At 55.0% G+C, this 68,098-nt stretch overlaps 3 protein-coding genes across 7 annotated transcripts; all 3 read right to left on the bottom strand.

Annotated features, from left to right (window-relative positions):
* Window positions 1–8,374: 8,374 nt before the first annotated feature.
* On the bottom strand, window positions 8,375–12,201 carry JOSD2 (Josephin domain containing 2). Of its 5 annotated transcripts, none has more exons than XM_040632991.1 (5): window positions 12,068–12,201; window positions 11,331–11,493; window positions 9,710–9,835; window positions 8,759–8,953; window positions 8,375–8,654 (listed from the first exon to the last, which is right to left on the bottom strand). In XM_040632991.1, exons 2-5 carry the CDS (start codon window positions 11,474–11,476, stop codon window positions 8,555–8,557), a joined length of 567 nt encoding a protein of 188 aa, XP_040488925.1. In that variant the 5' UTR covers window positions 11,477–11,493; window positions 12,068–12,201; the 3' UTR covers window positions 8,375–8,554. The 5 variants fall into 5 exon arrangements, with proteins under 5 accessions (XP_040488925.1, XP_008682920.1, XP_008682922.1 ...); XM_008684698.2 differs by having other exon boundaries at window positions 11,331–11,490; window positions 12,068–12,200; XM_008684700.2 differs by having other exon boundaries at window positions 11,331–11,490; window positions 12,077–12,194.
* A 401-nt stretch (window positions 12,202–12,602) lies between these two features.
* ASPDH (aspartate dehydrogenase domain containing) lies at window positions 12,603–15,168 on the bottom strand. Its single transcript, XM_008684701.2, has 7 exons — window positions 14,606–15,168; window positions 14,146–14,290; window positions 13,840–13,924; window positions 13,600–13,749; window positions 13,296–13,516; window positions 13,072–13,226; window positions 12,603–12,717 (listed from the first exon to the last, which is right to left on the bottom strand). Exons 1-7 carry the CDS (start codon window positions 14,658–14,660, stop codon window positions 12,674–12,676), a joined length of 855 nt encoding a protein of 284 aa, XP_008682923.1. The 5' UTR covers window positions 14,661–15,168; the 3' UTR covers window positions 12,603–12,673.
* Window positions 15,169–17,016: 1,848 nt separating this feature from the next.
* LRRC4B (leucine rich repeat containing 4B) lies at window positions 17,017–41,491 on the bottom strand. Its single transcript, XM_040632925.1, has 4 exons — window positions 41,333–41,491; window positions 40,858–40,975; window positions 38,330–38,661; window positions 17,017–19,574 (listed from the first exon to the last, which is right to left on the bottom strand). Exons 3-4 carry the CDS (start codon window positions 38,624–38,626, stop codon window positions 17,724–17,726), a joined length of 2,148 nt encoding a protein of 715 aa, XP_040488859.1. The 5' UTR covers window positions 38,627–38,661; window positions 40,858–40,975; window positions 41,333–41,491; the 3' UTR covers window positions 17,017–17,723.
* Window positions 41,492–68,098: the final 26,607 nt, after the last annotated feature.

Raw genomic sequence — 68,098 nt, 5'->3', positions numbered from 1 at the left:
GAGAGAGAGTCTGAGAGAGATCTCTGAGAGAGGGAGAGTCAGAGAGAGGGAGAGGGAGAGTCTGAGAGAGTCTCAGAAAGTCTGAGAGAGTTTGAGAGAGAGAAATAGAGTCTGAAAAAGTCTGAGTCTGAGAGAGAGAAAGAGTTTGAGAGAGTCTGAGGAAGTCTGAGAGAGTCCGCGAGAGAAAAAGTCAGAGAGAGTCTAAGAGAATCAGAGTTTGAGAACGTCTGAGAGAGGGAGAGTTTGAGAGAGAGAGTCAGAGAAAGTCTGAGAGAGAGAAAGAGAGAGTCTGGGGGAGAGTCTCAGAAAGTCAGAGAGTCAAAGAGAAATTGAGAGTCTGCGAGAGAGAAAGAGAGAGTCTGAGAAAGTCTGAGAGAAAAAGTCTGAGAGAATCAGAGAGAGAGTCTGAGGGAGGGAGAGTTTGAGACAGTCTGAGAGAAAGGGAGTCTGAGGGAGAGTCAGAGAGGGAGAGAGAGAGTCTGAGAGAGTCTGAGAGAGATCTCTGAGAGAGGGAGAGAGAGAGAGTCTGAGGGAGGGAGAGTTTGAGACAGTCTGAGAGAAAGGGAGTCTGAGGGAGAGTCAGAGAGGGAGAGAGAGAGTCTGAGAGAGTCTGAGAGAGATCTCTGAGAGAGGGAGAGAGAGAGAGTCTGAGGGAGAGTCTCAGAAAGTCTGAGAGAGAGAGAGTCTAAGAGAATCAGAGAGAGGGAGAGAGAGTTTGAGAGAGAGTCTGAGAGAGTCTGAGAGAGAGCTCTGAGAGAGGGAGAGAGAGAGAGTCTGAGGGAGAGTCTCAGAAAGTCTGAGAGAGAGAGAGTCTAAGAGAATCAGAGAGAGGGAGAGAGAGTTTGAGAGAGAGTCTGAGAGAGTCTGAGAGAGAGCTCTGAGAGAGGGAGAGAGAGAGAGTCTGAGGGAGAGTCTCAGAAAGTCTGAGAGAGAGAGAGTCTAAGAGAATCAGAGAGAGGGAGAGAGAGTTTGAGAGAGAGTCTGAGAGAGTCTGAGAGAGAGCTCTGAGAGAGGGAGAGAGAGAGAGTCTGAGGGAGAGTCTCAGAAAGTCTGAGAGAGAGAGAGTCTAAGAGAATCAGAGAGAGGGAGAGAGAGTTTGAGAGAGAGTCTGAGAGAGTCTGAGAGAGAGCTCTGAGAGAGGGAGAGAGAGAGAGTCTGAGGGAGAGTCTCAGAAAGTCTGAGAGAGAGAGAGTCTAAGAGAATCAGAGAGAGGGAGAGAGAGTTTGAGAGAGAGTCTGAGAGAGTCTGAGAGAGAGCTCTGAGAGAGGGAGAGAGAGAGAGTCTGAGGGAGAGTCTCAGAAAGTCTGAGAGAGAGAGAGTCTAAGAGAATCAGAGAGAGGGAGAGAGAGTTTGAGAGAGAGTCTGAGAGAGTCTGAGAGAGAGCTCTGAGAGAGGGAGAGAGAGAGAGTCTGAGGGAGAGTCTCAGAAAGTCTGAGAGAGAGAGAGTCTAAGAGAATCAGAGAGAAGGAGAGAGTCTGAGAAAGGCTGAGAGAGGGAGAGTCTGAGTCAGAGAAAGAGAGCGGGAGAATCTGAGGAAGTCTGAGAGAGAGAGAGTCTAAGAGAATCAGAGAGAGGGAGAGAGAGTTTGAGAGAGAGTCTGAGAGAGAAAGAGTCTGAGAGTCAGAGAGGGAGAATCTGACAGAGTGAGAGAGCGAGAGAATCTGAGGAAGTCAGAGAGAGTCTGGGGGAGTCTGAGAGAGAGTCTAAAAATCAGAGAGAGGGAGTGAGAGAGTCTGAGAAAGTCTGAAAGAGAGAGAGAGGGAACAGACAAGAGAATTGTGGTGGGGTGGACACTCAGAGCGGGGGAGAGGGAGAGAGACCAAGGGAGACTGGCAGGCAAGTTCCTTTCCCCTTCTGACTTTTAGTTTCCTTATCTGCTGCTCCAGGTGGTGGGAGCGCAGCAGCTGGCAGCAGGGCAGTGGGAGAGGTAGTAACTCATGGCTTAACTGCCAGAAGAATCAGCACCTCCTCCAGTGGGCACTTGCTGCCTCCCATGTTCTGTTCTAGTACTTTCTATCTTACTTTCTCTCTTGGTCTTAACTCCGTCCCCTTGTCCCTCCCCTACACCAGAGAGTGGCTATTATCCACATTTTTTTTTTCCCAATGAAGAAATCAAATTGGAGCTGAAATCTGTTGCCACCATCACTGTGAGGGGAAGATGATCTGCTGCTTCTCCAGTGGTGGTGACAGAGACCCCTAGAGTAGCCCTAAATCCCTTCTGCTTGGAAAATTCAGAGCTCCCACTACTGAGAAGGAACAAAAAGAGAGAGGAAGCCAGTGCAGTGGAAGGGGCAGGGCAGAACAGAAGGTTTAATGAGAGGTGACAGTATGTGTAAATTACCTAACACACAGTTGGTGCCCAATTAGTGCCCCTTCCCTTTTCTGTTGGAGAGCATTGAGAGCAGGAAGGGACAGAAGAGGCAGCAGAGAGGAAGGGAAAGGGGGAAGGAGATTGTGAGGAGGGGAGGCTGTGCTTATAAAGAGCCCAGGACACAGTGGGTGCTCAATAAATGCCCATTCCTGTCTTCAGGAGAGAGGAGACAAGTCAGAAAGAAAGTGAAGAAACCACCATAGAGGAAAAACCAGAGGAAAAACAGCCTGAGAGAGTCATTGATGGAAATTTCTGGGCATACAGTAGGTGTTTATTAAGTGTTCTTTTCCCAGGAAAAACAGGAAGATGGGGGGAAGGGGGGTTCTAGCAGAGAGAATGAATAGGAGAAGCTGTGAGGGAAGGAGACAATATATGTAAAGCAGTGGGCACACAGTAGGTGCTTAATACATGCCCATTTCCCTCCCTGGTAGTGAGCACAGAAAAAGCAGCCAGGAGGGAAGAAAGCAGAGAGGAAGAGAGAAGGAAGAATAGAGCCTGTGAGGCAAACAATGACAGACAGTGTATATAAAGGAGCAGCACACAATAGGCGCTTAATACATGCCTATTTCCTCTCCCAGGAGAAAGTAGGGAGGGCAGAAAAGAGGGGGAAGCTGGAGGAGAGAAGGGGCCTAGGAGAAGAAATGAAGGAGAGAGAGAGTGTGTAGGTTAGGCTGTGGGTACACAGGAAGCACTCAATAAATGCACATTGATTTCCCAAGGGAAGAGAGAGAACAAGAGAGAAAGGAAGGTGCAGGCACAGGCAAAGGGAAAGGAAGGTTCACTGAGGAGGTTGAGTGCAGAGGAACCCGTAAGGCTGGTGAGCCAGAAGGGTGTGGAGGTAACCTTGAGAAGAAATGGCAAAGGAGAGGACTCACACGGAGGAGGTGGTACAGGCAAATCATGGGGCACACAGGAGGTGCTCGGTAAATGCTTGTTCTCTTCCCCAAAAGAGGGCCTAGAGAACACAGGGAAGGGAAAAGCTGGCAGAGGGAGAGGGACAGGGAGAAAGAGGCAGGAGGTGATAAGATGGGATGTTAATTGCCTGGCATACAGTAGGTGCTCCATAGTTGCTTGTTTTCTTTCCCAAGAAAGAGCAGATGGAGCAGAAATGAAAGAACAGGGAGAATTCAGGGGGAGGGAGCGTAAGGAGATTGTCTGGCATATAATAGGTGTTCAATAAATGCCCATTTCCTTCCCTGGCAAAGAGCAGAAAGCCGCAGAAGGTAGGAGAGACCACAGGTCAGTGAAATGGGAGGATGAGAGGAGAGAAAGCACAGGTAATTGGTTGTCATACCATAGGTGCTTAGTAAGTGTCTGTTCTTTGCCTTGGAAGAGAGCAGAGAGCCCAGAAAGACAAGGAGGGGACAGAGGAGAGAAGAAGGAAAAAGGTATGAGGAAGGGAGAGAAGATGTGTAAACTACCCGGCACACAGTAGGTGCTCAATATGTGTCCATCCCCCACCTTCCCAGAGGAAGCAGAAAGTCAGAAAGGAGAGGAAATTAGAAGAGAGGAAAGAAAGGAATTGGGGGAGAAAAAAGTGTAGTAAGAGAGGAGACAGAGTTTGTAAATTTCCTAGCACACAGTAGGTGCTCTACAAATGTGCATTCTCTTCCCAGGAGACCAGGCAGATCAGGAAGAAGTGCAAGGTATCAGGGTGGAAGGGACAGGAGAGCAAAAAGAGTATATAGTGCAGAGGCAGTGTATGGAAATTGCCTGGCAAACACTAGGAACTTAACAAATGCCTGTTTCCTCCAAGAATGGGAGCCAGAAGCTTAGGAAGAACAGCAGAGGGCACAGAGGAAGGGGCAGGGGAGACCAGAGGGTGCCAAGGGAGGCAAGGAGGCATTTCAGGTGCCTACAGCAGGTGCTCCATAAATGCTTGTCCCTTTCCCTGGCAAAGCAGAAAGCAGGCTGGGAGGTCAGAAGGAGGAGGATGAGGGAGAAGGGGGAGTTTGAGGGTAGAGGCCAAAGCCAGGCCTGCTGGTGGCTGCCCCTCCCCTGGGACCCAGCCCACCTTCCAGCTGCCCGACTGGAGCCCGGTCGGGACAAGGCCGCTTTGTCCCAGGCCTGGCTCGGCCTGGGGACGGGGAGGGGGCTACTGAGGCTGGGGGAGGGGTGCTGCCTGGTCTCTGAGTCGCTCCGTGTCTCTGCATCTCCTCATCTCACTGTGTGCGTCTCTCTGCGTCTCTGTGTCCTACTGTCCCACTGTCTCCCCTAAGTCCGTGGCCCCCTATTTTGGTCTCTGTTTCACCATCTCTGGGTACCCCCCCACCACCATCCGTCTTTCTGTTTCTCCCCAGTCTCTCGGGTCCGTCGCTCAGGCTCTGTTTCTTGCCGGCTCTGGGAGGGAGGACCCGGGCCTGACCCCCGGGATCAGAGGCGGGAGAGTGAGGAAGGAAAGGAGGAGACAGGGGAGCGAGAGAGTGAGGACGGAACAGCTTTATTGAGCAGAAACCGCAGCAGAGGGCCTGGCGGCCTCCATCGGGAGCTTGGGGGAGGGGGCGAGGGGCAAAGACAGGGACACGAGACAGGGGGACTGAGAGATGGTGGGGGGAGAGGTGGAGAGACACCGAAAGAGAAAGGGAGAGAGAGACTGAGGCCAGGAGAAGCGGAGGGTGGGACAAAGAGACGGGAGGAAGGAGAGGCAGGGTGGGAGGAAGAATCAGAGATGGAGAGAAATGGAAAGAGAGAGAGAAGTGAGACAGAAAGAGACAAAGGAAGACCAGGGAGCACGCGAGAGAGGAGGGAGAGAGGCAAGGGAGAGCAGGCAGAAATCTAGAAACAGAGACAGGGAGGGATGGGAGGGATGCAGAGCGAGAGGGACAGAGATGGGAAGAGACAGAGAGGACAGATGGAGAGAGAGACAGAGGGAAGGAAGGGATGGGGCAGGGGAGAGAGACAGACAGACAGATGCAGAGAGAAGGGGGCAGGCAGGGAGACAGGGACAGAGAAAGAGAAAGAGGGAGAGAGAGAGAAGGCCCAGCCGTCCTCCCGGCGGGGAAGTCGAGGAAGGAGCGCGGTCCCAGCGGTCCCTCTCACCTGACATCGGCGGCGGCCGCCCCCCAGGCCCATCTGGGCAATTTAAGGGGCGCCCTGGGGGCGGGACCACCACCCCTCACCGCCTTATCTGGTCAGCCCTGGGCTCCGAGAGCTAAATCGGGCCTCAGCTGTCAGCACCGGGGTGAGCAGGACAGCTGTCACCCCACCCTGCACCTGCTGCGTGACCGCAGTCTCCCTCCTGCACTGAGAGGCCCCTGGGGTCTGTGTGGCGTGCCCCCAACGGGGAGCCCCTCACCCCAGGAGCTCGGGGACACCCCGAGTCAGACCTGGTTCCGGTGAGCAGTGGAGGCCCCAGCAGATGGGGGCTAGTGAGGGTGGGGGGGGCGTTCTGTGAACAGTACCCTCCCCCCCAACAGCCTGCAGCCTGGCCGGCCTGGGCTCTGGCCAGTGCAGAGCAGGAGGGAGGGGCTGAGAGCAGGAGGGGAGGGAGGCCCAGACCCCTGCCCCCCGCAAGGTCCCACCCTGGAGCTGAAGCTCCTCACTGGGACCATATTAGGCCACAACTGACAAGGCACCTGGGGAGGTCACTCAGGCCCAAGAATAGAAACACTCAGGGAGTCCCGCCAGGCTGTCTGGGACCGCAGAGGACCGGCGACAGGCACAGAGAGCTGGAGCCCCCCCCCCCCTCCAGGATCCAGGGAGACAGAAGTTGAGAGAGACACAGAAACATCCAAAAAGAGAGACCAAGAGAAGGACACAAAGGGAGGGACAGAGGCATCAGAGACCCAGGTGTGGGAAAGCAAGCAAGCTGGAGGCACAAAGGGGGTGGGGCAGGGTGTGGGGACCGTCCCCAAAGTGGGGGTGTCATGGGACCCCAGCAGTTTCTAATGTGCTGTTTGACTTTTTACTTTGCAAGTTGCCCTTTGCCCAGGAAAGGGGCACACGAACCCGCCAAGCCCAAGTCCCAGCATCACCTGCTGGCCTTACAAGCATCCTGCTGTGTCTGCACCCCATCCGCTGAGGGCCCCGCCTGCCTCTCCCTGCCCATGGCCTCCCTGTGTCTCTGGGTCCCCCATTTCTGCCCACCCCTAAAAGGGGACACCACTTTTGCCCAAGCCCCACTCTACCTGCTTCCCTCCCTGGGCTCACACACTCTCATGACTCCTAGAACAGGCCCAAGACCTCTGAAGCCATCTCCGGAGCCCCTGACCCAAGTCTCCCTCCCCCAAGGTCACCCGGTCTGTCATATTCCTTACCTCCTGCTGAGCTCAGTGCCTCATCTGTTGGGGGTGGCCCCAGTGTCCCAGGGCCCTAGGGCCAGCTGCCTGGCTGCTTTCTTCATTCCTCCTCACATTTGCTCCCAGAGCCCACCAGAGCAGAGCCGCCCGGACTCTCTGTGTCCCTCGTCTCCCTTGCCAGGGTCCAGGCTCAGGCCACCAGCCTCTCTCATCTGGACCCTCAGCCTCCTCCCAGGCCTCCCGGCCTCCAGGCTGTCCCCACACCACCCACCCCATGAGGGTGCTGAGCCCAGGACTGACCTGCTGCGCCCCTCATGGCCCCCACCCACTGTCCTGGACAAGGTCCAGCCCTCAGCACCCCCTTGGAGGCCCTAGGGCCTGGCAGGGACCCACCCTCATCCCTCATCCCCTGGCCAGTGACCAGTAGCCACTGCCCCCCCTTGTACTGCAGATCTCATTCAGAGTTGTTTCCCATCCTTCCCTTTGCAGAGGCCCCCTCGGCCTTCTGGAGCCAGTCCCCCAAAGTCCTCTTTAAAGCCCCCCCCCCCGAAATGGGACTTGTTGAGGGGAGGCTCCTGTCCCCTCATGTCTTCCTCCCAGCCTGAGAGCCAGCGCCTGGCTTCGTCTGCATAGGCCAGACCCAGAGGTAGGGCCAGGGGAGCCGTGTGAATGGCCGAAAGGACAAAGGATGAGGAAGCTACAGTGAGGGACAGCAGGCCCTGGGTAAGGACGCAGAACAGGAGGGGGTCCTGCTCAGGTGAGAATGTGGAAAGAAGACACCTGATGGGAGCCCCTTCCTCCTCCTGCTCAAATCCCTTAGGGACCACCTTCCCCCATTGTCACCTCCTTGCCCCTGCCTCACTCTGGCCTCCTCAGGGCCTTGGCACTGGCTGTTCCCTCAGCCTGGAATGCTTTTCCTCCACGCCTCCTCACAGCTCCCTCCTTCCCCTTCTTCCAGTTGCAGCTTTAACAGCCTCCACTGCCCTGAACGAGTTCCAGCCACGCTGCACCGGAGTCTGCGGCCACTCTGACGAAGTCAGTGGCTTGAAACAGCACCTATTTATTCTCTTACACTTGCGGAGGCCAGAAGTCCAATGAGCCTCGCTGGGCTGGAGTCAGGGTGTGGGCAGGGCTGGTTCCTCCTGGGGCCCTGGCCCGTTCTAGCCTCTGGGGGTGCCTCCACTTCCCCGCTTGGACCCCTTCTCGTCTCCAAAGCTGCCCACCATGTAGCAGCTCTGACCTGCTTCCTTCGCCAGGTCTCTCTTGGACTCTCCACTCCTGCCTCCTCCTCCACCTTTAAGGACCCTACCAATTGCCGGGGACCCAACCGGATAATGCAGGATCTGTCCCTGTTTTCGGGTCAGTGGATTAGCAGCCTTGGTTGCCCTCTGCCCTGTACCCGAACACACTGGCAGCTTCCGGGATCACGGTGGGGCCATCTCCTGGAGCCACTGAAGGAGTAGCATTGAGACTCAAGAAAGAAACTTGCTTTCAACCCACCGAACACTCTAGATTGTGCCTATCTGCTCCTGGTCTCTCCCCCTGGCTCACAAGGGCAGGGATTTGTGTGTTTTCTGCTGTGCCCCCAAAGAGGAGGCCCAGAGCGGTGGGTGACTCGCTCGATCCAGCAAAGCTGGAAGGTGGTGGAGAGCTGGCATCTGAGCTCCCGGGTCCCCCGCAATGCCCACCTGGCTAACGGCCTCTCTGCTCAACAGCAGCCACTGAGGGAAAGGGGCCCCCCAGTCAGATGCAGGCCAGGCCGGGAGCAAATGAGCAGATTTATTGAGGCAGCAGCGGCATTGAGGAGCAGGGGGTGTGGCAAATGTCGAGAACTCCGCGGGGTCCATGAGGTGCGGGGCCTAGTCCTTCCCCGGCGCTCAGGCCAGACGCGGACGCGCAGGGACCGCTCGGACAGACAGGTGGCCCGGTTCCCTGCTCCGCAGGCTCAGTCTGTCCGCAGCCAGCAGCCCTTTTCCTCCACCTCCTTGGTCACCACCAGCAGCACCTCACACAGGCCCTGAGCCAGCGCGGCCGCCAGGAAGGCCCTGGGCAGAGAAATGAGGAGACTGACGCTGGGGGGCCTGGGTGTTGCCTCCGGGGCAGGGGGGCCTAGCGCCGGGTCCCAGCCCCAGAGTCGCCTCCCCCTCACCTGACGCCGTCCTCGTCCCCCAGGACCTCGGGCGCCCGCAGCTTGGAGTCCAGGTTGTAGTAGACGCCGTCCACCTGGCGGAGGGCCACCCAGTGCCGCCGGCGCAGTGGCAGGGACAGCAGCCCCAGAGACATGGGTGACGGCAGGTTCAGGATCAGTCCCAGCACCTGGGGCAGGGCCAGCTGGGACAGGGGCCTGTGTGGGAGGAATATGGACCTTGCTGTCAGGGTCCCAGGCTCACTCGCTGGCCCAAGGGTACTGAGCTTGTGGGACCCAGACTGGCGTGGCAGCAGTGGCCCCCTGAGCCTGCCCCAGGATGCTCCTCGCTCAGCGCGCCCTGTCTTCTTCCACTCACCCGATCACGCATGCGCCCAAGCCTCCCAGCCATCTTGAGACCACCCCCCACCAACTACCCATCTGTCATCTACCCAAACATCATTCACCTACTGACGCTACTGACCAGCCAGCCACCAACTCAACTTACCCACCATCCTCCAACTCCTCATCCACTCTTTACCTAACCGTCCATCAGTCCGTCCATCCGTCCATCCAACTATCCAACCACCTGTTTGCTCTCCGCTGCCTACCAATTATCCATTCTTTATTCACTCAACCACTCATCCACCCCGTCAGCCAACCACCACCTACTCAGCACATCCCACTACCCATTTACCATCCATTTAGTCGCCAGATTACCATCTATCTACCCGTCATCCACCCCTCGGCTCAGCCTGTTGTCCATCCAGTCATCCACTCATCTTTGTGTACCATCTCCCAACCATTGGTCTGCCATCCATCCATCATCCAGCCATGCCAACCTTCCACCCATCTACCCCTTCCTTCTTGTCCCCTGTCCACCCATCCCTGTCTGGCTTTGTCTCTCACGGATACTGTCATACTGCACCCACTGTGCCAGGCTCAGCACATGTGATTCAGCGCTTGGGGTCCCACCTCCTTCTGTCCCACCACACGGTGGCCAGGCCCAGCCCTTGCAGGGCGGCCATGATCACGTTGACGTCATAGTTGCCGGTGCCCAGGAGGCTGCGATGGGGATTCAGCCGAGAGTCTGGGGCCAACCTGGTTGGGGGATGGTCAGAGCCTGAGTTGGGGGCCCCTGAAAAGGTCTCACCCTCCCCACAAAGCAGGAGAGTCCCAGGGTCCTTGAATCACCCAGCCTTTGGACTCTTCCCTTTGTTTAACCCCATGGCTCATTAGCCCCAAGCCTGATTCCTCCTGTCCCCAAGTCTCTCTGCTCTGTCCTGGAGCCACATTTCCCCACTCAGGCCTCGTCCTCCTCCACCTGGACCCTCATCGGCCTCCAGCCGCCCCTCCAATCCCAGGGGCTCTTTCCATACCTGACACTGACCCTGCAGTTCTCCTGCTCCCAGCCTTCCCTGGTGCCGTCACCCCAGGATAAAGTCTAGCCCCTCTGCTGGCCTCCTAGCCTCAGTCCTACCCTAGCCACCTGTCCCCAACTACATGTCCTGTGCTCCTGCCTCCCAGCATCTCCTCTAGCTATCTATCCCCCAGCTCAGGAGGCCCACCCTGTCACCATTTGTCTCTCTGGGTCTGCCTTCTCCGAACACTGGCACCTTTGTTCTTTCTCTGGGCCCTTGGTGGGCAGGGCAGGGGGAGGGGCTGGAGAGGGAAAGTCTGTATATTCTTTTCCTGTGTATCTGTTTGCCTTCCCTCCGGGCAGGGCTCCTACTGGACTCATCTCTGGGTCTCCAGCATGGCCTCGGCGTAAAAGAGTTGATGGGCCCCGATGCCAGAGGAGATAAATAAATCCTATAAAACTCAGTCTGAGGGGCTGGGACTGTGCCTGAGGATGCTGGGGGTCCATGGGAGCGCTGTAAGCAAGAGTGGGGAAGATGGGGTCATCTCTGGGTGTAGCATCATGCCAGTTACTGACAGGAGGAAGGATCCAGGAGATGACGGGCTTGGGCTAGGAATAGGGCTGTGGGGACAGAGAGGAAGAGACAAGGCAGAGCAGGAATAAAGAAGTGACGTTTGAAATCTTGCATAGTGCGGAGGAACATGCCAGGCTGCCAAGAGAAGGAAGCTGTTCCAGACAGAAAGAACAGCCCATGCAAAGGCCCAGAGGCATTGTAGCAGGGCTCATTTGGAGACTGGGGAGGACTGTGGTTTGAGGGTGCAGTGAGACATGATGCTGAAGAGGAAGATGGGGACCAGAGCATGCAGGGCCTTGGATATTAGGCTGCAGGACTTGGGACTTCTACCAGGGCTGTTGGGGAGCCAGATGAGGGCTGTGAGCAAGGGAGGACAGGGTCAGCGCTGGGGCTGTGCATAGCGTGGACCGGTGGAGAAAATCCAGAAGCTGAGAGGCTGGAGGGGATGTGGGGATGAGGGTCCAGATAAAGGAAGGTGAGGCCTGAGCTGGGGACGCGGCTGTGGCGAAGGGCAGGTGTGAGAGGCCACAGCTCCATGTCTCAGTCCCAGGGTTCCCCAGGCAGGTGATGGGGTGGCTCTGTCCCTGCCACGCTGGGAGACCTAGTTGGTTGCTCTGCCCAAGAGCCCCGCTTCTCCAGGAGTTAGGACGGGTCACGGTCACCTCTTGCAGATCTCATCCGCAGCCTCCTGGCTAAAGAGCTGCTGCTGCAGGACGTTGTTGAGGGCGTGGACTGCGCACAGCTCCAGGCGTTGCCGTTCGTGATAAACGGAGGGCGGGTTCGGCTGTGCTCCTGGGGCCTGGGACATGCCGTCCTCGGCTCCTGCTTGGGGGTGACGGGAGAAAGTACTCGGCCTGGGATCTGGAGGCCCAACCTGCCAGCAGGCCCTGGAGGCACTGCCATTGAGGTGGGGGCTCAGGGCAGCCTGAGACACTGGTGTCCCTGCTCCCCAGGCGCTCTCCTAGCAACGGGGTGCCTCCATCCCCTACTGCTAGGAAAAAGGCTCTCCTACTGACCTAGCAACAGAGGACCACCCCCGCCACATCCCTAAGTGAAAGGGTCCCTATGGTGGTCACCTAGCAAACTCCGTCCCCTGTCCCTAGGTAACAGGCTCCCTCTCTGGTTACCTAGCAACAGAGGACCCTCTCCCCAACTAGGTAACAAGGCTCTCCTCTGGTTACTTTGCAATAGAGAAATCCTCCTCCCCTGTTTCTAGGTAACAGGGTCTCCTCTAGTCGCCTAGCAACAGAAGACTCCCCTCCCCTACCACAAACAACAGGGTTCTCTGCTCCTGTCACTCGGCAACAGAGCCCCCTCCCCGGACACCAAGGAACAGAGACCTTTCCCCCACCCGTACCCCAACCGCGGCGCTTGCCCGTTGCCTGGCAACGCCCCTCACCCCGCCTGCCTCTCTGCTCCCCGAAACCAGGGGCTCCCGCATCCCCCTGGGCGGCGGCTCTGGGTTCCGAGTGAGGGGCGGGCAGCACGGCGCTGACTGGCCAGGCCGGACGCACACAGCTCCCGGCGGCCCCCGCGAGCCGGACTACGTCTTCCGGCGGCCCCCGCGACGGCCCTCTGCTCGGTACGGAACTTCCGGGCAGCTTGGCTCGGAAGTCCACTGTCGCCCCGAGAACGCGGAACTGCGATTCCGTCGCCGCGGCGAATCCCGGAAATATGCCCTACAAAGGCCTCCCCCGGCCTTCGCGCACGGCCACACCCCCTGGTGTTCAGAGGATTCTGGGAAATGTAGTGGGTAGGCTCTCGCGATAGCTCCCGGGAGTGTTGCTTCTCGCGTGTGCTCGTCCTCTGCGGTAGCACCAAGCCTGTTGTGTAGTCGCGGCGTGATGTCACAGAAGGGAAACAAGGGACCAGAGACACCAGACCATGCAGGGAGAAAAGCCTCCAATATTTACTGAGGCAGGAAGGAGGTTGGGGGTAACCGAGGCCAGGGCGGTGATGGGGGGACGTAAATGAGACGAAGATGTCCACCAGGGAAGGAGGCTTCTCAGCAGAGATGGATCCCCGGCCTGGAGGGGAGCTGGCAGCACCCTGCAGGGGAGATAGAGGGAATAAAAGGCTGGGGCCGAGAGATAAGGAGAGACAGACACCTGATGGGAGGGACAGACGAGGGTGAGGGGTGGAGGTAGACAGAAAAGGACTGAGACGGAGAGGGGGAGTGAGAGGTTATAGGCTCCCGCCGAGGAGGGATACAGAAACTCAGAGAAAGGAACCTTGGGCAGAGATAGATCTATCAAGACTCAAAACCGTGGAGTGGAAGGTGAAGGAGAAACAGAAATAAAGATCAGTCAACAGAGACAGATTGAGAACTGCAGAACCAGACAGAGCCCGAGACCCCAGCTCGGTAGAGCAGGGGCGCCCAGGGCTTGGGGAGAGGGGCCGCACCCAGGAGGCTGCGCCAGAAGGTGGTAACAGTGGCAGAGCCTGTGACAGCGCCTGGCTCCGCAGGATTCTCTCTGTGCGTGTGCACAGCAAACCTTCGTCCTGTGGGGCCCGGGGGTCCACTCAGCTCCACGTCCACCACGTGCATGTCTGTGAGGCTGGGGCAAGCAGGGCAGTCATTCCAGCTGGCTTGGCCCCAGCATGGACCCCTGCACGCCTTTGCTCACCTGAGATCAGCCACAAGCACCCCAACCACGCGATCAAACCCCAGGCTGGGGGCGGCCAGTGCAGCGGCTGCCATGGTGTTGGAGTTGCGGGGGGCAAAGGGGCAGAGCCCACGCACGGGGCCTTCATAGAGCACAGTGCGACGCCCAGTGCTGGGCACCGCAGCCAGTGGTCCCTCGAGCCGGAAGCCATCTGGGTGCGTGGCCATGGTGATGCGAAGACTCTGGAAGTGACAGACAGGGTGACGGGACTGGGGGGTCTCTGTAGGCCCTTTCTGGTTCGCCCGGGAGCCCAGCGGGCCCTCACCTGGAGGCCTCCAGCTGCATCCAATCTGGTGATGTCCTCAGTGCCCCACAGGGCCCCCCGGGCCACAAACACAGTGTGGTTCCAGCGGTGCGAGGCCTCCAGGAGCTGCTGCTCTGTGGCCTGGTCAGCCAGGGCTGAGGGAGACCCCACCTGGGGTGGATGAAGGTGGGGAGGGGCTGAGGTCAGGGGAGATCCCACTTTAGGGTGGGGTGGGGCCGAGGCAGGCTGGGCGGGGCTCACCAGAAGACTGGCATAGCGCAGGATCTGTGCCCCAGATTCCTGGATTATTTTAGGATGGGCCACTTCCACCACAAGGTCAGGGTGCCTGGGAGAGGGGAGATATGGGGGAGGGCCTTGGAGAGGTGTTGGACCTCCCCTCCTCAGATTCCCTCAGAGTCTCTAGAGGCCTGTCACTCTTCACCCTGGCCTGAGAGGTTTTGCATTTGGCCCAGGGAGGGTAAGGGACTCGCCTGAGATCACACCACCTAAGGGAGGCCAGAACAGGAGCTTCAGGGAGCCCCAGTCTTTCACGGTGAGATCACTGACCTCTCCCCAAGAGCAGTGAGGTTCTGGAGTTGCAGGGAAGGGGGCACACTCCCTGCCATTCGCCCTGGGTCACGATTCCAGACAAAAACAAGTTCTAGGCCCAGTTCTGGTCCCTGAGTCAGCAGGTGAGAAACAAGGGACTGTCCTGGGGAGAGGGAGGGAGATTCAGTGAGAGGGACAGAGACCAGAGGGAGGGGGACAGAGACCAGAGGGAGGGGGACGGGACCCTGAGGGAGGGGGAAGGAGATCCAGAGGGAGGGGGACGGAGGCCCAAGGGAGGGGGTCAGGGACCCAGAGAGAGGGGGATGGGGCCCCGTGGTGGGAAGTGGACGGTGCTCAGGCAGAGAGGCAGAGCCAGGGTGCAGATAAAGACCTACATGAAGGTGTGTTTGTGGAGGGAAGGGCTTTGGGGCTTCAGGAAGGGGCCTGGGGAAGAGGCTCCGGAGGGTCAGTGACTCACCAAGGCGGCCGTAGCCCACCACCCCTACCCTCCTTGGGACCCTGTCGAGAGCCATGCCCTTGAATCTGGTGGTCTTCGTGAGGCCGGAGCTCTGTCAGCTGCTCACTGCCCCCCTCCCCTCAAGGCCTGGGCAGTGGCTGATCTTTGGACATTTGACCCTTGATCCTCTCCAGAACCTTCCCCCTTCCCCACAGTGGCCCAGAGGAGAGGGTACATTTTCCTGGGGTGGGGGTGGGGGTGGGGGTGAGGATTCTGGGGCAGTGGGCACAATGACTTGGGGTTCCAGGGCCCTGCGTGGCCCCCACTGTACCCAGCCCCTTCCTTCCCTGCTTTCTACCCTCCTCCCTTCCTGCTAATGTGGAAAATTTCCTCTGCAGTCCCCAGCCCCCCTTTTTGGCCAGCCAGGTTGTCATGGAAACTGCATCCTGCTTGGGGTGGGGGTAGAGAGGGTTGGGAGCGAGGGAGAGGAGAGAAGATGCTGATGGGGACTCTGGGCTCCCAGTCTGTCCCTTGCTCCTGAATTTCCGGTCCCCGCCCTTGGGCCTGCTACCCACCCCCCAGCCCCATGTCTCAGCACCCGTGTTTCTTGTCAACATTCCTCCTCCATCTTTTCTTTCCTTGGTTCTGTCCCTGACTCTCTCCTTCCATCCTGTCGCTGTCTCCGGGCCTCTCCCTGGACCTCCAGCCCTCCAGCCCCGCCTTCTCTGGGCTGGCTGCCATTCTGTCCCCAGCTGGGCCAGGCCCGCATCTCCTCCCCACCCCAAGTTCCCAGGGAGGCCTGGCCTGGTGATGCCCCGTCTTGCACAGGCAGCAGGAGCTGGAACCCGGCTCATCCCAGCTGTCGCCCCCGGCCCCAGCCCGGTTCCAGTCTGGTCTCCCCTCGGTTCATCTTGACTTCTCACATTTCATCCACCCTTCTCCTGGCCACGAGGCCACAGCCCCCCAATACTGCACTCTCACTCCCACACCCTGCCCCCTTCCCCACCCCCCATTGTCCAAGGAGAAGTCCAAGAGGCCTGCAGAGGCCCCGAGGTCCCCCCAAATGAGGCTGAGCCAAGGCGCCCTGCAGGTGCCTGGCATCGGAGATGGCGGAGGCTGCAGGCTGCGGCGGCAGTGCGGCTCCCTGCCCCCCCCACCTGGTCCCCGCCGCAGCATTGCCATGGCAACCAGGATCGCACTGAAAGAGGAAGGGAGAGAAAGAGAGCATGAAAGGGAGCGACGGGGAGCCAGGCTCTAAGAGGCCCAGGTCGACAGGCAGGAGCAGGCAGATGCAGACAGACAGGGCCAGAGACCCCAGACGGCCATCGCAGAGGCAGGCAGCTCTCGGGACCCTAAGGGAAGAATGTGCTTTAGTAGGAGTCCCAGGTGGGGGAGACATGAGACTGCGGCACGCACACAGCCGGAGAAGGGGGCACAGAGCACACAGGGCCCACGCCCGCCGAGTATGGGGGCCAGGCTAGGCCGAGGGGAAGAAGAGAGCTCAGCCCTGCATGTCCCTGGGCCACATCTGCCGGGAGCGGCGCCTCGACCCGGTGGACCCTCTGCTTCCTTCAGCCTGTGCCGGGCCCTACAGCATGAGACGGCAGCCCTGCTGGGTCTCACCTGCAGCCACCTGCCCCAGCCCTGGTGGGTCTCCCCCGGTGGCTGCCATCCTGGCTGACCCGGGGTTTGCTCCCACCTGCTGGCTCCTGTTCCCTCCTGGGGCTCTGCGTGAGCCCCTGTGCTTCTGAATTACAGAGCAGCCCCTCCCACCCCCGACCTTCCTGCCTGTGCGTCAGCAAGAGGGCGCAACAGCTCCCCAGGCGGGCCACCCAGTCCAGCGGGGCCAGGAGCACATCACTCCTTACACCCTTTCAGCCTGACCCCCTTGCTGCCTGCACTGGCTTGTGGGTTTGCAGAGGGGACGGACGCACTGTGGTTTGGCTCTGTTCTGGGTTGAATTGTGTCCCCTAAAAAGATATGCTGAGTCCTGACCTCCAGGACCCGTGAATGTGAACTTATCTGGAAACAGGGTCTTTGCAGATGATCAAGTTAAGATGAGGTCCTGCTGAAGTAGGGGGGCCCTAGTCCCCTATGACCCGGTGTCCTTATAAAAGCGAGCAAATTTGGACAGAGAGACGAGCGTGTGTGGAAGGAACGCCACCTGGAGACTGGAGTGGAGCTGAGCTGCAGGAGGCAAAGAAGGGTCCTCCCCCACCGGCTCCTCCACCTGTCCACACCCGGTCCTGGACTCCTGGATCTGGAACTAGGAGCTGCCCAGCCCCCAGCCCGTGGAACCCTGGGGGCATGAGTGGGGGCTGGGGACGAGGGTCCCAGTACGTAAGGGTGTGCTGGGTGCCTGAGCCCCTCTCTGGAACTCCTGAGGTCAAGGGTGAGGGGCCTAGGAGCCACTGGAGGAGCTGATCCCTCCAACCCTCCGGGTGGGGCCCGTGACACTTGACTTTTCCATTCTCATTGAGCCCCCGCCCGCATTCACTCTGTTTTCTCTGTCCTCCATGCTTTCATGACCAAAAAAAATATTTTTTTTTTTACTTTTTCCGTGTTTTTTTTTTAAAGTAATTACAGAGCAGGTAGTCGTTGACGCAAACCTCCCTTCAGTATCAAAAGAGTCTGTGGGGCAGGTGAGGGCTGGGGGTGAAGGGGGGGCAGGGCAGGGTGTCTGGAGGCTCTGACCACGCGTCTGTCTCTTCAGTTTCGAGGGCGGAGGGGCGGGAGGGGGGACAGGCGTCAAACTGCAAAAAATGAACCGTAAAAGGAGGGTCGTTGGGGATGAGGGGAAAGGACACCCCCCAAAAAGCTCCTCTCTCCCCTGGAAGGCGGAGGGCTGGGAAGGGTCGGTTGAGAGCGCGAGGAGGAAAAGCGGAGGGTTCCAGCCACTTCTCCGGAATCCTGCATCCCCTCCTGTCGCCTGGGATGGGGGGCTGCGGCCAGAACCGCGGGGGCTCTGTTCCCAGAGCCCCGCCGTGTCCTCGCGGAGGTGAGCCGCCCAGGGGTCCGCACGCGGGCGGGGCTGCGGCCCCTCCTTCCCCGACCTTCCCTGCGTGGTCCGGGCGCGGGGCCGGGGCTGTGGGGAGGGTCCCGGTGTGGCCCGAGCCCCGGGGGCCCCCGCCCGGCGGCTTCAGATCTGCGTCTCTTGCACATTCTCCTTGGAGCCACTCTTGAAGAGCAGAGGTTCATGGATGGAGTTGAGCCCCGGGGGGCCCTTGCCGCCGCAGCCCCCGCCGCTGGGGTTGCCGCTGTAGTGCGCCTTGAAGGCGGCCGCCACGTAGTGGTGGTGGTTGAGGTGGTCGCGCTCCAGGGCGGGCAGGGCCAGGTGGCTGTCCCCGCCGACGCCCCCCCCACCGGCCACGGCGGCGGCGGCGGCCACGGACACGGCCGAGGCGGCAGGCAGCTCGTCCTCCACGTTGATGATCTCCACGGTGCGCGTGGGCCCGTGGTGCTTGTGGAGCTGGTGCTGCTTGCGCAGCTTGTAGAAGGCCACGAGCATCACGGCGGCCATGAACGTGATGGCCACGAAGCAGCCGATGATGATCTTGGTGGTCTTCATGACGTCGTCCAGGTCCTTGAGGGCGTTCTCCGTCACGTCCGTGATGGGCACCGTGAACGCCTTCTCCGTGGGCCGTGAGGAGCGCGGGGCGGGCGCCGTGGTGGACGACGAGGCCGGGCCGGCGGCGTCCCCGGGCCGGCCCCCGCCCCAGACACCGTCCGTCGTGGGCCCCGGAGGCTCCTTCTCCGTCCCCCGCGGCTGCAGGGTCTCCTCTCCGGGCTGCGTCTCCAGGGTCTCCACGGTCACGGTGGTGAAGTAGGTGTAGCCGCCGCTGCCCCCGCCGCCACCGCCCCCGCCGCCTCCCGGGCCACCCCCGCCGCCACCGCCCGCACCGCCGGCCGCCACAGGGTCCACGGCCGAGACGTTGAGCGTGGCCGAGGCGGTGGTGTTGCCGGCCGAGTTCGTCACCATGCACGTGTACTGGCCCGTGTCCTGCACCGTGACGTTGGTGAAGTTGAGCGTGCCGTCGTGCAGGACGGAGATGCGCACGCGGTAGGAGCCGTGGGTCATGAGGGTGCCGTTGGGCGTCAGCCAGTTGACGGAGGTCATGGAGGTGCCCGTGCGACACTTGAGCTCGGCGGCCATGCCCTCGGTGACGTTCAGATCCGTGGGCGGCTCCACGATGACCGGCGCGTAGCAGGTGAAGTGCGACTGGTCCAGCTCGCCGATGTAGCGGCCCTTGAGGCCGGCGGGCGCGTGGCAGCGGGCGCAGCACGTCGTGTTGCTGGGCACCGTCTCCTTGAGCCACCAGCTCAGCCAGAGCACGTCGCAGTTGCAGTGCCAGGGGTTATGGTTGAGGTGGACGCGCTCCAGGCGGTGCAGGGGCGTGAAGAGGTCGTGGGGCAGCGACATCAGGTTGTTGTGGGACAGGTTGAGCTCCTCCAGCGACTTGAGGTCGTCGAAGGCGTTGCGCTCGATGGTGGCCACCTGGGCGTGCATGAGCCACAGCTTGCGCAGGCTGGTGAGGCCCTGGAAGGAGCCCGGGCGGATCAGGTCCAGCCGGTTGCCCGACAGCTCCAGCTCCTCCAGGCGCACCAGGGCCGTCAGGTTGGGGATGTCCTTGAGGTTGCACATGCCCAGGTTGAGGTAGCGCAGGTTGACCAGGCCCTCGAAGGCCGCCTCCGAGATGTACTCCAGCCGCTTGAGCTCGCCCAGGTCCAGGCGCCGTAGGGAGGGCACGCGGTTGAAGGCGTACGAGGGGATGCTCTCGATGGGGTTGTTGCGCAGCCAGAGCTCCCGCAGCTTGGACAGGTACTCGAAGGCCTGCGTGGGCACCGTCGTGAGCCGGTTGTCGAACAGCTCCAGCGTGTTGAGGCTGGGCAGCCCGTTGAAGGCGCCCACCTCGATCTTGCGCACCAGGTTCTTGCTCAGCTGCAGGATCTCCAGGTGCCGCAGGTGCTTGAACGTGTCCGTCCGGATCACCTGGGGTGGGGGAGGGGAGACACCCGTCAGCGAGGCCTGTGCGGCTGGCAATCGGCTGGTAACGTCCCGGCCTGGCCTGCACCTGAGCGAGGNNGGGCAGAGCGGCCGCCCCTCCCTCTTTGAGGGGGTGGGGGTGGGGGCGGGGAGTGTAAGACCGGAGGACCGCCTTGGGAAACCGTTTGTTTCTCGGGAGGCTAAACACGCCGTGACACAGGCTGCACACGACCCGGCCAGCCCACGCCCCAGTTTCCCCGAGAGCGAGGAGAGTAGTTGTCCTTTTTTTGTGATGGGTGCTCACAGCGCCTGTGTTCATTACGGCCTAACCAAGACATGACCCAACTGTCTTGTCAGCGCTCAAGGACCCATGCCGTGTGTCTGCACCGTGGGGCACTATGGGTCCTGCAAAGGAAACAACTATCGAGACGCACGACCAGTCTCATGGGCGGGCGTCATGCTGAGGAAAAGAAGCCAGACACGAAGGTGCGCGAGCGGTAGGGTTCTGTCCGTTCCGCGTCCTGCATGTGCTAAGCGGTCGTCTCTGAGTGTGTGTGTGTGTGTGGGGGGGAGGCCAGGCTGGCAAGGGGCACGAGAGCACTTTCTGGAGTGATGGAAAGATCCTCATCTGGGGTGGTGGCTATCTGGATGAATAAGACTGTCAAAACTCCCCAAACTCTACCGAAAACAGGGGCATTTTGTTATATGTAAATTACACTTCAATATGTAAATTACACCTCAGGAAAAAAGATTAAAAATACTTACAGCAACAGCTAACAGGCACTGAGCCCCTCTTTGGCACCAGACACCATTCTAAATGCTTTAGGCGCAACAACTCATTTAATCTGCCAAACTGTCCTACGAGATAGGTACTTACTCAGTATCCGGGACTATGAAATCCATAAAGCTCCAAAAACCGGAAGATTTTCCCTAACTTTGGCAGCACATACCATTCGGTGATAGAGCCTGATCAGAACTCATGTGAAGCTATTTAGAGCTTTTATTGATCCCACTCACGTGGCTATTCAAACACTTCACTCTAGAAATAGTCCCGGACTTGCTAAGGGCTAGAAGTCCCAGGGGGCGGTATGAAGTATGCGCTGGACAGTAGTGCCTCACCTTTTACCAGCAGATTTCAGAACATCTGGCCTCAAGCGTTTCACGGGAGGGATTATGAATTATCTCCATTTTAGCGGGAGGCAGAGAGCGGGGCAGTGACTCACCCAAGGTCACACAGGAGGAGACGACAGACTTGGTATCAGACTGAGGCCATTGGTCTCCAGAGTCCCAGCCCTTAACCCCTGAACTGGGCTGCCGCCTCTCAGGGCAGAAGCTGAGGGCCACAGGAGGGGCAGTGCTGGGCTGGGCACAGGAGGCAGAATCTTCCCGGATTCTCCTTAGTGGGCGCGGTGCTGGGTACACTGAGGCATGGCTGACGCAGCCGTCAGATGGCATTTGTGAAGCCTAGTTAATGCCTTGAGGGAATGCTTGCATTGTAATATTGAGAGGGAAATAGAGAACTCCAAACAGCATACTATGTGGTCACAACCTTGTAGGATTTAATTTTTTTTTTTTTAAGATTTCATTTTATTTACTTAACAGAGAGACAGCCAGCGAGAGAGGGAACACAAGCAGGGGGAGTGGGAGAGGAAGAAGCAGGCTCCCAGAGGAGCAGGGAGCCCGATGAGGGGCTCGATCCCAGGACCCTGGGATCATGACCTGAGCCGAAGGCAGATGCCTAATGACTGAGCCACCCAGGCGCCCCTAGGATTTAATTTTATTTAAAGTTTTTATTTTTACATAATCCCTACGCCCTACCTTGAGATCAAGTGCTGTGCGCTCCACCGACTGAGCCAGCCAGGCGCCCTGTGACTTTGCAGAGTTTTAAAAAGAAGCTGAAAAATTAGGTATATTCATATATGCACCACTCCAGGCTCTTCTTGGCGGTGAACTCCAGCTGTTGGGGATTATGGGCAATTTTTATTTACTTATTTCTTTAATGAACCCAAATTACTTTTCTAATAAGTAGAAAAACACTTTAAAAAGTTTTTTAGGGGCGTCTGGGTGGCTCAGTTGATTAAGCGTCTGACTCTTGATCTCAGCTCAGGTCTTGCTCTCAGAGTCGTGAGTTCAAGCCCCATGTTGGGCTCCATGCTGGACATGGAGCCTACTTAAAAAAAAGATATATAAATAAATAAAAATTTATTTTTTAAAAAGCCTGTGCCTGAGAGGCACGCAGCTTAAGGAACAATAATATTCCTGACACTGTCATAATCACCGAGTAAGAGCAGCCACTACTACATCAGTGCTATTCAGCAGAAATACAATGTGAACTACATGTTTACTTTTAAATTTCCTAGAAGCCACATTAAAAAAAGAAAAGCAAACTCAAAACAGGTGAAATCAATTTTAATAATATGTTTATTTAACCCAGTGTATCTAAAATATTATGATTTCAACATGTCATGAAGATGAGAACGTACGAAGGCGATATGTTACCCTCTTTTTGCGCACACCATGTGTGGTTCACAGCGCATGCGCTCAGTGGCCCCGTGTGGCCAGCGTGGCCATCATGTTAGGCCGTGCAGGTTAGCAGGTGCTTCCTTGACTCCTCGATGCTTTGTGAACACAACTGCATTTTATCCTCCAGCAGCTTTATGAACTAGCACGTTACTGCGCGTTTCTGAAAGGCGGGAATGGAGGCCCACGGAGGTGGCCAGGGGCTGGGACACCATCTGCGCAGGGAAGACGGAGCCCGCTTCGCATCCCGTATCCCCTCTTGGCTATGGGGCCTGTTGGCGGGACTCTCTGGGCCTCCCATCCAGGGCTGGCCGTGAAGGGAGAATGAGAGTCAGTTTGGGGGCCTCACTGCGATCACTGAAGAGGGCCTGGGGGCTCTTGTCGTTGGCGTTCATTAACCTGTGCACCACTGGGATCAGAGCCTGTGGAGGGCGGCTCTCCGGGCAGAGAGCCCCTTACTGCACCATCTAACTGAAAATCAGGGACGTGAGCCTGACACGCGCCGGAGCCTGCCAGTCCCCCACTGGCCCTCTGTTCGCTGACTCCCTGTCCCATCCCCTCCTCTCCATCCCATGGCCCAGCCCCAGAATTCTGTTTATGCCCCCCCCCCCATCCTTCCAGGAGCCTCATTATTTCCAGCACAAGGCTCTTCCACTCCACACTGACGCAGGCCAGGAATGACGCTGATAGTGCCGCCAATAGTGCCATCCCATAATAAGACCCAGTCTCCGCCCTCCAGTGGCATTGATGGGTTGGGCAAGACCTCCCCTTCCTCTTCCAGCGTCGCCCTGTCCTCACTTTCCTGCTCTCGGCAGGTCCCAGAGCACAGCCTCTGGGACTCAGTGCTTGCTGTTCCCTCTGCCAGGAAGACCTTCCCCATTTTTTTTCTGGCCTCCTGCCATCTGTCCTTGAACACCCAGCTCCCATGCCCAGCCCCCACCCCGGTCCCTGCGTCAGGGGTCTATACGCCCTTATCAACAGAGGCCAGGCCCCTCCAGGGTTGCAGCCGCAGGGCCTGGAGTGCAGCGTTGCCCTGGGGTCCTTCCTGATCAGAACTGAGCGCCGTTCCCGCCTGTGGAAACCAGATTTCTGAGAACAACCCTGAGTGCCTGGCCTGAGGAAGGAGTCTTTGTGGGCTCAGGGTGAAAGAGATAGACGAGGAGATACATTTGGGCCGATAAAACTCTTGTGATTCTCAGAGCACGTCAATGGTTTCCAGGAACAGTGGGATGGAGTTTGGGTGGCCGGGGAAACACACAGCTCAGAGTAGGGACCGGAAAGGGACATTAGATAGAATAACAAAGCAAATTTCCATATGCCTTTCCCCCCTGCTGATAAAAGTAATTTATACTCATTTCAGGAAAAAGTCTAAGAAGAAAATAAAAATTAGGCCAAAGGACCTCTACTTATGTTAACTTACGTTAACAATTTAGTATACATCCTTCTAATTTTTTCCCCTGCATATAATGCAGGGATATATCTCTTTTTCACCTTTTTTTTTAAATATTTCACAAAACTTTTGGTGACATAATATTTTCTCCTTGGCCCTGCATTTCCCCTACTATTAAGTAGTATTACACTGTAGCAGTGCCCGGCTGGCTCAGTCAGTAGGGTGTGTGACTCTTTGATCTTGGGGTCGTGAGTTCGAACCCCACATTGGGGGTAGAGATTAAATAAAAATAAAACTTTAAAAAAATAGTATTACGCTGTATTTTCCCATTTTGTGATATATGCTTCAAAAGCAATTTTCATGGCTATCTAGAATTATTTACCAGGGTTATACCTCCTTTGGGACATTGATGTGAAATTGCCAGGGTCAATTATTTATTTTCCATAATATGCCTCTGCCTTCTCTAATTTCCTGCAGTGAACGTGGCAAACTTTTAGAGCGGGACGAAACCCCAGTAAATGCTGTCACATGAAGGAGTCTGGGCTAAAGCTCGCTGGTGGCACCTGCAGGATCTGACTTCCAGGGACCAGGGGGAGGGGCCAAGCATGCTGGCAGGATGGCCTCGAGGAGGGCTGGCCCCGGGGTTCTCCAGGCGATCGGCCGTGTACCCAAGAGTGGGTCCGCAGCCCCAGGACCTGAGAGGCCCTGGGACCCGGCTTGTGTGGCCACGTGGGTGGCTGCAGCCTGGGTTCCCTCCTCAGAGGGAGCACGAGGAAGAGCCAGGCTCATCCCATGAGGTGCTACACGATGCAGCAACACAAAGCTTCCCTGATCAAACATGTCTAGAGCCACGTGGTGCCTCCTGGAGGCGCCACTGCTGCGGGGCTCAAAGTCTGGGAAGTCCTGTGGGGAAGGACGGTTCCACTTTGCTCCACTCTGGGTTTCCCAAACATCACAAGCACAGAACCCTCCTCGCAGGGTGCCTTTTATCATCGCCCTGGGAAATGCTGGCGCGGCACAAAGCAGGCCCTCACTCGCCGTTTCTATTAAAAATAATAGTAAGGACAAGTGCAGCAGCGGGAGGAGGATCTGGCCATCGCTAATCACCAGGGGGAGAATGCGGTGGGCTCTTAAAAGGTTACACTGGATGGTCTGGACCGAGAAATCTAGAATAAAAGGGCTGCTGGCCCAGGAGCCAGAGACAAGTCACCCTCACCCAGGCTCCGTGGCACTTAGCTCTGGGGCCTCCCCAGTTCCCAGCAAACCCATCTGCAAGCTGAGCGGGAAAGCACTGTGTCCCCGCCTTCTCCTCCCTCCTTGCAGGGTCCTTGTTCTCAGTGCAGCCCCCCAGCCCAGCTTCCTGGTGGAAGGTGGGCCTGCAGCCCTCCATGGCTCCCCAGAGCTCCCACAGAAAATTCAGCCTGCATCAGAAGCTGATTGGCCTGGCACCTGCCTGTCTCTCCCCTCCCCTCCTCTCTGCACAGCCCCCTGCCCTTTGCAGTCCTCACTCCAGAGACATTTCAGTCGATAACGATAACGACTCCTGGAACTATCTTTGCATATGCTGTTCCCTCTTCTCAGGATGTCCTTCCCTTTTTGTCTGCCTGGAAAATTCCTGCTCACTCCCTTGGATCTAGCCCAAATGTCCCTTATTCATTCATTCATGCATCACTTTTTATTGCGTGGGGATAAAGCAGTTCTGAAGGAGCAAACGGTGGGGCGGGGAGGGCATTCGCTGTGAAAGGGCATTGCAACCTCAACCTTCCAAAGTTGTCCTCACGACTCAAGGGAATTGCTGACATTTGCTCAGCACAGGACTTGGCACTGCAGGTGCTCACTGAGCCCAGGTGACAAATGCCAGGCTCTAGGCTGGGCACTGGTTCATCACCTCAGCTGTCCCCCACCAGCCCTGCAAGGCAGGTGTCATTAAGCTTACTTTCCTGAGAAGGAACCTGCTCAATGAAGTCACACAACGAGGAAGCAGCAGAGCTGGGGTGTGAACCCGGAGGCCGAGGTTCAGTGAGGTCCAGTGACTCAGTAGGACTGCCCACTGGGTCCACTGGGAAGCACACAGCTGGGATTCCAGCCCACATTTAGCTGGTCCTCTGGATAGAGCAACCGCAACTACCGTCTGTCCACAAGGTGAACGCTGGCTGAGTCTGAGCTGCTCCTGCTGTGGGCTTCGTTGCAGGAGCGATGGGAAGAGTGTGTGTAAAGGGAGATGAGGGGCATTTCCGAGGGGGTGGAGTCCCCCCACTCACTTTATTAATGCACTTGAGAACTAAGCAGGACAGGGGTGTTGCTGCAACGGAAGCCTGGTTTTATTGAAGATGTGCTGTAGGGTTGCTTTAAATAGTGAGTGCTTTAATTTTTACCAGGATTCCAGTCAATTCTCCCTTCTCTGCAGGATGCCTGGGGAGCAGCCTAGTGGGGAGTTGCTGGGTCTGGGTTTGAGTTCTGGCTTTGCTGTTGACCAGCTGTGTGACCTGCAGCGAGTGTCCTAGTATCTCTGAGCCCACTTTTCTCACAGGTACTGCAGGATTACTGTGAGGCTTGGACAAAGTCGAGAGGGTTTGGAACATGGCAAGCATGCAGTAATATATATATTTAAAATTTTTGATTCAGTTCATAGTGATCATGACCATTTGTCCAACTCTGGGCATCCAGTTTCTTCCTTAGCATCTTTCCTCTACACTGGCTAACATGTAGTTCAGACACCACCACATCCCTGCTTGCAGTCCTCCCGTGGCTCTCTATCACCCTCGACCTGGGGTCAGAGGCCCTGCAGGACTGTCCCAGTGCCTCTCCTCTACTCCAGCCATAGGGAAATGTATGGGTTCCATACACTGTCCGTGCTCTGCCCAGCACCTCTGCCTTTGCACAGGCTCGTGCCCTCTGCCTGGAATGCCCTCCTCCTCCTTGTTCTCTGGGAAATTCCAGTTGCCTTCCCCTAGCAAGTGCTCTTTGTTCCCTGCTCACTAACATGTCACACACATTCTCTTATCACACTGGCTTAATGCATCTTCTCCTTGGCTAGGTTATGAGTCTTTAGGAGTGGATGCCATCTAGATGGTTTCCGCACCCCATCCCCTAGTTCATGGCCAACTTCAGCCAAGCGTGTTGAGTGAATGGGCCAGAACAGACAGGCTCTGATTTGGAGAGCACCCCAGTTGTGTCAGTTGATATGCACCTGCACACATTTGGCCTGGGTGACAATGCCAACACGTTAAAACTCTCCATGACAGAACTGGTTCCAACTTACTCTTTTTTTTTTTTTTTTGGTTAGCATTTGCCATCTTATTTGCTTTCATCCATTCTGACCTGGTGTCTTAATTTAGGTGTGTCTTTTGGATTTTGTTTTTAATATAGTCTGAAAATCTCTGTCTTTTAACTGGAAGTTTAGTCCATTTACATTTATTGTAATCATGAATACATAGGGAATTATTCTGTTATTTGTGCTTTTTGTTTGTCCTGATTTTTTGCAGCCTATTCTTTCTCTTCCCTGTCATCTTTTTCATTGATTTTCTTATTACTCCATTTCCTTCATCTACTATTTCATAATTTAAAAAAAGATTTTATTTATTTGAGAGAGAATGAGTGATTGAGTGAGCCAGAGAGCCCAAGCAGGGGGAGCAGCAGGCAGAGGGAGAGGCAGATTCCATGCTGAGCAGGGAGCCTGATGTGGGACTCGATCCCAGGGCCCTGGGATCATGATCTCAGCTGAAGGCAGACGCTTAACTGACTGAGCCACCCACATGCCCTTCTAGTTTAGAATTTACATATTTTCCCTTTCTCTTCTTTTAGTGGTCACCCTTAAAATTTAACATGCATACCTCACTCCTCTCCTCCCAAACAATACAAGGCTGATCCCATCCCTACTCTGAAACAGAGCGTCATCCTGGGCAGCCTCCTGATAAGGCAGAAGGGCAAAGCCATTATTTGTTAAGTGCCTGCTGTGTACCAGACCCCGTACTAAATGCTCAGAGGTGGTGATCTTATTTAGTTCTTGTGTAAATCATGTCACGTGGGGGTTATCTGCCACATGTCTCTCTCCCCTCATATCTGATGGTTTACTGCAGAGAGGAAGAGTTATCTGCTTTTAATCTCATAGCTCCAAAGTTGCAGAACAAGGACTCGAAGTCTGCTTCTCCTCAGTCTAAATAAATATGAAGTCTCCGTCATGTCTTATCCACCTTAAGCCAAGAGGGTTGGGCTCTCTGTTGTTTTCAATGTATTCTTTGAGCTGTGGCGCCTGTTCATTATTCAACCATTACCCGTGTGTTGATTTGCTCATTTGACAGATATTCTTTGAGTGTCTGCTATGTGTCAGGTATCTTGCTGGGCTCTGGGGATCCAGCTGTGGACAAGAAAGACACAGCCCTGACTTCCCAGAGCCTGACCTCAAGTGCGGAGGACACTAAACATAATAATTATGCAAATGATTATTTCAGTGGCGATGGTGTAAACAGCTCTCAGGTGCTGCCCTGCCTGCAGGGGGAGAGGCAGGTGTGGGCCGCTCCACAGCACAGTGTGACACCCCCCCCCCCAGCAGATAATCTTAAACCGGGGCACTCTTGTGACCACTGGCCCAGAGTAGGATGGACAAGGTGGGGACTGGTTCTTGGAGTGGGCAATTCCCCCTGTCCTCCCAGCCTAACATTGAGCCTGGAAAGACACTAATGTTCTGTAATGTTGCAGAGAAGGTAGTCCTGGGCTCTCGCTTCTGACAGTCACCTAATATTCATGTACCCACAGCCCCTCACTCCTTTAGCCACGTTTGCTGAGCCTTCCTCTACAAGCTCCTGGCTCTGTGCTCTGTGTCAAGGGAAGGGATGCCAATTAAGCAAGGGAAGGAAGGCGGCCCCATCAAGGACCACTCCCAACCCTAAGGGGGGGCCTCTCCTCTCCTTTCATCCTAGAACTTGGTCTGTTCTTTAGGCGACTTTCCACTTCAGCTATGGTAGGTAAATATCACTAACACTGAAAAACCCCACTGCATTCTGCTTGGGTTTTTAAAAAACAAACTGTCGAGAAATCCTTTATTAAAAATTTAACTGTGGTAGGAAATGATTGAGTGAATTGTTCATCTTAATACTACGAAGATAAATTGTTTTTATACATGTTGAATGTAATGAACCGATAACAAAGTTTAGTAGCTTATTGTCTTTTCTTGTGTTAGTTTTTTGCATTCACAATTTTAAAAACGTTGTTTTTCTCTACCAAGTGCTTCTGCGATGACTTCTTGTAGTTCCTCCTTCCCTGAGATAAAGGCCTTGTGCCTCTCTTTTCAGTGGGGACTTTCTTGAGGGAGCTTGGCAGGCTTGGGGGCTCCTGCACTGAGCTACTTGGGCCTAGACTCAGCCTCCCGGGGCCTCAGTGTCCTCCTCTGTAACATGGGCGCAGGGGCCCTGAGGACTAAGTGAGAACAAGCTTGCATCACAGCAACGCAGCGCAGCCCAGGGGCAGGGTGGCCACTTAGAACACAACATCTCCTCCTTCAGTGAAATCTGTAATTGTTTCTGTCACCCTCACCCCTTCGCTGCCCAACAACAAGTTCTAAACCTGCTAGAAGCTTCCAGGCCACGCTGGCACTGAGCTCTACTGGCAGGTGCCCAGAAGCTCCGTGCCCCACCTTCCAGGAACCACGGTAGGTGAGGGCAGCTGGAGCCAACCTCTCAGCCCCCACAGGCTGGTCCTCCACCGGGACATGGGGCAGTGGATGGGGAAGGGCTCTGGCCAGAGCTCAGTGGCCCCCACTATTAACCTGAGAGGAGAGAACCCAAACTCCATTCTTCCTCAGCACCCCAGGCTGACTTAGACTTGTCTTGCCCCAGCCTCGCCGACTGCTTGTGCTGCTCTTGCTCGTGAGCCCCATAGCCTGCTGGTCACACCGCTGGAGTCCTGAAAGTTGCCCCTTTACTACCTCTGTGACTTGGGCCTGCTTCCCCATCTGTGCAATGGGGATTATAAAATCCACTTCCTAGGACTGGTGAAAGGATTAAATGCCTTTTCACACATCAGGAGCTTAGTGCCTGAGAGCTCCTGTCACTTTCCTTCTCCTCCCCCTCCACACTTGGGTTCATGCCGTCCCCCCTGGAACACCATCCCAGCCTCTGCACCTGCTCAGGGCACTAGTCACTCAAGGCTCCCTAAAAAAAAAAAAAAAAAAAAAAAAAAGCCCTTCTCTTTGCTAAGGCCTCCTAACCATCCCTGCCCTGTGAGACCTCCTCCTCCCAGATGCCTGCCCCATTAACTGGACCCGGCCTATTCCCCTCCCTCCTGCCCTCCCCCCTCATCTCCTCCCATTCATTCATCTACCTAGGAGCTGCTTCCCAGGGCTCCTGGGCCAAGCCCTGTCCTGTTGGTGGAGTCTGGCCTGTTCCCCACCTCTGCGCCCCCACCCCCAGCCCAGACAGGCAACTGAACCTGGGTGCAGATCATGCCTGGGGAAGGGAGGTTAGATCTAGTATCAGGAGCTAAGTGCACCCCAGCTTTGCCTAAGGCAGTGGGTGGGCAGGGTTAGGAGATGGCTCAAGCGGGGGTCAAACACCTCCTTCTGAGGGAGGCTCCCTGGCTTCCTGCCCTGCACCGCCCCCCCAACTGTTTGCTCAGCTCCCACCTCCATCAGGAACACAGAGTGCAAGTCCTGTTCACTGTGCCTACAGCAGAGTCTGGCACACCGTAGTTGCTCAATAAATGAATCAGGGATGTGAACTAGGTGCCACAGACTGACAAGCCAGGGCCGGGCAGTCAGGGAGGGGCAGGCAGTTCAGGGAGAGGGACTCATGATCTCAGAACAGCTCCCAGCTTGGAGCCTACTTCTACGTGGGGAGGAGACTCACTTCCGGGTGTCATAGTTGTGAGGATTAAACTAAACATCTGGAACCCACAAGGAAGGGTGCCTGGCACCAGGCAAGTGCAGAATGTGGCTATGGCCATTCAAGATCAAGGTGTGTTTTCCGAAGGGCTGGAAGGGCTGGAAGGGCTCGAAGGGCAGGGCTGGGCAGCGTCTGGGCCCAGCAGAGGGCAGCCCTGAGTGTGGTGTGGCTGGGACAGGGGCAGGGATAGGTCGGCCTGGGAAGGATCTTTGCTGCAAGGGGAGCACTGGCCGGTTTAAAGTCCAGGGATGACACAGTGACTCTGGGGCGGGGAACAACTGGGGACAGAGGCCAGGAAGAAGCTGGGGCGAGTGTCCCGATGAGCAAGGACAAGGCCAGAGCAGGGGCTGGTTGTGTGGACAGAGTCAGGGCTCCAATAGAGTGTTGTGATTGTATCACCAGGGCTACAGAGAGCCCAGATAACTACAAATTAGGAAACGTCTGGAATAGTGTTGAAAAAAAGCCAGTTCTGCAGCCAGACTGCCTGGGCTAAGTCCCAGTCCCTCTCTGGACTGTGGCCTCTTGCACAAGGGCCTTCCTCTCCTACACCACAGTCTCCCAGCCTGTGAAATGGGGTAAAAACAGGACTTACTCACAGGGCTGCCGTGGAAAGAGCTTGGAGCATGGCTGGGGCCACACACACACCCTCCTCCCACCCTCCCGGGTGAGAGGTGGGCTAGAGAGGTGATGTAATTAATGGAGGGGGAGACCTGGCTCTTCTGTCTTTCAGGCCTCAGCTACTCAACTGAAACATGGGGACCCCTCACCTGTCCCTCCCTTGGGAGGCCACACGGCTCTACAAGATGGCAAGACATTCTCTGACCTGTTAATTTTACGGTTGCGTTTGGGCCAGTGGTGACTTGACAAGTGTGCACAACTGTGATCAATACATTTGGGGTGCCACGGGGATCGGGGGGCCTTGACTTGACTGGGGGTTCAGGGAAGGCACCTCTGAGGTTGAGACATTTCCTTGAGTCAAGAGAGACCAGGGTCACTATGACAAATTTCTCACCGTCCACACTTGCTGGAGCTGCTCAGCAGCAGGCCACTCACCAGGGTCCCCTGCTAAGTCCCCGTGAGCGAATATATATAGGCCGCCTCATGTGACACTACACCCCCACGTGACCAGCATTCCCCACTAACACACAGTGGCGCTCAGTGCGTGCTTGGCCAAAGAACAAAGGCATTGAATTTCTCAGCAGCTCTGTTATTATCCCCATTTCACTGATGACAAAACTGAGGCCCAGACAGGTTCGATAATGTGCCCCAGGAAGAGTTGTGAGTCAAACCTCCACTGTCCCCCACAATCCTAAGTGCTAGTGCTGAGCAGATGAAGGGAAGAGTGGAAGAGCATTCCAGAAAGAGGGATATCAAGTGTGAAGATGCTGAGCCGAGTGGGAGCAGAAGGGGGCCATCGTGAGGGCCCTGGGAGGCAGGAAGCTGGCAGGGCGTGGGGCCGCGTCCTGAAGGGTTCTGTCTTAGGCAGGCTCAGTTGGGGAAGGTGACAGGTGGGACACCTGGGGAACTGAGCTCTGACGGCATCAGACTCCACCACCTGTGTGGCTTGTTGACAGTCCCAGGGGTGTGCGGTCAGGCCCGAGCCCAAAGCGCCCTGGGCACCACTCCTGCTCCAGCCCGCAGTGCGCAGGCCCCTTTCCAGGGAACGAATGGGGAGGAGTTCCATGGGCCTGCTCTGGCTCAGAAAGAGTCTAAATCTCAAATCAGGCCGAGGGACAACCCCAAACCGAAACAAGCCAAATGCCCATCAATAGGAAATGGGTGAAGAGATCGTGGTAACTTCATCGGACAGAAGATCATCCAACAATAAAGGGGTAAGAGGGGAAGCACCGTGGCTCTGGGATAGGGCAAGGAGGAGCCCTGGGGGGCGCGGGGAGCAAATAGAAGCCGGACAGGCAGGAGTGTAGACACGCAATTCTGTGCATGAGGCTCAGAAGTGAGAAGTCAGGGGAGGGCCTGTCTCACTTTACATCCGCGAAATGGGAGAAGTAATCCTGTCCTCATGGGACTGAAGAGGTCCCTGTGGGAAGAGCACTCCCAATCCCCCGGCTCAGGCTCAATGCTCAGCAAACTTTGGTTTCTCTTCCCTTCTCCGGGGACAGGTGAGCAAATCCCAGTACAGACTTCTGTCTTCAGCTTGCACAACCTTTTGTACGTATTATTTTTAAGTATAACTTTCCCTTGATTACAAAAAGTACTCAGTGTCCTCACTGAAGAAAATTTAGACACTGAAGAGAGCGAAAAGAAAAAAACTCAATCTCCTCCAGAACACTAATGCGAAGAGAAAGGCAGTATGAACATTTCTGAGTGGTCCCTGAGTTTTATTTTTGCTTTCTGTGCAGTGTTTAAAACACATGGGACGTCCTACTTGCATCCTTTGAAAGCTCAGGATCCTATTCTAAGCATTGCCCTGTGTCATTGGATATTCTTTGAAACTCTGTTTTGAATAACATTCTGTTGTAAGAACCAATGCCCGGATGACCAAGGACTGAGCCGGCTTCCACCCTCTGGCCCTTGGGCCATCCTTCGACCTCAGTCTCTGAAGCACCTCTGAGCCCCTCTTTGGGGTGGGTGGATTGGTTTCTTAGGACAGAGGCACTCTTCCTTGTTGCGTGCCCTCACACACTGCCCACAGGACCTCATGGCAGACCCCGAGGAACCCTGGGCAGCTCCCTGAAAGCTCCATGGCTCCTTGTACTTTGTTAGGTTAAGTACATGCATGACCTCTGACCAGCGATTCCTCCTGGTGTTTATGCCAAAGATGTTACCACGCAGCTCCCAAAGGGGTCTCGAGGGAGAATTTGTGGTGGAGGCAGGAGAATTGTGGTGGAGGCAGCCGGTTGTCTGTCCTGACTTGGGAGGTGGAGGGCAGGAAGTGGGGGGGGGGGCACCCATCAAGGAGAATTCTGCAGCAGTTAAAGCAACAGAGTAGACACACACAAACACACACACAAACACACACACACACCCTGATGTGGATGGCTCTTAACAACCGAGGCTGAGTGAAAACAGTGAGACAAAGAAAGCCATCTATAATGCAGCTTCATTTACATAAATTAAAAATACATGCACACAAAGCAACAATAAGCACTTTGCAAGAACACACACAAGCAGAAAGATCCACAGTAAACACACGAGGACGGTTGGGTCTGGGGAGGAGGGGAGCAGAGAGGGGACAAGGATACAAGGCAGTCGAGGAGGAAGGAGATGGCACCAGGCCTCTGTGGCCAGGGAGGACCCCAGCCTCGTGGAGGACAAGCAGGCCTCCCTGGGGCGCTGCGTGAGGGCCGTGGCACTTGGCCTGAGTGGCTTGGGGGCTGGGAGGTAGGGGGAAGGGGCTACGCGAGGTCTCTGCCTAGAAGGTATCTCCCCGAGCTCTGGGCTTGCACACCCCTGTCCCATCTCAGAAACAATCAGGGGGCCCATGGAAGACTGTAGATAGTTAAAAATTATTTTGTGCCTGAGGGTCAGTAGAACAACCGTTTCCACCACGTGCTGTCCCTGTCACACAGCGTGTGAACCCTTCCCGAAGGTGGACGCCATTGTTCTAGAGAGGCCAGTGGTTCTCGCAGGGGCTGCTGGGACCACCCCCACTTCCGCGCATGCGCACACACTGCCAAGTCCTCAAGGCGGGAGCTCAGGAGCCGGCCCTCCTTCCATAGACAAGCATCTGCTGAGCACTTACTGTGCACCAGGCTCTGTTCCAGGTGCTGGGCGACAGCAGGGAGCACGGTGAAGTCCCCACCCTCGTGGGAGTGACCATGTGTGCGGAGCCAGACGACAAGCAAGTGACCATGAACAGGACAGGGCAGGCTCTCGGATCTCCAGAACTCTGGCCATTTCTATGGGGCTTTGGTGTCAGGCCGTGTGTACGCGTGCGTGTAAGTGTATGTGTGCGAGCACACACACACACACACACACACACTCCCACACAAGTGTGGGGGAAGTACCAGCCATTGTGAGGGAGGACAACCCTCAGAGGGGCCGGACACACAAGACTTGTAGGGCTGCGCCTCTGTGATCTTCCCTCTGACCCTGAGATTCTACTTCTAGGAATTTATCCCAAGGGCAGAATCGGGAAAGTTCCAAGAATGCACACCCGGGTCGTTGACCGCAGTGCTGTTTCTATCACTTCCAACACTGGAGAAGGGACCGGTGCAGTAAGGGAAGGCCATGCACCGGGATCCCACGCAGCCATTAACACTGACATTTTAGACGAGTGTCAGCATCAGGGAGAGATGCTCCTGTTACCCTCCCAGGTGTCTAAAGTCAGCTGCAAACCGGTATCAAATGGTGTGATTTCATTTGTTTCTCCAAAAAGTAAAAAAAAAAAAAAAAAAAAAGCCAGAAATCCGTTGGCCAGGGCTGCCCGTGAGGCACACAGTGGGAGCATGCGCGGAGAGGGTCCGAATGGAAAGACGCTAGATGCTAATGGGAGTTACCTGTTTGTCAAATTCTGCTTGGCTTTTGTCCCTGTGTTTTTACTAAGGTGTATTTTCTAGATTTTCTAAATTAATTTGCATTCATTCTGTAATAAATAATTTAAAAATCCATTGACATGGGCACAGGAAAGAGCCAAGGAGGCTTTAAAACAAAATATAAACAGTAGTTATTTATATCTAGGTGGTGGGACTAGGGGTGATGTTTTTCATTTTTTTATTTGCATAATTAAAAAGTTATTTCCTCAAGCTCTTCTGATGGTTCCCTCGGCAGCCCCGCTCCCCGCCCCCGCACCTGCGAGGTGTCCCCGAAGGGAGGCCCATCCCACTGAACGTTCACAAGCGTCCACTTCTGTGGACAGGACACTCTCCATCCTGTGGGAGCGGGCAGTTTGGGGGCGCACGACCCGTGCCTACAGCAGACCTGTGCATGACTTATAACTAAGTTCACCCACGTCCACGGTGCTCCCCATGGACATCCTGGCGGGGATGTGGATCAAAAGTCTGGAAGCTAGGGAGACGGGGTGACAGACACCCAAACAAACAGGCCCAAGCAAAGGGGCCAGCTCAGACCTAAAACCCGGGAGTCATTCTCTCTTGCCTCTTCCCACACCCACTCTGCTGGAAAATCCTGTTGTCTCCACCTTCAAAACAGACCCAGAATCTGCCCACTTCTCACCACCTCCACCGCAACCAGCCTGGTCCCAGCCGAGCTCTCAGCATTTCTCTCCCAAATTCTGCACCAGCAAGGAAACAGCAGATCCAGGATTCAAACCCGGGCCCCCTGGCACTTGATCCACATGCCCTATAGACCTACTGCACCCCAGCGGGAGAGACCTAAGTCACAGCCCACCTGCCGTTTGCTCAGAGTTTCCCCTGCCTCCCGCCTCCTTCAGAGAAGAGCCCAAGTCCTCACCATAACCACGAGGCCCCGCAGAATCTGTCACTTTGCCCTCACCTCCCATCCACACCCCTGGATCACTCTGTTCCAGTCACACCAGCCTTGTCGCTGTTCCTCCCATGCACCAGGCAGAGTCCTACCCCAGGGCCTTTGCACTTGCGGTCCTCCCTGCCTGGAATGCCCTTCCACAAGGCTCCACCTTCATCTCCTGCTCAAAGTCACCTTCTCCATGAGGCCACCCTGACCTCCTATCTTTAAAGCTGCAGCCAGCCACCCCTCCTCCAGCACCCTCCATCCCGTTCCCCCATCTGCTTCCTTTTCCCACAGCCCTCAGCATCCTGAACACACACCATTTACTTACTTATCATACCTATGCCTAGAATGCAAGCTGGGGTGGGGTGCAGGGCTGGTGGTCCTAGACTACTGCCCCCCACCCAGAAGATAGCCAAGAGATGTTTAACAAACACAGGCGTCAAGGGCAAGGGCATGGATGTCTGGAGGGGAGTCTGTGGGCCCAGATTGGAAGGCAGTGGAGGGAGGCTTGTCTGCAGGACCCAAGGGCCAAAGAGAGCCGTATTCAGGCAGAGGGGTGTCCTGAGCAACTTCTCAGCCCCGAGAGGGCAACCAGTGTCAACCATAAGACTGGCAGGCCGTGCCCAGTGCACAGGACTTGGTTATCGCAGTAAAGAGCCTGGACTTCATTCCAGGGTCCAGGAACCTGCAGAGGGTTTTAGGTAGAGGTGAGCACCCCTCGGCGGCCACTGGGAGGCTGAACTGGGCATGGGGTAGGAGCTGGCGGTGCTGGGAGGGGGGGCGCCCTGTTTGCCAGGACTAGTCTGTGGGTGGAACCTCGTGCAGGGCCCTCGGTGGGTGCTCAGCAAACGTTTGTTGGACTGAATTGTTCACTGAGCTCCCCAAAGAGAAGAGCGCAAAAGAGCACAGTTCTACTGAAGGGACGCTGCCGTGGCCTTGGGTTGCTGGTGGGGTGGCCTCTGCAGCCCCTCATCACAGAGGTATTCCTGATGTGCTAACATCACCCCTCCCAGAAACGTGCCATTCCATTTGTTAACTGTTTCTTCCCTTCTTCAAGGTAAGCCACCCAGGAGCAAGGAAGGGCCCTGCCTGTCCTGCTCAGGACCGAAAACAGGGCTTGGCACTGAGCTGGTGCTGGCCCCACGTGTTGATCGTTACATGAGTAAACGAAGGACGGAAACGGACAGAGTCCAGGGAACAAGGGCGTGTACAGGGAGAACAAAGTGAGGGTGTCGGCCCCCCTCCAGAAGTCAGGGGCAGGTCAGCTGAGACTAGAGCCAGAGAATGCAGGGGGGACTCGAAGCACAGCAGGAGGAAAGGGACACTGCTGAGGAGGCAGGCCTGGAGCTGGAGGACACATCCTGCAGGAGCAGGGATGAGGCAATGGCACAAGGCACCTTCTGTTTCTGGACCCCAATTCTGGCTACACTGGGCCTTGCCCTGTGGCCACCCAGGACAGCCTTCTTGATGCTGGCAGCCCCCTTGGCACTGCACCCCTAAAAGATCCCTCTCTTCTGCAGAGGGGAGCCCCATCCCCAGGCTCTCCAGGACAGTGAGATGGGGGACACCGACCCCTTCCCTTCCCAGGGACAGACCAGGGTGTGCCATGGGGGAGGGGAATGTTAGCTCTCAGGGGCCTGGGACACCACAGAGGAGCCTTCTTCTCTCCTTTATGGGCCAGGGTCGGGAGAGGCTTTCATGGTGTGGGGTACTGACCACATGTCTTTAAAACGGTCATTCTCAGCTAGGGCAATCCCCCCTCCCCGAATACCTGGCAACATCTGGAGATCTCTGGGGAAGTGTGTGTGTAGGGGGTGCTGCTGGCATCTAGTGGCCGGGGACGCTGCTCAACACCCTACAGCACATAGCACGGTCCCCACAACCAGAGCCCACCAGGCCCCAGATGCCAATAGAGTAGAGGAGAGACCCTGCTTTAAGAATGCACAGCTCTGCCCTCAAAGCATCGTTTATACCCCACCTCGGGCACGGTCACAATGAATCGGACGGCAAGCGCCCCGTCAAAGCACCAGCCTGTGCTCTCCAAATGTCACAGCACCTCTGGGAAATGGGCACACGAGCTCCACACTCCACAGCACAGGAGTGCTCACCAGGCGCAGAAGATTCTAAGTCCTTGATGAGTATAAACCAACCAGTCCTCCCCCAGCCCCTTGGGGCAGGGCCTCCGTCATCCCCATTTTTCAGATGAAGAAACTGAGGCGCAGAGTCACGCCCTCACGAGCCCAAGGCCATGCTGCAGGTGGAGCGGTACCAACGGCACAGAGGCCTCACGCAAGGGTCGCTCTGCACACCCGTGACTCCGCGGCCAGGCCAAGGGCTCGCCTGTCCTGTGCTGTGGGAGGCAGGCAGGTGGTCCTGCCCCTGAGCCCCAGCACGCTTTCACAAGGACAGGGAACCTCGCGCGAGAAACCCAGACAGGCTGAGCTCGAGTTAATAGGATGCAAAGAGTATCTCGTAAGTGCCAAGGGGACACCAGGAGGCCTTCGCCAGCTCAAGCAGGAGGAACCAGCCACCACCTGTGTTCCTGTCCCCCCCGCCCCTCACTGGCTGCTGGCCCAGCTCACCTGGATGCCGTTCTCCTGCAGGTTCAGGTACCGCGTGTTGACAGGGATGCTGGCTGGGACCTCAGCCAGCTCTCTCCGCGTGCAGATCACCCGGCTGGCCTGGTTGCTGCAGGAGCAGGCCGCAGGGCAGGAGGTGGCCGGCAGGGAGCCCCCTCCGGCCGCCAATGTCATGGCCACGCCGCCCCCGCCGGCCCCCAGGGGTGGGGAGAAGAGCCAGAGGAAGAGCAGGGCCCCATGGGGCCAGGACATCCTACCGGGCGGCAGTGGGGGGCACGGGGAGCTGCGGGCGCACGCCATCCTCAATGTTCATGCTCCGCGTGGGCGCCGGGGGGCTGTAGGGGGGAGAGAGAGGGAGAGGCTTAGTGAGGGACAGGGACCCCGTGTGGCCCGCCTGCTTCCCAACCCCCAGGCGGCTCTCTGCCACCGCTGCCACCATCACCTCCCCGCTCCGCTCAGGACCCAAAGGGCCCAGCTCCCCCAGCCCCCTGGAGGGCTGACCCACCTGCTGAGGGCGGCAGAGACTAGGGCTAGCCCTGCCCTCCCTGCACTGCCTCAAGTCATTCCTGACCGGAAGATTATACCCATTTCGCAGAACTGACAACTGAGGCAGGGGTGGGGTGGGGAGAGAAAGGCTGCCCAAGGCACTTTGCCAGTAATGGAGAAGTCAGTCCGATTCAAAACTTAGTTCTCTGCACGGTTTCACAAAGGTAGATAAAGAGGTAGAGATGGAGGGAGAGAGACAAACAGATGAAGGGACAGAGAGAGGGTGACGTGCCAGGTCCAGAAGTCGGGGGAGGGGGTCTGGAGTCTGGCTTCCCTCACAGGTCCCATTCAAGTATTCTCACCGCCTGCAGGACCTCCTGTCCCCTCATCCTACTCCCACCCAGGAGTGTTTGCCAAGAGCCAAGTTTCCCAGCACCACCACCCTCCACACGGGCCCAGCCGCAGGCTGCTTGTCAGACTCCCGTCACCCGTCCAGGCCGTGGGCCTCGCAGCAGCCACAGAGAGTTGAGTTAGACTCAAAGGAGGAACTTGAAGAAGGTGAGGTGCCAGACAAGGCAACTGTGGAGGTGAAGTGTGGGTAGGAGAGGATGGGAGGCAGCGGGGCAGGAGGGAGGAAGCAGAGTGGAGAAGACAAAGGGGGAGGAGGTGGCCAAGGGGGTCCCGGGAGGGCCGCACCCCCATGTCCCGACCCTGACCCCCGTTGGCCCTGAGGTTGCAGGTGCTCAAGGCAAGGGCAGCCGGTAGCCTCTGGGGTGGGGTGGGTGGGTGGATGCTGGGACAGTTGGCGGGAAGGGGTTGGAGGAGGGGCTCTGGGTGGGCAGTGGGCGAGTGGGGCCAGGCCCAGGCGGAAGGGGATGGGCTGATCATAATAACAACGTTAGGAACTACAATAATAATAGCTTCAGCATTCAGGGGAGCCCTCTCTACGCCCCAGACTCTGCACACATGGTGTTCTCATTTAAGCCTCACAGAAACCGGAGGAGGAAGCTGTTAGGACGCCCAATCCATAGATGAGGACACTGAGGTGCTAGGAGGGGGAGCAGCTCGTCCCAGCACGGTGGCGCTGGCCGGTGGGTGGCAGAGGGGGATTGTGGCCCTGGGTTCACCCTCCCTTCCACGCAGCGTCTTGAGTACACACACAAGTGCACCCACATCAGCAGGCTCCGCTCCAGCACCGACCCAAGCTCCCCACTGGTGAGGGGGAGAGGGAAGTGGTGACGGGGCACACCCTCAGACAGCAGACTCTCAGACCCATGGACACGGGGCCACCCCCGGCACCATGAGCGTGCATGTGCGCGTGCGTGTGAGCGCGCGCACATGCACAGACACACGCAGACACACACGCACGCGCACACACACACATTCACTTCCTCCTTCTGCAGTTTTCAAGATCATTTTAACTCAGATAAAAATGCATGTGGATAGTCTGTGTGCCTGAATGCATGTGTGAGAGCCAGAGCGGGACAGAGACCAAGAGACCGAGAGAGACACAGAGATCGAGAGAGACAGAGAGACCGAGAGAGACAGAGAGATTGAGAGAGACCGAGAGGGGGGAGGTGTTGGTTTGAGTCTGTATCCTGGACTCATTTTTCTACCTGGGGGGCCTAGGGGCTGTGTGTACCTCTGTTTGCGAGTCGTGTGAGCGCAGTGGGGTCTCCGCTTCTCAAGTGTGATGGGGGGGGTCTATGCTGGTCCTGGTCCTGCACCCGCCATTCCCTGTTCCCACCCGCTAAGACAGGTGATGACCCAGCCCACACCCTTCAAGCCCAGGGGCCGGGGCTGCCCAGTGGGGCCCAAAATTGCATCTGGAGAACCCACAGGCCAGGATGCCCGCAGCAGCCACCCCAGGCCCAGGCCCGCTGCCGCGTCTCTACCTCCGCATCTGTCCCCATCTCTCCTGCAGCCAGCCCGCATCCCTCCCCCCCATCACAGCTTCTGCAGCGGCTGGGCCTCCCGCCCCTTCCCTCCTTGCCCTCAGCCATCTCCGTCCTTGTCCCCCCCCAACCATAGTGAGGGACACTCACCCCGGTGGCTCCGCTTCCGCTGGGCCTCTCCCTGGGCCCCAGGCCCCCCCCTCCACATGCCTCCAGCCGGTGGGGGGCTCTGCCTCCCCAGTTCTCCAGGGCTTCCTTCGAGGTTGCGCTGGGGGGGGGGGCGCAGGGGCTTCTTGGGTCTCCCCGCGCCCCCCCCTCCTCACCGGTCGCCCTTCCCACCCCGGGGAGGCCCGTCTAGGCCACTGCAGTGGTCTCTCCCTCCCCTCCCTGCTGGCTTCCTCCTGTCTCCTACCCCTACCGCCACCTCTACCTCCACTCTCCCCCCACCGCCAGCCTCTTTTCTCCCCCCCACTACCCCCTGCCCCCTTCTCCTCTCTGCTGGTCCCCTGGCCTTGTCCCTGTCCACCTCCTGGGCCCCAGCCCCCTCTTCAGGCTCCCCCTCTCTGTCTCGCCTCCCTCGGGACGACCGGGCCCCCTCTCTCCTTCTCCTCCATCTCCTCCTCACTCTGGCTCTGTCCCCATCACCCTCTCGTAGGTTGGAGAGCCCGTCTTGGCCAGATTCTCTGTCTGTCTGTCCGTCTGTCTTGGTCTCTCGCTTGGCCAGGCTCTGTCGGTCTCTCTTTCTCCGCGATTACAATTTCTAGTCACACGGCAGTGCAGAGCCAAGCTGTGCCTCAGCTCCCTCCCTCCCCACCTCCTCCCTCCTTCTTTCTCTCCTTCTGAACGGGGAGGGCGCCTCTCCTCCCTCCTCCTCGGCCCCCCTTCCCTGCACCGGGAGGCCTCCCCCTCCCCCGCTAATCAAAGGCTCCGTTATCTAATTAACCCATTGGTTCTGGGCGGCAGGGGAAGGTCGGGGAAGCGGGGGAGGAAGGTTGACGGCTGGGCTGCCCTGGGAGGGGGTTGTGGGCTGTGCCAAGCCCGGGCCTCGTGGCACAGACTCGGCTGCATAACCAGGCTGGGCCACCACTGACCCCACCCCCCACCGCTGGCCACAACCACCCCTCCTGCACCTGTCCCCCAGCCCAAGGGCAGACAGCCTAGCACAGTCTCCCCACAGGAACCACCTCCAGGACCCCAGGAGCTCCCCAAAGCCCCTCACCACACCACACAGCCCTTTACTCCTCCCCCCACGGCTGATATACCAGCGAACCTGGGCCAACAACATCGTCACCCAGTTCTCAGCCAAGGGCCAGCCCCCATTCATGCCACAAAGAAACCCAGCCCCAGATGCAGCCCTCTCCCCGGGACCTCAGCCAGATCCGGAGAGCCGCCTCCCCATACACGTCCGCAAAATGGGCAGGGCAGCGCGTCCATTTTTTGGATGCATGCATCCGCCCATCCAGCCCACAGATACTTTCTGAGTCCCTACTACGTGCAGGCACAGGTGTAGATGCTGACAAATGCTACCTCCACACCCAAAACCTGGACATCCACAGGCCCCAGGAGACAAAGAGCTATAGTAGAGCACACGGGTCAAGTGGCAGCAGGGCTGGGTTTGAATCCTGGATCTGCTATTTCCTGGCTTTGTGACCTCAGGCCAGTGACTTCATTGTTCTGAGCTGCAGAAGATGCTGTGAGGCAGGGGTGGTGAGAGCACTGGCCTCCTAGGGCTGTTGGGGGCCAACTAGCTAAATGCTCAGTAACCCGTGCAGATCTGACCACTTTTCATCACCCCCCCCACCCCGAGATCAGAGTCCTTCCTCACTGGTCTCCCACTTCCGTCCTCCCCTATCCTCCCTCCCAGTCTGTTCCCACTGGCAGCCAGAGGGGTCCTGTCAACATCGAGCCAGACCCTGCCCCTCTCCTGCTCCACAGCCTCTCAGCCGGACCAGTCTCATGAGGTGCGAGGGCAAAGGATGTCACCTTGGTTTACAGGCCGTGTCTCCCCAGGCTGGGCTACTTCTCTGACTTCAGCCCTTGCCTCCTCCCCTACTCACTCACTGACCTCAGGCCACACTGGCCTCTTCACGGTTTCCAGAACAGGCTGCACACACTTCTGCCTCAGGGCCTTTGCTCTTGCTCTTTCCTCTGTCTGGTTGCCAGAGGGTCCCCAGTGTGTATCTGCCTTCTCTCAGGTCTCTGCTCAGATGTTATCTTCTCAGTGAGGCCATCCTGGCCGCCTCAGATCACACCGCACCCTGCCCCTCTCCAGAACCTTCTCTCCTTTACTTTTCTATATAACATTTGTCACCATCTGGCCTCTTACAAGCCCACACTTGAGGGTAAGCCCCCCAAGGGCAGGCATTGCATCTGTCTTGTGCAGTTTGGCTGCCAGCATCTATGGTGGTGCCTGGCACATGGTAGGTGCTCAGTAAACATTGGGCGAAGGAATGAACGAGTAAGTTACCGTTGTTGTTCGTCTATATTCCCCACAGACGAACCACGTTCCCTCATACAGTCACTCAGAGACGCACTCACCCACCCACATCCCTCGCTCTGCGCAGCCAGCCCAGGACACACTCCAACAGCTGCATGTCTCAAGCTCATACCTCAGATGTCCCTGATCCCGAGGTCCCCTCCCAACCCAGGAGGCCTGCCCGGCAGAAGCAGCACATCCATATGCCACAAGCACAACTGCCTTCAGCTTGACGCCCGTGCCCACGCCATGGTGCTACTTGGATGGCCAGGTCCCCGATACCATACGCTAGAGTCCCAAAGAGCAGGTCCCCAGAGCAGCTCCTGCATCGCACTAAACATCATGCCCTGAGGAGAGCTGCACCCAGGACACCACCTGTGTGAGCTACACTCCTGAATATTGCTGTGTGCCAAGGAGATATCTGTCCCCAGCTGTCCCCAGATCCATCCCTCCAACACCGATGGCAGCTGCTGGCTAACCCTTCCTCTTCTGAGCGTGGAGTACACGTCTGAGTGGTACCAACTCCTTGAATAATACCACCATCATTATTGGTAATGTCCACCACGTTCCTGGCATTGCCTGGACGCCATTCTAGGTGTTGTACTTGCAATAACTGTAGTTCTCCCCTCAGCCCTCTGAGAGAGGCTGCTATTACCCCCATTTCACAGATAGGAAAGCTGAGGCACAGAGGCAAAGTCACTTGTCCAGGGCTACGCACAGCGAGGAAGTGGCCCCTCCCTGGTCAGCCTCACCAGAGCAGAAAGGCCCCAGAGACCCCCAAGCTTGTCAGGACAGCAACCATAATGTCCACGGAAGTCTCTTGGGGGCCATGTTGAACAATGGCCACCCTCCTGCCAGCCTTGCCTCATCCTCACTGCACAGGGTGTGACAACGGACGCTGCTAGTAGAGGTCACGTGACCTGCTGTCGGTGATTCCCCTGCTTGCCACCTTGCGTCCCTAGTAGTGATGCGAGGTGTTCACTGAGCACCCACTCTGTGCCCAGTGCCATGCTGAGCACAGCCCACCCCTCCAGCCACTGGCTTCTCCCCATGGCCTGTTCTCGTGTCCAGTTAACAGAGGGAGAAGCAGATCCAGAGGGCTGAAGACACTGCTTGGTGGTCACACAGCCTGTACGTGGGATAGCTGGGACTGGAAGCCAAGGCCCAGAACCCCTCTCACCTCCAATGCCCTGGGAGAGGCCTCTTGCCTGCTCTCCGCCCCTACCTCGTGCAAGGAATGAAGTAGAGCCTGACATGCAAGAAGCCCCAAAGAGAGAAGAGGTGTGCAAGGCAGAAAGAGGCAGAGACATAGCAAGACGGAGGAACAAAGACAGAGGCTGGAGACCGACACACCACACACGACCGTGACTGTGCACATGAGGGGGCAGGAGAGCGCGAGAGTCCATGAGAGTCTGTAAGAAGGGCAGGAGAGCACAGAAAGCCTGAGAGGGAACTGAGGACCAGGGGAAGGTATGCGGCCGAGGCCTCCCCAGCTTCTCCATCCTCCCCAGCCCGAGCTCTGAGAGATCTCGGGCACTGTGCCTGAGAGGATTCAGGCAGATGGCAGATCGGAAACTCGGGGGCCCAGGGGAGGTGGGGTGAGGAGAAAGGGAGGCAGGGAACATTCCTGTCAGGCATACTCATTTTTCTGGGGGAAGTTCAGAAGGTGAGAGAAAAGATAGGAAATTGACTGCCATCGCAGCAAGAGGGATGGAGGTTAGATCTAAAGAAGAACTTCCCGACTGTGAGGGACTGGGGCGGAAGTGGAGCCTGGAGCCTGGAGGGTGGAGAGACATCAAAGCCAGAGAGAGCTGAACACTTCTCTCTCTGGACGCCTGTCATGTGCGCAAGGCTGGGAGCTGTTAAGTTGGTGGGGGGAGGGTACGGGAAGAGCAGGCTTCAGGGATGGATGAAACAACTTCACACATGTGTCCCTCTGAGCCAGTCCCTGTCCTGAATACTTTTCAAATGAAAGCAGCCCCAAAGCCTGGAGAAATGACAGTCCCCTAACTTTTGAGATGGGGGAACCCTGGGAAAAGGGCTGCCCAGGCTCCTCGGAGCTGATGCTGAGGAAACAGGTCGGAGGCTCAGCTCTTGACTTGCCCCGGCCACCACTGCTGATCACTGTCCAGCAGAAGAGTCTTGGCAGGGGGATGACTTGCTTGGGGGGCGCGGTCGTCCTCTCCGGTTGTCCCAACTCCATACACTGAGCCACTGCCTTTCTTTCTTTCTTTCTTTCTTTCTTTCTTTCTTTCTTTCTTTCTTTCTTTCTTTCTTTCTTCTTTCTTTTTTTTTTTAGATTTTATTTGTTTATTTGACACAGAGAGAGCGAACCAGAGAGAGAGGGAACACAGGCAGGGGGAGTGGGAGAAGAAGAAGCAGGCTCCCAGCAGAGCAGGGAGCCCAACCGAACTCGAACTCGATCCCAGGACCTTGGGATCACGCCCTGAGCCGAAGGCAGAAGCTTAACAACTGAGCCACCCAGGCGCCCCGAGCCACTGCCTTTCATACGCTCATTTTCACAAATATTTACTGAATGGCCTTCACCTCCCACCCTTTCCCAGCTCCAGCCACACTGGCCTCAGAAATTCCTCCACCCCAGGTACATCCCGACCTCAGAGGTCTGGCCCTACTGTTCACTCATCTACGTGGCTGCCTCCCTGAGAGTCTCTGCTCCACGGCCCTTGAGAGGGTTTGCCCCGCCCCCACCGCTTACATTTACACTTCCTTTGCTTTCCAGCCCTCGAATGGTCAGAAGATACCCTACAGAGCGATTTGTTCTGTTTATTGTCTGTCTTCCGCCAGAAGGTGAGCTCTCCAGGCAGGGAGTTTGTCCGGCTTGTTCACTGTTGTGTCCCCAGTGCCTAGGACCCCACAAGGCCTCAGTGGACACGTGCAGAAAGAAGAACGAGTGCGCGAGCGCCCCCTACCGCCAGGTCCCCTGCCGGCACTGGGTAGGTGGGGCCAATGAGACCTGTGCTCCTCTGTAGGGAGTTAGTGGTCCAGAGGGGAGTTGGACAAAGGCTCAGTGAGATGGTGAGCACAGGGTAGGGTCCCCGGAACTCTAGGAGAAGCACCGCCCCTGGCCAGTGGAGGGGAGTCTGGAGGAGGTGATGTCAAAGCTGAACCTGAAGGATGAGCAGGAGGTGTGCTAGGGACCAAAGAACCCCCGCAGGGTGCAAAGGCCTGGGGGCCAGAGAGGCAGGTGGGAATCAGGGAGCCACACGGAGTCCAGTTCAGTCACAAAGACGTCCTACCTCCACAGTAGGCTGAGAGGCAGGGATCCTGGGGGGGCTGGTGTAGAGGCAGGGGAGGGGCAGGGTCTGCTCTGTCTTGGAAACACTCCTCTGAGCGAACTGGGGGGAGGCTGAAGGCTGGGGAGGAGCTGGGCTAAGGGTCCAGGGGAAGAGGCTGAGGCCATGGCTGGGGCTTTGGGAATGGAGAAGAGGGAGACAATGAAAAGATATAGCAAAATGGCAAAAGAGGCAGAACTTGGAGGAGATGTAGGAGGTGAGGCAGAAGGAGGAGCCAAGTTCTCCTTAGAGATCTGGGGTCAGATTCTAAAAGCCAGGAGAGGAGAGAGGGTGGGAGAGGAGGCTGGGGGTGGGGGAAGAGAACGGATAGGTCCCCGGACACAGAACCCACAATTCCAAGCTTTGCTGGTAGGTGGCAAGCCTGCTTACTCCGGCAGCCCAGATGTTCCCAGATGTTCCGGAAGCAGTGGTGGAGGGTCCTGGTCAGTCCCTGGCTGTGAGGTCGTGGGCCAGCCCCTCCATCTCTCTGCTCCTGTTTCCTCCTCTGTAACCCAGGCCGTCAGGGACACTTGGGGGCTGAGGGGCTGCTTGAGGCTTCGGCAAGGGGGCCCAGGACAGGGTCTGGCACTTTGCAAGTGACAGGCAAGGATAAGCTAGGACACAAGGCCTGGCTGGTAAGTAGCTCCAGCCCTGTGTGGCTGCCAGTTTTCTACTAGGAGCCTTGCTGTCACTCCATTTCTTCCTCTGAGAAATGGGAATTAATAAGATACCACATGACAAAGGGCTGGGAGGGCGAGGGGCTAGGGGATGCGGGAAGGCCTGACGGCAGCAGTTGTCTACCAGCCGGGATAGAACTGTTCCAGGATCTAATGCGTTGCTGTCCAGTGGCGCTCTCTGCGACTATGAAAATGCTCTTTCTGCACCGGCCAATATGGTCGCCATGAGCATGTGTGGCTAGTGATCACTTGCTGAGTGGTGAGTGGCTGAGGAATTGAGTTAATTTAATTTAAATTAATCTAAATGTCAATGGCCACACGTGGCTGTGTCTGCAGTGGTTACCGTGTTGGACAGCGTGGTTCTAACTGCTGGTGTGGCTGTCCCAGTGTGTCCGGCTGGACCCCCATCCTGCCTGAGTCCCCAAAGCTTGTGCTCCTTCTGCTCCAATGCCCTGCCTAGTGACCTCACAGGGCTCTTACAGGACTCTCCAGGAGCCACGGAGATGAACCCTGGAGAAATGAACGTTACTGAGGGTAAGATGCGCTGTCATCTGAGGCCTCTAGGAAAGGAACTACAGCACCTCCACTTTACGGATGGGCATACTGAGGCCTGGTGACATCCTTGCTGTACCCATGAGCACGCAGACCCGGCAGGCTCCAAGTTGGAAGCTTGACCTCCGGGCCCCTATATTCTGTGTACACTCTGTGATTCTGTGTGGCTCTGGGATGTGGGGGCTGTGTGACATTGCTGAATTGAATCTACTTGCGGGAGAGCTAGGGCCTGGCCCGGTATGGGAGCTTTTCAAAAGAGAGGTCACCGCCAGGGCTTCAGCAGGAGTATGTGAGGTGAGTTTGCAGGCGGGAGGGATGCGGTGCCAGCCAGCTTGACTGGCCTCCCTGGTTCCTTCTCCCCTTGTTGTCCCCTGGAAGGGCAATTTTGCAATTTGTCTTCTATCTCAGGCTGTGCATAACTAACTTGTAAAAGTTGAGGGGGGGAGGTGTACTACTGAAAGTAATGAAAAGCTGAAAACCACTTGAACTGGAGCAGTGTCTCTCGGACACCTGCAAGGATCCAGATCACCTGGGATTTTGTTGAAGTGCAAATTCTGACGGGGGTGAGGGGAGGCTGTCAGGGTGAGACTGAGGGGCCTCCCTTCCAGGGGCTACTGGTCCTGGAGCACCCTGCGCTCCATTTCAGGATGAATCACGAACTCTCCTCCTCCCCACTGCTCTGAGGATGACTGTGCTCAAGGGCGGGCTAGACCCTGGTTACAACCTCCACTGCCACAATTACCAGCCATGTAGCCTGGGAAAGGGATGTCACTTCCTGGGGGCTCAGTTCGCTCATCTGTGAGATGGGGAAATAGCTAATCCACCTGCAGGGGTGGTGGAGACTCAGTGGTCTGATATCCCTGGTGGGTTGGGCGTGGTGCCTGGCACACAGAAAGCTCTCACTGAAATCATTCTCTAACTGTGGACATCCCCCGCCTCCTCCGTGCCATCACACCATCACTCTAAGATGATGGAGAGCTGGAAAGAGCGCTGGTGTCCTGGAAACTCGGGTTCAGACTCTGACTCGCCGCTTGCTCACTGTGGTTCCCCCCGCCTCCTGTCCCCGCCAGGCTCTGTCTGTGAAGATAATGACACCCAGCTTGGTGGGAACTCATGGTGACATGTCCAGTGCTGGGCACTTAAATGGCAGTGATATTAAAAGTTATTTATTCTCACTGGGTCAGAAGAACAAATCTCTTCCTCATTCTGTGACTCAGTCTCCCCCCTTCCCATAGGCAGATCCAGCATTTCTGGCTGGATCATTTATCAGGGAGTGGGGGGGCCCATTGAATCGTCTGAGGAATCTCTGTCCCTCCCCCACCAGCTAGACATGGATCGGACACCCCACACCCAGTGAGGAAAGCCCCCTGTGAGAATCGGGGTGGGTAGGTCCTTTCCCCTGGGGGCATAACAAGGGCATAAATAAACAAGACTGAGGGGCAGGGGGCCCCTAAGTTATAGGACCCCTAATGTCTCTTTTAAAGTCTAACCTTCTATGAGTCTACTGCTATTAACAATCTGATTATTGTTATTATTAGCATCCTAATTTCTGCTTGGAGGGCCCGATGGACACACACGGTCCACTCTCTGGGTCTCAGCTGGGGGAAGCAATCCGCAGGGTGGCCCATGCCTGGGTTTGCAGTCCCAGCTGAGCCACTTCTGGCTGTTGACGTTGGGCAAGGGGCCTCATCTCTTTGAGCCTCAGTTTCCCTGTATGTCTAACTGGGGATGATGACTGTGCTTCCCTTGGAGGTCTACCATGAGGAGATGGAACAGATCAGCACAGAATGCTAGCACAGAGCCTGGCTTGTGATAAGCTCTCGATGGATGTTAGCTTTTATTATCTTGGGCCCTGTGTTTGAGGGTTCTGGGCAAGAGGAAGGCAAATTTCAGCATTTACTGCCTGGGATTTTCCCCCGGGAGAGCTAGGGCTGGCACTACTCTCTGACCTTTGTCTCAGCATTTGAACAAGAGCTCCAAGGCCTAAGCTCAACTCCCTAGGCAGTAGAGTGGGCTGGGGGCTTCCAGGGGTCACAGCTGAGACAGGAAGGGAGTGGTCTGGGCTGCTGGCCCAGCTCCGCCTCACTCCCTCTGTCCTCCCCTTCTGGGTCATATACACGCTTCCCGACTGGACTCAGCATTCTAACTCTTGGCAGCCCTCTTGGGGACCCAATGGTCCCCTGGTATGGACTCCTCTCTGACCCCCAACTGCAGGGTCCCTTACCAGCCCATCTCCCAGGCCTCCAATGCAGCCCCTCCGCCTCCACCTGCCATGACAACGGTTGCGTGTGTAGGTTTCCAGGCAACAAGGGGGCATTTTGCCACTGTTCTTACTCTTCTCCACTCCCCTGTCTGGCAGAGCCACCCTACTCTCAGGGACCTGGAAGGGAAGGGAAAGGAGCTTCTGCTCAGTGAAGATGGAGGGGTCCTAAACTCAGAGGCGTGGAGGTTTCCTGCACACTAACAGAGAGGAAAGAAAAATATGCTCCTTACAGCCTGAAACGGTGATAGTGGAGGAATCAATGCTGGGTCTGAGCATTGGAATGCCACCTGCACCCCGACCTGGAGGTAGGACCTAATGAAGCCCCTCCAAGGACAGAGCCCCAGGCCCATCACTACGCCCCATCCTCTAAGACCTACACTTGGACCAGATGAACTTCCAAATGTGCACCTGTCCCCAAGCACACAGGGAAACCTACCCCTGCCTGGGCGGCAATCCCACACTAGGGGACAAGGGCAAGGTCTGTGGCCCACGACCCTGGCTGTCTGCCAGCCCAGGATGGGCTGCAGCGTGGCTTCACGCAACACTGAGTCTAGAACACTGCGAGGGGCCAGCAGTTTCGAAGCTGACCCTGGCCATGGAGAGCTTGTGTGTACCCCGCACCCTGGTGGTCTTGTGAGTTCCTACTTTGGCACAGCAGGGGGCAGGTTAGCTGAAGCAGGACCCAGTTCCAGGGGGCCTCAGAGCTAGGGCAAAACTGCCAGGGAGGAGGATGGGGCAAGAGGGGCAGGCAGACAAAGCTCCTGGCTAAAGGGCTCAGATTCTGGAAAGAAATCCAAAGAAGCAGCATGGAGAGAGTGACAGGGCAAAAAAAAGAGCCACGAGGAGAGGAACCAGCCAGGACTGAAAACTCAGCTGCCTATGGAGCCAGGCAGGTAAGACAGATGGATGAGAGTGGGGAGTGGTGGCCAGCAGGCACCTGAGCCTGGCCCATGGCTAACCCAGAAGGAGAATTTTTCAAAAGAAGCTGATAATCTGGAAGTTTTGTGATGTAACTGACATAGCACATTGCATGAGTTTCAAGTGTACAACATAATGATTCGATATTTGTGAAATGATCACCACAATAAGTCTATTTAACATTCATCACCACACATAGTTACAATTTTTTTCCTTGTGATGAGAATGGATTTTTCTGTGAAATCGCTTTTTTTTTTAAGTTGACAACACACGAAATACTTTGAAAGCACTGGGGTTGTAAAGAATATTCAGGGCGGTAGGACAGCAGGGTAAGTGCTCAGGAATGTGAGAAAGAAGCAGCAGGAGGCGGGGAGGACGGAGGGGCTGGTGGAGGTGAGGGAGAGTGACACAGAGGAGCAGAGGGTGGTGCTGAACCCAGACTGGAAACAGAGGCAGGTTTCACAGCAGATGGGCCCTGAGAAAGAAAGACTGATGCATAAGTTCAAGGTGTAGCTGGCTAGGCAGGGGCAGGAAGGCTCTGGGCTGCAGGGGGAGAAGGGCCAGCCCAGGGGAGAGACAATGGGAGGTGGGCTTGATAGAGACAGAAGGTTCCTATGACACCTTATGACAGATGCCCCACCAGAGGTGGGGAAGGTGAAAGATGGGGTGGGATGGTGGAGAGAAGGCTGCCACCCCAGCAGGCAAATCAGGTGAGCACAGCCATGGGGAGGAGAGGATAGAGGTGAGGACCGTGGCAGGAGCGTGGAGCCAGGGCACTGGAAGAAGCTGAGAGAGTGAGAGTGAGAGTTCAGTGCTCCGCTCCGCCTCCCAGCACTTCTGCCCGAACCTTCCAGATTGTCAGTGGCCCTCTGATACCAGATGTCTTAATTCTGCGGTCCTCTCAGACAGCGATGAGACCCCTGGGAGCCCCTAGGACTTGACTGGGGAGCATTCTCTCAACTGCCTCAGGGTGGAATTAAGGGCAACTGCGGGGGTCTAGTGGGGATGAACTTGTGTGCAAGTGCAGCTCTGGGACCGCATTAGCAGCACGTGGGGCTGCATCCCCAGGGCTCCAAGGCCACCCCGGTACCTCTCACTTTTCATCTCTTTGTGCATGTGAGTTCATGAGGGGACCCTGTTTGAGGGCCTCTGGCCAGCGTGCTTCTCTGTAAGGTGCTGTCTTTGTCTCTCCCTCTGGGTGTCCGAGTATGAAGGACTGTGTGTGTCTCTATGTGCACATGACTCCAGGTCTTTCTCCTGGCCTCTGGCTGACTCTGGGTACCGCAGCCGTGTTTGTAACTGGGTCTCTGGCTGCCAGTGTGTGTGTGTGTGTGTGTGTGTGTGTGTGTGTGTGTGTATGCTCATGCACCTCTACCCACACATGCCTCTGTGTCTTTCTCACACGCTCCCACCCTCTGCCCGTGGCGGATTCAGGTCCCTCACAGTCGACACTGTGCCTCTAATCCCCCCTGCACCTCTGCTGGTGAAGTGTTCTCCGGCTCCCTCTTGGCTCCCTCTTGCCAGCACCGTGGGTCGGTAGGCACCCTCCCTGAGTCTGTGGCTCCCTGCGTCTCTGCCTAGCCCTCTTGCTCTCCCTCCTGTGTGTGTGGATGGTGTGTGTTCCCCTGTGTGACTCTTGCTTTCTTTCAGAAATTAAGTGAGTAACTCTGTGTACGTCTGGCTCTGTGGTGATGCACCCTAATTGTGTGTGTGTCTGTCTGTTGAGGAGTCAGGTCCCCTCTCTCACTCCAGCTGTGCCTCCATCTCTCAGGCTCCTACCCTCCCCTGCCTTGTCTGAGGGTCTGTCTCAATGCCTTTCTGCTGCTTCATTCTCTGCCCCTCCTTTCTGAGTGCCCGTGTGGACAATCGGGTGGCCGGGATTAGAGGAGACCCAGGGAAGAGCAGGAGGAAGGCGGGAAGGGGAAGAGGAGGCTGCAAGAGGTAGGTTAGAAGGAGCTAGGAGACAGAAGATGCTACAGGAAGAGGGAGGGGGCCATCCTGGCCATGGTCCTGGGGAGTGGGGAGTTTTTAGGGGGGAGAGGATGCTGCCGGCTGCCTGGACCAGGAGGGAAGCGACTCCGNCTACTCCCAGCTGCCGCTGGAGCCCGAGTTCCTGTCTGGCGGCTGCGCGGCCGGGACTAGGGATGTGAGGCGCATAGCAATGGGGCGCTGCGGAGGCTCGACTGCAGCTCCCAGCTGGGGAGATGGGTGGGGAGGGGGCTGTGGGGCAGCCCTGAGGCTCCCTTGCCCCTCCCCCTTCCCAGCTGGGCTCTCCCCAGGGGAATTCCCCACCCTGAGAAAGTGTCTCGGAGAACAGGGCCTGAGGCTGCAGGGAGCAGGGTAGGGAGAAGAAGAGGGTGCTCCCGAAGAGCAGCAGAGGTGGGGGTGGGGAGAGAAGGGTCAAGATGGGAGTGGCAGAAAGAAAGGGATGGGGGTGGGCAAGGGGGCATCCTGGGCATATGATTCAGACCCTGGAGAGAGACTGGCTGGGTGCCTGGCAGGAGAGAAGGGAGGAGCGCATGGAAGTGGGGGCTTGCAAACTTGGGTGGAACCCTCGACGAGCCTGGGCCTCGGGCGCCCGGACTGATGAGTTGGAAGGAGGCAAGCATCAGGAAAGAGAGGTTTCAGAGAGGAGGGCCCTAGGACTGGGGGGGGGTCTGGGGTTGGGGGATTCCACGGGACGGGGAGTCAGGGAGACAGGGACAGGGGTTCCGAGTGAGGAAAGGCCATAAAAGGCGATCCCAGACACAGATGGGTATGTGAGAGAGAGAGGCTGGTGGTAGTGCTGGGGAGAAGCGCCCCCCCCCCCAAGGATCCTAAGCAGAGAGGGGAGAAGACAACGGTTCTTGAGAAGAACAGGGTAGGGGGTGGGGCTAGAGGAGAGAGGGGCTAAAGTGGGAGTCTCCTGGAGAGGTCAAGGGAGGAGATATCTGGGGGGAGAGAGTCAGAGATGGGAGTGAGAGGACCCTGAAAGGAAGGTGAGGTGCAGTTAGAAGGTCTTAGAAGAGCAGGTGTGAGAGTGGAAAGCCAGCAAATGGGGGAGGGGAGGTCCCCAAGAGGAGAGGACTAAGGACGGTGGGAGGGAGGGAGGTAGTGGTTCCGTGGAGGCACATGCCCAAGGATAGAAGGCCCCTAAAGCAGAATGGGGTCAAGGAAGGGGGTCTTGGGAAGAGGGAGGGACAGGGGTTTCGCTGCCCACCCGCACGGGTTGGGGGACCCCAGAGAGAGAAGGGCTGAAGATTGGGGAGGGGGTAGTCTCGCTCCCCAGTCACCCCCTCCGTCTTTCCCATTCTCACTTCCCAAACTCCCCGGTTCTCCCTGGTTGCCAAGGCAACCGCTCCTGCCAGGCGCGGTCACCAAGGAAACCCCGTGCCCGCCTCTCCCCCTTCCCCATCACTGGCGTGCCCCCCCACCCCAACCAGCAGCGGTGTGGAGGGTGGGAGGGGCAATGGTGGGGGAAGAACTCGGGCTCCCACCCCAGAAAGGGGGGCCCACATCTACACCCGGCGAGCCCCCCCACCCTAAGCCTACATCTTCAGCCCCACAGCTGGATACGCGTAGCGACTGCCGGACGTACACCACCACCCCCCCGCCCGTCCCCAAGGCAGCGGCGACCCCCCAACACAGAACTCGCTGGCCGGGAGAACCCCCACCCGGCTGCCTCCCCCACCCGCTTCGGCTCTCCATCAGGCCCCGCCCACTGTCCTCTGCCTCCGACCCCCCCCCATCCCGGAGGAGGCCTTAGACCACGGTCCCCTAATTAAGAGAATGCCCCCCACCCACCCTCCGCCGTTCCGCCTCCCGCCCCCACCCGGCGCCCCTCCGCGGCTACTCACAGCGAGGAAAGGGGCTCCTTCTGGGGGGCAGCATGCCCGGCCCGCGGGGGGAGGACCCCCCCAATGAGGCACAGGGATTTGGGGTGCGAGGCCCGCTGCGGGGAGTTGCGGGGGGCGGGGCTGCGGCCGGGCCTGGGTCTCTTGACTTCTCCCCCCTCCCCGGCTCCTGGTTGGGGAGGGGGCTTCCGCAGTGGCAGCGGTGGGGTTCGGGGGGCCGCTCTGCCTCCTCGCTCGCCCGCCCGCCTGCCGCCCGGCCCGGCGCCCTCGCCTGCCGGCCCGCCGCCTGCCTTCCTTCTTGCCTTCCTTTCTTTCCTTCTTTCTTTCCTTGCTTCTTTCCTTCCAGCCTTCCTTCCTTCCTTCCTCCCTCCTCGGGCCGCCGGCGCCGCTCTCCCCCCACCCCACCCCCCCAGGCCCCGGCCCCGGCCCCGGCCCCCGCCTCGGACGGTGCGGCAGCGACCGCGAGCAGCCGAGAGCGGCGGAGACGGGAGCGGAATACTGATGATGGAGGGGGAGCGGGAGGGAGGGGAGGGAGGGCGCCGGGAGCGGGGTGGGGGGGGGGAGAGGCTGCCCGGGAAGGAAAGGAGGGGGGAGAGGAGAGAGGGGAGGGAGGGCAGAGAGGAGGAGAGGGAGAGGAAGAGGGGGAAGAGAGGGGAGGGAAAAAAAAGCAGAGGATGGGTAAGGGAGAGAAAGGGGGAGGGACGAGAGGGTGGAGGGGGGAAGGGTGGAGGGGTGGAAGAAACAGAGGGAGGAAGGAAAAGGGAAGGAAGGTAGAAGAGGAAGGAAGGAGAAGAGAAGAAAGGAAATAGATAGGGAGAGGGAAAGAGGGGAGGTAAGAAGGGGAGGAAGGAGAAGGAGGAGCGGAGGGGAGAGATGAAGAGAGGGGAGAGGGAGGGACAGTGTCCTGGACTGTGGGGAAGCAAGGGGAGGAGAAACTCCTAGTACACCTTTGGTAAATATTTGCAGAATGAATGCGGAAGGGAAGGCAGAGGGAGATGATACAGGGGAAGAGGGGATGGGTAGGCAGAAGAGGAGGAAAGAGACCCCAGAGGGAAGTAGCTAGGGGACAGGGACAGAAAAAGGCTCAGGAGCAGGGAAGAGAGGGAAAGAAGGAGGGCCCCCTTGGGGGACAATGTGGGGAGAGGTGACTAGGCATTGTTGGAGCTAAGAGCCAGGGGGACACTGACAGGATGGGGGAAGAGGGCAGGGAGGAACTGAGCTAGACAGAGCTGAGAGGACAGAGGATGGAGGAAGACCCATGGTGGGGCAGGGGAGAGGAAAGACCCAAAGCCAGGGAGACAGAAGACTAGGAGCTGGAACTTTGATGGCAGTAGGTAGGGGGAGCCTGAGGAGGGACATGCAGGGCATTCCTTGAATCCCACTGTTTGCCTCCTTCATCCCCCCACCCCCAATCCCAGCACCTAGAGAGGAGGATCCTCACATCCATTTTCTATACAAGGACAGCGGGCTCACAGAGGATCAAGGGCAGGATCCAAATCCAGAATCCTGGGCTCTGGAAAGGGTATTTTGAAGGTGCTAGAGAAGAGGTTGGGGCCCAGGCGTGGAGCCCCTCCCTGGTCCCGACCTGTCAGGTGGAGGCGCCTGGAAGGGGGCAGAGAACAGAGCCCCACAGCCTCCCCACCCTCATCCTCTCACCTCCCCCCAGGTGTTGGCAGCGGGTGCTGGGGACACATTTAGAGCTGTGAAGTGACACTGCACCTTGGGTTCAGGGAGGGGGGAGGGTTCAGGGAGGGGGGGGAAGGAGGATGCAGAGGCCCAGAGGTCACCTTGCCTTCTCCCTGCCCCATCAACTCCCCCTGTCCACTCCCCTCAAAGACTCAAAATTAGGGGTAAAGGAATCTAGAAAGGGACTGAAAGGAGGCAGCCCCTCCACTGAATTTCCTTCCAGGTTCTGAAATAAGGGCAGAAATCTCACCTCCTCCTTGTCCCCCCTCCCCTGCCAAGAAGTCCAGCTACTAACTTGGGACTTGGGGGAGAAAGAAAAAGTAACAGTTCCTTTCCTCAGTCCCAGAGTCCCAGAGAGACCTCCTCCTTCTCTTCATCCTTCTCCTTCTGAGAGCCCCTGGGAGGGGAAAGTCTGGCCCCTCCGCCCCACAGGCAGAAATGGGGCACAGTGGAGGCTAGTCTGGGGATGGAGGGGACTGGGAGGTGGGGAAGGAAAGTGCCCCAGACAGACAGGTGTAATGAGCCAGAGCAGGAGACAGACCTGGAGTTCATGAGCGACAAGTGAGGTCACCTTTGGGTGCAGAAGCAGCAGCTGTGGGTGGGGGATGGTTAACCCGCAGACGTGAGAGCTACCTAGAGGGGAAGCCATGACAAGAGAGACAGGCAAGGGCCACAGAGTAACAGGTGGGTGGTGAAGCTTTGGGGTCCCACCTGGGTGCTCCTCAAGTCAGGTTTAGGAGAAGGGAGGAGTGAACATGTGTGCACCCCAAAGTGCAGCATAGCGCAGGCCCAAGGTCGATGGGGACACTGGTAAAACTGTAGTAATAATGGCAGCTGGAGTGTTCTGCAGGGATACTACTACTATGGTCAGAAGCTAAAGCTGAGCACTTCAAGAGCATCTTGTTGGTCCTTACAACTACCCTGAACTTGACTCCTAGGGATGTGGGCACTGGTGGACACAGGCTATGCCAGCATTAACTCTTTAATTACTAGAGGGTCCCTGGGAGAGGCCGTGCAGGGAAGGAGGGAAGAATTTCAACCTCTTACCCACCCACCAGCTTCTGGTCCACAGTCTGAAGCTTTGCCTGTAGGGAATGACTACCCCTGTGTGGCCGAAGGAGAAATGGGTTGCCATTGAGCACCAGTGTTCCCTGAGGACCCGCTCAGTACCTCGTGCTGGTCGGGGCCCTGAGAATCAGCTGGGGAACAGGACAGAGCATGGTCCCTGCTCTTATGGGGCTCAACTTCCAGGAGGGAGGTGATCCAAAGACCTATTTCAGATAAATGAAAGGGGGTACTAGGGAGGAGAGGGGCTGGTCAGGCGTCGGGAGGACAGACTTGAGATGGTCAAGGGAGGCCTCCTGGAGGCAGCGGCTTTTGAGCCAAGACCTACATGACAGAAAGAGGCAGCTGTGAGGGTGCACAGAGAAGCCCCCCCCCATCCCCGGCAGAAGGCATATGGGGAGCTGAGGCCCTGGGAGGAAAGCAAGCTTGGGCTGTTTGAGAGAGGAAACCAATGTGGCTGACGATGGTGAGAGACTGGGGAGTGGAAGGAGAGGATGATAGAGTGCCGGGTTTGGCTCCAACACAATACCAAACCTTGACGACACACCTCTGTGCCCTCAACTTTGCCCTAAAGCTTAATTCAGGTGGCAGTCCTGAGTAACCTAAACCCTGACCCGCATTTTTCTTTCAGGTTTTCAACACTGACTGGGGCCTATGGTGCACCAGAAACCCTATTATCTAAGAAAGGGTGGCAGTGACCTGGGAACCCCTGTAACAGTAGAGACTCAAAGGTGTGTTTACTATTTCAAAAAACTAAATGTAAATTGCATATGTCCTTTGGGATGGCATTTCAGAGGTTAACCCAAACATCAAATTTCTCTGCTTCAGACAGAGAAACAGAAAAAAAAACATTTTTTTTTTTTAAGAAAAAATTTTCTAGAGGCACCTGGGTGGCTTAGTTGGTTAAGCGTCAGCCTTCGACTCAGGTCATGATCCCAGGAGCTCTGACCCTCCTGCTGGGGTGGGGAGTCTGCTTCTCCTTCTCCCTCTGCCCCCTCCCACCTTCTGTGAGAGCGTGAGCGTGTGCGCATGCACTCTCTCTCTCTCTCTCTGACTCCCTCTTTCAGTCTCAAATAAATAAATAACATCTTTTTAAAAAAAAGGAAAAAAATTTCTTTTTTTTTTTTTAAAGATTTTATTTATTTATTTGACAGAGAGAGACAGCCAGCGAGAGAGGGAACACAAGCAGGGAGAGTGGGAGAGGAAGAAGCAGGCTCCCAGCGGAGGAGCCCGATGTGGGACTCGATCCCAGAACGCCGGGATCACGCCTTGAGCCGAGGGCAGACGCTTAACGACTGCACCACTCAGGCGCCCCAGGAAAAAAATTTCTAATCCACTCAGTGTTAACTGCTTGTCTCACCCTGATCAGAAGTTCTTATGGGTAGTTAGGTAAACCTTTGATAAAATATGTGCAAAGGAAATTCCCCCTCAATGTAGTTTGGTTTGCTCAGAAAACTCTTTCAAAGAGGAATCCATGAGGGACAGAGGTGTCACCCCCATTCCACCCGCAGTGTTCATGTATTTTGTCCAATATACTACACTGAACAACTGCCTTCACGATTGTCACCAGTAGTGGAGATTTCTAGGAAGGGGGACATGTCATAGTGGGTGCTAAGCGAGGCCCTAGGCCTTACCCCCAATTCTGCGTTTTGCTGTCTCTCCAACTCAAACCCTCACCATAATTCTTAGGAGAGATGGTGACCACCGGAAAATGAACACAGGGTCGGATGCTCAACTTTTACAGCAGAGGAACATCCTGTTGTCAGACCGTGTTTCCCAAAGTCACCTGTAACAATGTCCCCTCCCCATACGCTCTGACACTCCTCTGCGTGCCACCTGTTGGACCTGGAGGGCTTTTGAGCCTTTTTTGGCCAATGAAGTGCGGCAGCAGTAATGCCATGTGACTTCCAAGGCTAGGTCATAAAAGAGATGAAGATTCTGCTTTATGCTGGAATATTCACTCTTGAGCCTTTGGTGGCTGTATAAGCTAGTGGCCTGACCTGAGGCTGCCATGCAGGGAGGAAGCTCAAACTAAGCCACAGAGAGAGGCCTGACCCTACCTGAGGAGGGATGGATGCCTGGCTAGCATGCAGTTGCTTTAGATCTCCTGTCACAGCGCTCACCACAGTGTCACTATGTCCACTTTAGAGACCCAGAGACAGAACTGCCCAGGGGAGTCCTTCCCAAATTCTCGACTCACAGAAACCTTAAGACATAATAGAATGAGTTTGTTGTTTTAAGTCACTAAGTTTTTATTTAAGATTTATTTATTTACTTGAGAGAGAGAGAGAGAGCGAGCACACGAGCACAGAAGGAGAGGGAGAAGCAGACTCCCCACTGAGCAGAGAGCCTGATGCGCCCCAAGCTACTAAGTATCTAGAGTGATTTGTGGGGCACCTGGGTGGCTCAGTCAGTTAAGCATCTATCTTCAGCTTGGGTCATGATCCCAGAGTCCTGGGATCAAGCCCCACATTGGGCTCCTTGTTTGGCGGGGAGCCTGCTTTTCCCTCTCCCTCTGCCTGCTGTTCCCCCTGCTTGTGCTCAATCTATCAAATAAATAAAAAAATAAAATCTTTTAATTAAAAACAAAGAGAGTGATTTGTTACACAGCAATGGATAACTACAACAAGTCAGCAACACAGGCCACTAGCACCGTAGCTCTTTTCCCAGACAGGGCAGTCTCAAACCATTTGCTTCCACTCTTGGTTGAAAGTTTGGTTGAAATAAGCATGTATCCCACCCTGGTCTTAGTTTCTAGATATTATTCTCCCCCAAAGAGCCGGGCTCCTTGGAAAAGCAACTGCTTCCAGGTTTGGGGGAGGACAAGTACAAAGTACGCCTGGGACATCTTTTGCACCAAACAGACAAGGAAGTGCTCCAAGTCTAATGGGATCACATTAAAAGGACACCGGAGCCAGCTTGAAGGGCTTCTACTGGCAAAAGCTGGGACAATTCGAGCATCAAAAGGAATGATTATGACAGTAACATGTAATGTGTGTATGTCACACATACCATTACTGTGTGTGTCTGTGTACACACATATCTATCATATATAGATATGGCAGATATTATGATATACACCCTTGACAGAATGATAATCCCCAGTTTGAAGCCCTGGGTTCATTCCTACAAGGATCATCAGGATATTCACATGTTGCTAAAGTCTCACCCTACAGATTACTCATGTCTTTCTGATGGAGAGAAGTAGCGGTCACCACCTTAACAAAGTTATGAAAGCATCATTAATCATGGGACAACCTGGCATATGTGTCTCCTGAAGTAATGCAAAATGAAGAACAGCATCATTATGAAGCTTCCTTGCAACAATGTTTAAATTGAATCTAAGTAAGCCTCAAGACTCCTGGTTCCCAAACTGTATGCTGAGGCACCCTGGCGGAATTGCAACAAATTCATAGCAGTGTTGTGCTGGTAAATGATTAACAACCAGTTCTCTGGGAAAAAAGTGGTCACTGAACACTGTGACATCAACATCTGGTTGAAGAGAGATGCGCTGTGCCTTCTACTTTTTTAGAAAGCCAGTGCTGGCTGCCTTCTGGTTACAGGATATTTAAAGTTTTCAAGAGAAACAGTGGTACTTGATACCTATTAGACAACACCTGACTTACTAACCCTGAGGTAGTTCACAGTTTCAGCATTAGATTTGCGCTACGGTTTTTGGACAGTAGGTCTGTGTGAAGCTGGGTTTTTGATAGTTCTGTCATTAAAAGCAAACACTGCCCTGAAAATCTTTGTGGAACAGGATACAAAGGTGGTGGTGACCAGAGTGATTCTGAAGTTTGAGAGGTTGTATACTGCCATCCCATTAGTAAGTAATTAGTGTTGTTTGAGAATGAAATAAAATATTTCCCTTTCAATTTATGTGCATTACTTTTTCAACTGGTGTTAAGTTGTTAGGACATAAATACTTTTTAGGTTGTATGTGTATAACTACTTAATAAATGGTAATTTTAGTTAGGTATTTCTTTTGAGCCTATGCACCCTGTGAAAGAATTACTGAGATACTAAAGGCCCTGTGAAGTGAGAATGTTTGGGAACTTCTGCTCCAGACCTAATTTCCATCTTACAGACGATAGGATAGAGGAACAAGTTAAAAGACACCATGGAGAAACAATGAGACAAATCCAGATTATGCGGCATTTACAAAATAAGCAGCCAGGTCTCTTCAAAAAGTCAATATCATGGAGGAGATAAACAAGGTTGGAGTAGTTGCTCTAGATTAAAAGAGATTAAAGAGATCTAACAACCAAATGCAATGCACGAAACTTGCTTGGGTCCTGATTTGAAAAAAATTTTTATAAGCCCTAAAAGACAGCCTCTGGGCAGCTGGGAAAATGTGAATTTGGTCTTGATCTTAGAAACATTAAGGAATTAATGTTAATTTTCTTATGCGTGATCATATGATATTATGATTATGTAGGAGTATGTTCTTATTTTTTAGGAGGTTCATGCTGAAGTATTTAGGTCTGCAATTTACTTTCAGGTAATTCAGCATTTGAAACATGTGAATAATTATTGAGTCTAAATGGTGGGTAGACAGATGTTCAGTGTTTTTTCAATTTTTCTGTATGTTTGTCATTTTTTGTAAAAAAAAAATTTGGTGGGAATTCGGCTGAGAGAAGTCACTTAGGGCAGGCTGCCGGTTGCAATTAACCCCTCCCCTTCCTGCATAAACAATTACTCCCTCTTTGCGTCAGCACTTAAGATTGCCTTAGCACCTCTCATCTTAAATAATAATTCTTCAAATCCCCTCCTTTGACACCACAGTTCCCTGCAGTGCACCCTATTCTTTGTCCTTTTCAGCAAAACTTCTAAAACAGTTGGAAAGACTATCTTCACTTCCTCATGTCCTATTCTCTCTTCAGACACCAGCTGGGATTCTGCTTCCAGCTCCACTAAACTGCCCTTGTCTAGGTCAGCAAGACCTCCATGCTGCAAAGCAAGGGGCCGCTTCTCCATCCCTACCCTACTTATCCACTTAGCAGCACTTGATACAGTACTTCCTTGAAACCATGTCTTGTCTTGGCTTTAGTGACTCCAAAACCTCCTCGATTTCCTCCTCCTTCACCAGACTCCTTTGTTGGCTCCTCTACCTTCACTTGGCTTCTCAATATGGGAGGAGAGTCCCTGGGGCCAAGCCCTCTCTGGTGCTCTGCTCTCTCAGCTTTAAACCCTAGTCAGCTGAAGAATGTGGGTCTCTAGACCTAACCTCTGCACTGAGCTCTCCCTCCCTGCATGCACCCAAGGGGCTACTTGACATCTCCACTTCTCAAATGCAACATGTCCAAAACAGAGCTCTAGACTTCCACACCCCCCCACGCACACACCTGTTTCGCTTCCAGTCTTCTTTAACTCAGCAAATTGTACCACCTTCCATTTAGTTGAGGAAAGAATGTAGAAGTCGTTCTCGATGGTGCTCTCTCCTCAACCTCATCCCTCACACCATCCAGTCTTGTGGCTCTACTTCTAAAATATATTGCAAACAGTCCCTTCTTTCCATCTCTTCTGCCACCACAATAGCAACAGTCACCATCCTCTCTCCCATGGCTAGCTGAAGGCCTCCTCATTGGCCTTACTGCCACTCCTGCCTCCCTACAATCCATTCTCCACACAGTAGCCAGAGTGATCTTGTTAAAATGTAAATCAGATCATATTATCCCTCAATTTAAGACATTCTGAGGACTTCCCACCCTACTTTGAATTAAATCTGCACTCCTGAATGTGGCCTCTAGGGCCGTGTATGGTCTGGGCCTGATAGCACTCCACTTCATCTCCTACCACTCTGCTCTTCGCTCACTACACTCCAGCTTCTTCCACTACAGTGGGCTCATTTCTACCTCAGAGCCTTTGCACTTACTCTCTGCCTGCAGTACTCTTCTCCCAGATCTTCACATGGCTGGCTCCTTCTGATTTTCAGGTCTCAGTTCAAATATCACCTCCTCAAAGAGACCTTCCTTGTCCAACTGATTTAAAGGAAACGTCCTACCTACTCCTAGCCACTCTTTATAACATGACTCTGTTCTGTTTTCTTTATGGCATTTATTCACAAGTGAAATTTTCTTATTTGTTTGTTTACCTACTATTCACTGACTGTTTTTCCTCTCTAGATGGCAAACTCCTTGAGAACAGACACCTGGTCTATTCTCAGTGATTACTAAATCCCCAGTGTACAGAAAGTGTCAGAAAAATTGAGTATTTTCATTAAATTTGTTGAATACAATAATCCATCCAATCTTCTATGTACTCAAATGTTCTTCTTGAAACAAAACCATCCCTCAGCATCACAAAACACTACCTGTGTTTGCTGCTCCTATGGTGCATCAGACAGACACCCACATTATCTCTAACCCCTCCCAACAACCCCATGAGGAAGGTGCTCTTATTCTCCCTATTTTACAGAAAAGACTCGAGTTGGAAGAGGCAAGTACTCATACAAGACCACACAGGGAGGTTTAGGTTGGATTCCAAACCTGCTCTACTTGACTCCAAAGCACAGGCTCTTCCTACTCTGCCACACTGTTTGGGATATAGTTGAATCACAATTTATTCTCATTATACTACATTGGGAACTCCTGCTTGGGGCCATGATGAAGTAACTGTACCAGACTTGCCCTCCTGTGATAAACAACTATTAAAGTAGACAAAATGCATGAAGCCGCTGTTTTCAAGCACTGAAAAAATAAGAAAGAAGAGGACTGTGATCCTAAAACCTGTGTTATCACCCAGTAATTTCACTCTTGGGCATTTACTCAAGAGAAAAGAAAACAAGTCTCCACACAGTCCACACAAAGACTTAGGGAAGACTAGAGCGTCTTGACTAATAGTAACATAAAACTGGGAACAACCCCAACTTTCATCAAACCCCACTGTAGTGTATTCATAAAATGGAATACTATTTAGCAACAAAAAGGAAAAAAAAACTAGTGATACCTTCAACAACATGGATAAGTCTCATGGACATTTTGTTGAGCAAGAAAAAAAAACACAAAAGAATACATACTGTATGATTTTATTTGTGTAAAGTTCAAGAAAAGGCAGAATTAATCTTAGAAATAGAAATCAGAATAGTGATTGCCTATGGGGTTGGGGATTAATTGGAAGGGAGCACAAGAGAACTTTTTGGGTTGATGGAAATATTCTGTTATCTTGAATGAGGTACTAGTTACATGTGTCTATGTATTTGTCAAAACTCACTGAATTGTAACCTTAACGTCTCTGCATTTCACTGTATATAAATTGTTCCTAAAAATATTCATTGGCCTCTGTTTCATATAATTTACACAAGTAAATTCTAGAATTTATTATTATTATTATTATTATTCTAAATTTACACCTAAATCTAAGAGGCAAAACAATACAGCTTTTAAAAGAAAGCATAGGGGAGCATCTTCATGTACATGCGCAGAAAAGATGTCTTAAACAAGACCAAAGTTAACCATGGAGGGAAAAAATGGTAAGTTGGACTGTATTAAGAACTACCGTTCATCAAAAGAAAGTGAAAAGGCAAGCTACAGACAAGGGTGGATTCTTATCCAGAATATGTAAAGAATTCCTTCTAATCAAAACGGAAAAGTCAGACAAACCAACAGAAAAAAATGGGCAAACTCTTACCCTGCTGGTGCGAGCATGAATTAGTATAAAAGTTTACTCTGGAAAGCAGTTTGGCAGAATCCTCAAAAGCCGAGCATCCACATACCCTATGACCCATAGGTATCTGTCCACCAGAAATGCATACGTGTGTTCACGCAAAGATATGTACAATGACTTTCACAGTAGCACTGCTCATAATAGCCAAAATCTGAAAACAATCCAAATGTGCACTGACAACAGAATGGATAAGTAAATTGTGGTATAGTCACAAAATGGGGACCGTCCCCATGGCAATGAGAATGAATGATCTACCATCACATGCAACCACATGGATGGATCTCGCAATTAGATGGACCAAAGAAAGAAGCTAATCCCAAAAGAGGAAAAACTAATCCATGGGATTTGAGGTTAGGATAGTGAGTACCCCTGGATCGAGCATGGTGCCTGGAAGGGAACACAAAGGGGCTTCTGGGAGGCTGGATATTCTTTTTCTTGATCTGGCTGCTGCTTAGTTGGGCGTATTCCCTTTATCGAAATTTAGTGACCCAGACACTTACAATTTGTGTATTTTTCCCTGTGTATATTATATATTTTTAAGAACTTTTATTTTTTAGAGTAAAGTAATTCATGATGGTATTACTTTTCTATAGCTGCTGTAACAAATTACCACACATTTAGTGGCTTAAACAACACAGATTTATTATCTTATAATGTTGGAAGCCAGAAGCCAAAATCAGTCTCACTGGCTAAAAAGGCGTATTCCGCAGGAGAATCCAGCAAGGAATCTGTTCCCTAGCCTGAGGAGCCTGCACTCCTTGGCTCACAGCTGCATCACTCCTACCTCTGCTACCACTGTCACATCTGCCTTCCTGGACTGTGATCCTCCTGTCTCCCTCTGGTGATGACATTGGGCCCGCAGAAATAATCCAGGATAACCTCCCCATTTCAAGATCCTTAACCTGGTCACATCTGCAAAGTCCTTTTTGCCATGTAAATCAACATATTCAAAGGTTCCAGGGATGAGGATGTGGGCATCTTTATTCTGTCTGCCATAATGGTTGTGAGAGAACAGGTGTCAAAGAGAGAAAAGTAGAAAAAAAAATGTCTATACTCTCCCTTTCCAAATACAATCGCTCTCTAACATTTTGGTACATTTCCACTTAGTCTCTAAAAGCATAGTTATATTCATACTTCATATAAAATGTGTGCATTCTGCTTTTGTTCATTGAACATTACCTCACTGACATTTCCATGCTAATATATATTTTTCAAAATGTCGTTTAAAATGGCTGTGTAACATTCTGTTGAGTGGATGCCGCAGAGTTAACTTAACCATTCCCTTCTAGTTGGATACTCTGGCGATCTAATTTTAAAAACTATTATAAATAACATCATGATGAACCTCTTTGTTTGTAAGTCTGTTTGACTTGCAGGTGGATTCTCAGGCCTTAAGAGCATGACCATTTTTCCTGCACTTGACACCTACTGCCAAATTGCTTTCCAGAAGGGTGGCAGCAATTTCCATTCCGACACCGCATATGGGCATGGATGTGTTTCGCTGCGCTCTCACCAGTGTTCAGTGGAACCTTAAAATATTTGTTGCTCATTTGATGGGCAGAAAACAGAATCACTGAGTTGTTTTAGTGCTATGCCCTTGGGCTTTATCAAAAGGAACAAAACGAAACAGTTTACTGCAAAGTTTTGTTAATGACCCAGTACTTCAACTCACAGGAACTTATATTAAAGAAATAACCAGAGAGATAGACAAAAAAACCCTCATAGATGTGTGTTATTTGATAGCCAAATTTGAAAACAACTTACATATTAAAAATGGAGCATGTGTGACCTTGGGGAAGTCACTGTACCTGTGTCCTGTAGTTTGTATTTCTAATCACCCTTGTCCTATTTATTAATTGTTCATTCATTCATCTCATATATGACTGAACTCTGTGCTGGGAGCTGAGGATATAGTGATGAACAAAACAGTGGGAAACAAAAATGCCGCACTCAGGAAGCTGATAGTGTTTTCTAGTAGACTGACCTACCTTACTGGAGGGTCTCTTTGCCTCTGTTTTCCCATCTTTAAAAAGGGGGTGAGTTGGGGAAGTCTGGGTGGCTCAGTTGGTTACGCATCTGTCTTCAGCTCAGGTCATGATCCTGGGGTCCTGGGATCGAGTCCCGCGTTGGGCTCCTTGCTCAGCAAGGAACCTGCTTCTCCCTCTGCCTGCTGCTCCCCCTGCTTGTGCTCGCTCTCTCTGACAAATAAATAAAAAAAGGGGGGGTGAGTTGGAAGGAGTTGGAATAGATACTGTCTGTGCCCTTCCAAATCCGATTTCTAGGTTTTTAGTTAATCTACTTCTTACTCCCCTTGTTAGACTGAAATCTCCTTAAGGGAGGATAGTGGGGATCTGCTCCCTTGTCAGCCAAGGAGGGGCCTCAAGTAACGGCACTGTCACTTTCCTCCGGGAGCTCTCTTGTCCCACTGTGCCTCTATGTGACTTCAGTGCAGCTAACCCACCCTAGGTGTTAGGAGAAGGTGCCCCACCCGGGTCTGGCATCTCCCAACCAATGAGAACCCATTTCAGGACCTCTTCTGGGGTTACCAGGGAAAAGGTTCTGGTTTGATCCTGGGGTTGGTTAGCTGGTAGAAATGAAACTTGGAGCTGCCAGTGACCGTTTGCTAGACTCAGAGCTACTGCACACGTTTGGGCAATCTGTACAATTCAGCCAGTGCTTCTCTTGCCAAACCTCATGTCCTGGATATAAGACTGTGCCAGACAAATGGAAGGGATGCCTTTTTGAAATTTATCCACCCAGAGTTAGTGGCTTTGTGTAACTTGTCCAGTCTAGGGGCCTTCTTTTTTGTTGTTTTGTAATTTTCCCTTAAGGCACCTGGTGACCCTGCCATGATACAGAAGAGACTGCCTGAGAATAAAGCAACACAGGGGAAAGCAAAGGAGAGAAACAGAGAGATATGTTTCAGCAAGCAATGTTTGGGTGCCTGATCCAGCCATTCCTGA

This window comes from Ursus maritimus, unplaced genomic scaffold (assembly GCF_017311325.1).
Source record: "Ursus maritimus isolate PB19 unplaced genomic scaffold, ASM1731132v1 scaffold_19, whole genome shotgun sequence".
Lineage (NCBI taxonomy): Eukaryota > Metazoa > Chordata > Mammalia > Carnivora > Ursidae > Ursus > Ursus maritimus.
This window is presented reverse-complemented; position numbering and strand designations above follow the sequence as displayed.

Bases quoted from the DNA above. Each gene is read 5' to 3' on its own strand.
- JOSD2 (XM_040632991.1), bottom strand. From the start codon at position 11,476: ATGTCCCAGGCCCCAGGAGCACAGCCGAACCCGCCCTCCGTTTATCAC. The intron at 9,836-11,330 runs GTGACCGTGACC...TCCCCCAACCAG, and splicing joins GCGGATGAGATCTGCAAGAG to GTTGGCCCCAGACTCTCGGC. The intron at 8,954-9,709 runs GTGGGACCCCAA...CCTCCCACACAG, and splicing joins GTGTGGTGGGACAGAAGGAG to GCCCCTGTCCCAGCTGGCCC.
- ASPDH (XM_008684701.2), bottom strand. From the start codon at position 14,660: ATGGCTCTCGACAGGGTCCCAAGGAGGGTAGGGGTGGTGGGCTACGGC. The intron at 13,925-14,145 runs GTCAGTGATCTC...CCCCTCTCCCAG, and splicing joins CTCACTGCTCTTGGGGAGAG to GCACCCTGACCTTGTGGTGG. The intron at 12,718-13,071 runs GTGCGGCCCCTC...TCTCCCCTGCAG, and splicing joins CTTCTGGCGCAGCCTCCTGG to GGTGCTGCCAGCTCCCCTCC.
- LRRC4B (XM_040632925.1), bottom strand. From the start codon at position 38,626: ATGGCGTGCGCCCGCAGCTCCCCGTGCCCCCCACTGCCGCCCGGTAGG. The intron at 19,575-38,329 runs GTGAGCTGGGCC...CCCCCACCCCAG, and splicing joins TGCAGGAGAACGGCATCCAG to GTGATCCGGACGGACACGTT.